Raw genomic sequence first — 71,059 nt, 5'->3', positions numbered from 1 at the left:
TTCATATACAAACGGTATCTGCCCACTTTCTGGAAGGGGTGTGCCCAGCACATTTCTGTCTCCCCAGGTCTTCTATCACACTCATTACCATAGCATCTGAAAGTGCTGAAAGATAAATGTACCTCCTTTCTACAAGGAGGAGGTGTCCTGCAAATCTCTTCACAGTGGAGGAGGACAATTCACTTGTTAGTGCCTGCTTATGTTTCCAGAAAGCTTTAGACAACACTCCTTATCGGAGACTCAAACCATTTCACTAATGTGAAATACTTTATTGAAACAACCTTTTTTGAATCAAGGCTTACTCTGACAGTCGTACATTGGGCATTCATGGAATTATAAAGGCCAAGCTGCCAACAGAAGGCAACTGCTTTTATCCAGTAATGCACATCCATCTGAGAGAATGCTGGAAATGCTGGAAGACGACATGTTTTTACTTCCCCCTCTCTGTTCCTCATCCTTCATCTGTACTTGGATCTCTCCTTGTCTTTTGATTTCTTAGGACTTCTGCTTCTGTCTGCTTTTTTATCCCAGTCTCTTATTCGGACGTCGTCTCTGTATTTGTCTCTTTGTTTACTGTAAGTGTAGTCTCTCTCTTGAGATCGGCTCCGACTCCGATGTCTGTCTTTCTTCTCACCCTTTATCTTCTCTCTACAGCGTTCTCCCTCATGTTTTCGATCAGAATCCTGTTAAAGGAATTGGATATATGAGCAGCTACAGACAAAAGGGGAAAATATACAAAGATATGAGAGAAATAGAAAACAGTCAGGCATGGCTGGTTCCTTAGCTAAGGCCGGTACTACCTGAAATAGATTCACATCCATGCTGATTTGAAAAAGGTAACACACAGAAAACCCCCACTGTAACTATATGAAGAAGATAACTCTACAGCTTTTGTCAGCATTTACGGAAAAAGTATGGCTGCCAGGCATGCTGCTGCTTGTGTTTCCTAAGAAGCTTTAGCAAAAACTGGTTATATCAGGGATTCTACTCAGATGGATATTACCAAACTCTTCATAAGCATCACACAAGCTCCTAAGCTACATCTAAATTTTGATTTCTTATCTAAAGCAATGGAATCATTTCGATCATGGGTTTTGGTTCAAGCCCCGCAGGATTCCAGTGCTAAGATGCAGAGCGCTTTTTAAGACCTGCCTGTAATAATCCTTAATGGCCTAAATTGTAGGCTTCGGAAAAATGAACACTACCACTATAAAGACCAAAACAATACAGGCTCACACACGCACACAAACTACTTCACCTGAAGCTAGAAGTTCACAAGGAAAGGCAACATAGAGAATCCGATCCTTTTAAATGTACAGTCAAACAATAACAAGGTAATGAAAAATAAGTCGTATTTTGCAGGCTGATGGGTATGACTCATACTGAAAACACATGAGGATGCACTCATACACAGACATAGTAAACTCTAAGGGGTACAAGTCTGTCTAATTTAAAATGTCCTAAATGGGAAAGATCAACAGTATGTACTACAAGTGGTAATGGTGTTTTAGCTTATACAGAGTAACTCTTTACAAAAAATTGCTGCAAGTTCATGTAGCCAAAACTGAGGACATTTTTAATATCCCTGGCTTTCTACATATCATCACCAAGAATGCTGAGTGGCTCAGCACACAGAACAGATTTGGTCTTGAGAGAAATGAGGTTTATGTAACAAAGGAGGAATTGCTATCAGTAAAACACCTGCTTCACTTGTTGCACTAGGCAGACAGTATGAAACCACTGAGACAATGTACTAGTAAATGAAGAAAAGATGGCTTAATTACTCAGACTGTGAAATGTCACGCTAACAAGGTTATGGCACAGCACGTGCTAGAACAACTATGTGGCGACACCAACACCACACAGGCCACAGCATCGTAGCAATTTTAAAAGTAAAAAGATAAAAGATCACTTAAGAAGTAAACATTTCATTTCAAGGAATTCTGAAGATTCTTTTAATACACACACAGTTTTAAAATGTGAACTAACATTTTCAAGCACTGCTAAAACCTATTCTGATCTTATTTTTCAAGTAAGAATCACAGTGAAACAAAATACAAGAGGAGCTTTGGAATCCTGCAGAAAGGTGTATATATATACAGCTTGCTATATGGTTGGTGTGAACTATGAAAAATGTCTGCAATTAAATTATACGGTATTTCTTAATTTCAAATACTATTTTCATTTTTCTAGATATGTTCTCATGACAGCAGCATTCACAATTGTATGGCTAAAACCTATACTGCATGTGCAAACAAGCAAACTTGATTTATTTAAAACAATAATAAAAAAAACTACTTTTATCCAGAAAGGCAGTGATCAGGATGGTTCCCAGGGCACACATCACCTTCAGAATTGTGTAGACAATGCTGAAACACTAGAGTTAAAGTAAGCAAAATAAAACCCTGGGACCAACACACACATGTCAGTAATCACAGATTTGATCTTTATCTACATAACAAAAAAAAATCTGCTACTGCTGGGTACAGTAATCTCACTGGTGGCCAAATGCTTATTCCGCACCTACACCAGCAAACTCTATTTCAGTACAGATTTAAAAATCTGAATCCATCAAAAAGGAGCAGTGATTCCAGCTATTTATAAGGAGTTTGTCCCTTCGTCTTCAGAATGATGCACAGCTGTATTACTCTTGTACCCAAAAGCCTGAGCCTCCATCTGTTTGAACAAGATGCCAGGTTTCAAGCCCTTTTGTGGCAGGGCCTGGGTAAACATCAGAAGATGGACAGACTGCTGGTGAAGTAGAGAGGAACAGGACAAAAATATGGGCCATAAAAACAGATGGTAAGCTTGGTGCGCTGCTGCCTTCTAGCTGGTTTGTTGCTGAAGTTTCCTCCCAGTCCAAGGAGAAACAAGAGAAAAGCAGAGCAGCACTCAGTTGAAGAATCTACCAAGCTGACACTGGAGACAGGCTACTGGCCAAATCAGGGCAGGGAACAGGTTAATGGAGACTTTAGAGCAAAGACAAATAACCTATGGTGAATGCCATAGAAAAGGGCAACTTGCTGAAAGGATGAAAAGAAGTCATGAGCATGGAGACAGCTGAGCACAAGGACCTTCACAGAAGCATTTAGGGTATAGGTGTACAGGGCAAGTCTGGAAGTGCCACAAAAAGGTCGTCAAAGTAGCTAATATGATCACAGTGTAAAGAAAAAATTTTAGTAATTTGAATTAAAAGAATTAATTAGAACTCAGTTCCCTCAAAAAAATCAGTTATGTTTCCCCTTAAATAAAATTTTACCTTTTTGAAGTCTCCGGCACAGAAAAAAGTCAATTTTTTAAACACTCTAAGTTACTAAAAATAACAGCATTTTGAAATCAAATCTTTTATGCCCTATCCAAGTCAGGAACATGCTGTTCTCCAATTGGAAGAGGAAGAAAAAGATTCCTCCTTTAAAACAGGCTCTCTCTTGCTAGTCAATAAGTGATGATCATCCCAATTCTTAATCCAGCACTGTGTTGGTAAACACACATGAGGAAGGAAATATGAAGAGGTAAAGACACTTCTCTGGAAGCTCATGGCTGGCTTTGCCAAAAGTGGGAACTTGCCAAAATGCACTTGCAGGTAAATCTGCTAGAAATACCATGACCACAGAAGTAGAACAAATATGCCACCTCAACATACATTAAGCACACTAGTTAAAGGTTAAAAGGAGCAAACAAATAGAGGCAGCCTTTTCAGGAGGGAGATTTTGATCAGACTTTACCTTGAATATAAAAAGAACAGTGTCCAATAGGCAGTAAGAGCAGGAAATTAAAACCAGAAAAATCATCACCTTTGCCAAAACCATGCACTACAGAACCCTGAAAGTCAAGAAGCCCTATGTCTCTCAAAAATCCACTGGATAGGCTACACTCCTCCACTGATCCACTTATCTTAAAAATAAATAAATAAATCGATCCAAGGAACCAGAAAACACAGAGAGAACTGGAAAGGGAACAAAGTCATAATATAGATCTCAAGCAGAAGCATGACCTGCATTCAAAAATCTCTACCAAATCCTATTCACAAACCACATGGTAGTGCAGCCTCCTGCTCCAGACCCACATCCTGTTACCTACTAAAAGCAAGCCACAACACCCTACCTCTTCTACCCTCTGGAATCAAGTCAAACAGCACAAGATTCAAAAATATATTCTTAAAACATCAACACAGAGGCTGAAGATTCAGGAAATGGGTGTCAGACTAAGAAAAGGATGACTCAAAATATACTGAAGAAAAAAAACCAGCAAGAGAACAGAAAACCAACTCAACATCATGGAAACTGTTCAGAAAATAAAACCCCGTCAGTCATAGCTGGAGCTGGTAGCACAAACTGCAGTTTCAGTTGCCAGAACTTCTCATTGTAAGACCCTGTCCTCTGTTAATTAAAATCTCTGCCACGCTAGGGGCTCAGGGTGGAAGCTTGTGTATGAAGCATAGCTATTGTGGGCTTTGGCCAATTAGTTGTGGAAGGTCTGCTGCTGTTGTGCTTTAAAATTTTTTACCTCTAATATTTCCAAAACAGGGTTAAGGGAAAATGCTTTGTTTGCCTATACTAAAAATGCTACCATTCATCAAAAAAGTTTCCATACTATTATGCTTTGTGCTGGTCTCTGTATTCATGCTGAACATACTCCGCCTCAAGAACGTGCCTCCTTTCCCCTGTATATGAGTTCCCCAGATTATGCCCAAATTATAAATCTAAAAAAAAAACAAACAAAAAAACAACCACAAAAAAACCCACTAGATTTTTTTATGTGCTAAACAGGATTTGCCAGCTAAGCTGCCTGCAGATTTCATCTGGAAAGGGCCATGCCTGAGATGCTTACTGAGTCTCTAAATAAGACTGAGTACATACTGTTCTGTACCTACATACTATACAGCACACACTAACAAGAACATTCAAGTACAGACACAGAGAAAGATTCTTCCCATAAATTCATTTTCACAGCTCCAAGATGGAAATATGTTTCTTGCCATCAGAGAATAGATGTTAAGCCTCCGCCTGTGATTTTGGGCATAAGAAGGCTAAGCTATTTACACTGAAACGGGTAAAGGTGAGCAACAGAGAGGAAGGCAGTGGGGAAGAAGAAGATACCAGAATACAGCAGCAGTAGACTACAGGAACAAACCACAACAGGAACAGGTGACTAAATCACAAAAAGATATACGGAGCCACAAAAGAGATCAGAGTCAAGCACTAGGAAATACTATTTTCCAGATCCTGGAAATAGCACCAGGAATCCCTCTGTCCTCACGTTTTTGTGCTATGAAATCTACTGCTAACATGTCTCGCAGTCCTCTTGTAACAGTTGTAACACACAGAGATTAACAGCCTATTGCTGCCAGTACGTGTACCACCTGCAGGGGTAGAGTCATCTGAATGATTTTAAAATGTTTTCTGTTAATGACGCATGACCAGCCAGTTCCACACATGTAACTTCTCAACCATCAAGAACAAAGACTACTTCCAGAAACATCTGTTTCAAGAATGTTAAAGCGACAACGTCAATCAGCCAAAAAGGTGGGAGGAAGTCTAAACCAACAGGTGTTCAGACCTCTTGTATGTATATGCTCCGCTCGAGACTTTAATTATTTGAACAGGTCCCTCCACTCCACTCAAGGGATCCCAACTGAATCAGTATACTAAAACAGTGACAAAAAGACTTGTACCATGAATGAGCCGTAGAGTTTACTGGTGGCACTGAAAACATGTAATTGCTAATGTTCATGAGAAAAGTTATTTTTAGCATCACTACAATAAGTAATGCAATGGAACAACTAAATCATGTATGATCTCTGTACACAAAACGTAAGGCAATACTCAAAACTCATGCCAGGACAATGGCTTTATTTACTGTGGCTGGAACCTTATCACTCTCTGCAAAATTGCTAGAAGACAGCTTTGTTCTTACTCATAAAGCTTACACTGTTAAAATATTGGGCTGTGGGTTTTTTTCTTCAGTTTAGCTCAATTCTCCCTAACACTTACACTTCAATGGTGGTTAACTTTATCATTGCAGGCACTGTTTCCATGAAACGTCAACCTCTTGACTCTCCCAAGACTTGACTATTTCAAAGAAACATGAGAATGCTGACCTGACAGGCTGCAGTGGAACTAACGAATGACAGAACTACTGTCTTCTGATGATCTCCTCCACAGTCTGAGTCGTACAGCACCGCATGCTTGCGAAATGCAGATGCAAGCAAACGTACATACAGATTTTACAAAAATGCTTCCAAAACACTTAAGGAAAAATAAAAAAAAAGATAATGCAAAGAGACTGTATTTCTGATTCCGTATGGGGAAGAGCCAACACATCCTGGCAAGAAAACGAAAAGCAGTTTGCATTCACGAAATATGATTAACTACTAGTTTATGACGGGGAATATGTGAACCGGTCCAAAGCACTGAAGATCTCCTACTTCATGAGAGGCTACATTGCCTCTTCAGGATTTTTTGGCAAAAAGCCATTCAGATGTGCGAAGCTTCAAAAGTTCAGGAAGATCTGGAAAGCCTCTTTCATAATCAGATACTAACATCAGCCTTCTGTACATTTACAACTGCTGTACTTTATGGGACTTTGCATGCCATGTCCTTAGTTCAATATCAGACTTTTTTTTCCCCCCTCACTTCTTTTATTAGGAGAAGAATAAATGAGTATAAAGTTAATGCATTAAGAGGTTAGTACCTTCGATTTTTTGGTCCTCTTGTCATCCTCTTCATCTTCAGAGTGGTGGTGCTTTTTCTTCTTTTGTTTTTTAGCCAAGTGTGAGTGACTTGTTTGAGACTCTTCTATATCCTCATCGAGCACAAGGTCATACTTGGCACTGATGGTGTTGGTTAAGGACAGATCTGTTACTTGATATAAGTAAATAGCAGACATAAAAGTTCACAAAGCAAACAAACCCCTCTTTCTCAGACCAGGGTTTACCAAGACTTACTATCTATTTCAATCAGAACAGGATCGTTAAAAAAAATCAGCTGTGCTAAAATGACTGAATTCTGTCCTGTCAAACAGCACAGCCAGGTCCCAGTTCCCCCTTCTTTTCTACCTGTGGATATCTGAACAAGCTATGGTCTTCTCTTCTCTCATCCCCACCAAAAGCAAAGCGGAATTGCAGAACACGATTTAGTTACTGCTGCAGTCTCATTTTGGACGCAGTAGATCCCTCATGAAACTACTTAAAACTCTGTTATGCCACATGTAATTCCAGGGCTCTGGACTGGGAACATTATTTACTTATGCATACAACATGGAAGTGAAACAGCACATTCTGATTTGTCTAAACTCATCGAAGTCATCAAATGAAAAACAAAAAATGCTTAATTCCATCTCAAACACCAAATGGTTATATGAAGCATCAGCAAAACACCCATTTAGCAAGTTTTAAGAATTAGAAGTCTTTTCCAGACTGTTTTCATAAACTGTACTTAGTGCAAAAAGTACTCTTGACCAGAAGAGGATACTCCTGCTTTGGTTTTACCTTCTCTTTCAGAGCAAGTTTTGAAGGTTTGTCACGTTCCTTTTCATACTCCTTGAAATCATCCTTGGTATACCGCTCACCTGTCCACAGAAAAATATATTCAATTCACTCCAACAAAAAAAAACAACCAAGATACAGACCTATCACTAAGTTCTGCTTCTGAATTTAAAGGCTCTTCATAACTATACAGATATTCATAGCAGGATACAGTTACAGAAACAACATTGACATCTGGGTAACAGAGTAGGATAGAGCAGGACAAGTTGTGATTTTCTGTCCTTCTCTTGCTTGCAGATCCCATTAAACAATGTATGGCTTTCTCCTCACCCATGTCTAGTGGAGACAATGCACGAACAGGATCACAAAGCAGTATTTAGCAACTAGTCCCACTTTAATTACAGGTCCTGTGTCACAGTACTTAAAATTCTGTTACCATGAAAGCCCACAAACTATTCTCATTATTAAATGACTTTTTGCTCTGGGCTGCACAAAGGGAAACCTCTGACACAGCTACAGCTTAGGAATTCAAATGGAAAACTATAAAAAAAAAAAAAGAGCCGTTATGTCTTGATTTGCAGAGGGGCATGACACATTTCCTTTTCCATCCATTCACTTGAAAGTACCAGCTCACAGATTAATAAACTATTCTACAGCAATGTGCTGCCATCTCACGGTCATACTCAAAACTGCAATATTAACTGGCTAGGTCAGAAATGGCTACTGAAAGTAGAAGGACAATACTTGCCCTGGGTCATTTTTTGGGTGCCATATAAGCACAACAAGATGACAATATAGTTCACTTTCCAAGATTTAGGACAATTTATACCCAAGTTACCCAGATAAAGAAAAGTCTTCCACATAGTCCATTAGTACATGATGCACTGCAGAGCATGGTATCGATTACAAAGTCAGCTCTGTGCAGCACAAGTTCTAGCACTTCAGTGTCCGTGACTAGTCCCCAGCCTGGAGAAGTCTTAGGCAAACAATTGAGGGCTGACTGCATTTTTAGGAGAAGACACACAAGAACATCACCACTGCAGTGCACAGTCACCTCTTCAAGTCCAGTGTTTTCCCCACATCCTCAACAACCAAACCACCACTGTATCTACCTCTCCCACCATCCTTTTCCTCCCAGATCAAACATCTGAAATCGGTTTTTGTAACATACAGCCTGCTATGCAATATGCTTGACCTACAGGAGGTCAAGAGGGGAAATTCCTGGCCTGGATACCGACTTCTTCCTTGTGAACACCCAACTGCCATACAGTGAATAAAGAAACTAGAAAGTAGCTATGTACTGCCGTATTGTTTTGCTAATAAGTAATATCAAACACCATCACTTTTAAAGCTTGAGAGGAACAAATGACTTACTGGCAAAAATACATCTGATAAAAAAGCAATCCAAGGCAATGTAACGTTAATACAACAATAGTAAACCCTTCTACTCTTTCATATGGAACAAGTGAAGAGAAGAGCTAGCAACCATGTTGCTCTATTTACTACAGTACCAGAAAAATTTATATCTCTGAAGATGAGATTATTTAAGCTCATAACAATTGCTTATTTTTATATAATACTTACAGTTTAGAAGTCACAGCTTAAGTTATGAGGGTCAAAGAATCACAGGTGTACTTACCTTTTCCCTTCCACTTAATCTTTGCAACAGACTGACTAAAATCCACATGTATCCGTCTGTCATCTATCAGCACATTGTCCATTTTGAAGTAGGCTTTCTCACAGTCTTCCTCCTGATATTAATGTTTCCAGAAAATTTTGAGTCATGATTATTTCACAGGGATATTCACTGAAGAACTCAAACACAAATTCAACTGCTTAGTGGCATACATTTTTTTTCTAAAATGGCAAAAAGCACAGCAGTTCTTGCATTGTGCCATTTCAAAAGAAATAGTTACGCTTTGTCTGAATGCAAATATTTCAAATTCCATTTCTCCAGTTCATTTCACTATTCTAAAAAATTGCCAGTGCTGCTATGTGTTTGGCACATGTAATACATTCAGAAAAAAATAAGAAAAAAAAGGACAACTAATAAAAGCCCCCATTTTAAGTACATAAGTAGGCTAAAGGAAAGTGAGAACACATCCAGTGTTTTCCAGTTTTCCTCACAGATTAGAGAGATTAGCTGATACAAACAAGAAACTATGCACCATCAAGAGAACTTTTACTATCAATCTCAGAGTAAGAGCAGCATGATGATAAAGCAAGCATCATTTACAAGCCCAATACAGGACACTACTGTACACACTGATCTACCTTCTCTCGTACACCCTCCTCTCTATGCAGCACACCTCCTTTTTCTGCTAGCATTCCCTTCTTTAACTCTTTGAAGTCCTAATGCACTCTGGGGGGGGAAAAAAAGGGGTCCGCTCTCCTCCCACTGGTTTCAAGACAGAACATATTTGTATTGCTTCGTTGAATAGAGAAAGAGTTAAACATCTGCCTCATTTAAGACCTACAACTTCCATAACTATGTCAGTAAGAAAAAATATTATCTACCCCACACTTTAAGATTTCACTGCTTTTTCTTAATGGAAGTATGCTGAAAATTAACTTTTATAAGCAGAATCTACATACAGTGTTCCTAAATAACATACCTTTTCAAACTCAATGAAAGCATAACAAAGAGATTCACCAGTCTTCCAGTCTCGAATCACTTCACAGCTGAAAAATTGATACGAAATTAAAATGTCAATGCTGTTGGAGCACTGTTTCAAAGGGAGAATAACAGTTAAAAAAAAAAAAAAAGAAAAAGGCAAAAACACCCCAAAAACACCTTGAAGGTATTATAATACTTGATTCTGAGACCCTACTGATGTGGGGTTTCTGCACAGAAAAAAACATGCATGTGGTATTACTTGAGTAATTACTACACTTAGCTTACAAGCTGTAACATGAAGTGCTGAACTAGGGATGAATTTCTGATTAATGAAACAAAATCTGTTTTCCAACACTACTGTTTTTTGGATTTCACTAGTGCAAGACAAGAAATTTCACATTCTGTTTTCTCAGGCATTTTAAGGAAAGTTTAAACAGACATCATGTGACAAACTTTCTCTTCTTAGCAAACCCCTCTTTAGTAACCATATTCTTACCAGACAATTCATTGGGCAAAAATCAGAAGCCTAAAATATTGAATCAGTAGATGCCAAACGGAAACAATACAGTACCACATCAGTATTACTAAACTCTTGTACATGACATGAGAATTCTGACTACAGGATGTTAAAGGAGGTCAGACAGGCAACAAGGGCAAATGTAGTATTAAGGTGAGATTTAATAAGGTGAGACCTTGCCCATGTGTACTGAGGAAGTGACAAGTCAGGATTAGGATACACAAACCAAAAGATGATCAAGACCACTAAAAAAAAAAAAAAAGGAAAAAAGAAAAAAGATGACAAGGCTATTCAGACAAGCTATATGAATTCTTCACAGCAGCCATCAGCAAGAAGGTAGGATAGCCTTGTGCAAGAACCCTCCTTTGTGGGTTATTCAGAGAATCTATCTGAAAGCAGGACTGCAGAGGAGGTACTGAACAAATTGATGGGGGGCGGGGTGTGTGTGTGTGTGTGTAAGTTTAAGAAGGACACTAGCACATCCAGAAATCATGCTGGAGTCGTAAGAGTGGCAAATACAATGCCAGTTTCACTCACACACACAGACGCACACACTCAGTATAGTGAATGGTCTGGGAGTCTGCAGGCCTGTATGCTGGTACTGCACAAACTGGCAGAAACTCAATGCAGAACAGAGTTAGCGTGCATGTGAATACAGAGGACCTGCTCAGGACCATCTGAATAAACCTAAGTGAAGCTCTCTGAAAGACTCAATATGCTTATGTGTGATGATGACCTATTTCATGCAGTCTTTTGAAGTCCTTCAAGACCCGTAGAGTGGAAATTCTAATAACTCCTGCACCAAAGGCTTCTGGGGAAACTAATGGAATAAAAAACATCTTTGCATTGATAAACATATCAAAGACCAGGCAAGAGTAAACAGTCATTTCTCACTGAGAAAGTAAAGAGGTCACCAGTGGAGTCTGCTGATGATACTAAATTGTTAAATGTGGCAAAAATAAAGACTGAAAAAATTGCAGAAAGTCCTTAGAAGACCACATGAAGATAGCAAAAGACACTCAATGTAGATAAATGCCACAACATAAGCGGGGTGGGGTGGGGGGGGAAATCCCAATTGTGCACTGTTTAAAATAAAAAAAAAGCTTTAGTGTAAACTAGAAAAGGAGTTGAGAGCAAACCAGAGAATACCACTGTGCCACTGTATCTGTAATTCATTTAATACCGGGTGCAGTTCTGGTCCTCTCATCTTGAGATGAAAACAAAAGAACAGAAAAAGGTTAAGAAAAGGGAAACAAGGTAAAGAAAATTCTTCTACAAAGCATGAATACGTAGGCTATTACTCTTAGCAAGAAAAGCACATGACTTTGTGGTATAGGATGGAGACGTGTAGGAAAGTAGGTTTCACTGCCCGTCATACCTTTCAATACCAGTACTAGGAGGAATCAATTGAAACTAGGAGCCAAGTTCAAAACTGAAAAAGGCAGCAGGCACAAGGAACACCTTAACAAGGAATATATTGGATGCCACAAATACTTGTTGCTTTATCTCAAAACCACATGTATTCCCATGGAAAAGAAAAACCCAGAGACTGTATCTAGCTTATGTAGCATCTGAGATAAAACTGCTGAAAGGAGGGACAGGGACTGTGCAGAGCATCAGTTTCAATGAAGAAGGTTCTCTTCTGTTTTACAGTAATTACCTTTTAATGGGGCCAAAACGTGAAAATATTATTTCTAGGTCTTCATCTGTGGTCACAGGATTCAGTTTACAAACAAACAGCACATTTTCTGGTGGCTTGACCTCTGCATCTGGTAAGTCTCCCACCTGTGGCATGCAGAAAAAGACTTTCATCCCTTCTGCCTACAGCTGTCTGCATTTTATTGCCACAAGCACACTGGCAACACATCTTTTGGATGATCTCAGACACATTCCCACCACAAAAAAAAATTAATCAAATATTTTTGCTACTCAATGTCACAAAAGTGTGTTTTCCATAGCACCTAAAAATGATTATCTATTTGCGATTCCACCACTGGGACTTCATGAAAGTCACAAATACTTTCTACCTTGCTTTCTCTGTTCGCAACAAATACATAGTTCCAAAACGTGAAAGTGTACTTTTAGAGCCACACTGTTATAAAAACAAAAAAAAAAACCAAAACCACAAACAAACAAAAAAACCCAAAAAACAAACAAAAAAGAACCTGATCCATTCCTTGGTCTCTGACTGTACCCTAGATAAACTTGCTTTTCCCTGAAAACTGGCAACAGCTAGGATAAGCTTAAATTTAAGACAGCTTGATAAGGATGAGAAGTTGTAATTTTACAACGTTATTCAGACAGAGGGGAGAAAGCATTCATGCTTACTGAGAAACAACACTTGCTTACAGCACACCCAACTTCGACGTTTGCAACCTTTGACCAAAATTCCCATCCTTAAACTAGCAAATTAAAGAGGAAAAATGTAAATACACCACCTCCTGTTGAATTGTAGCACTTTTTAAAACCTGAGCAAAAGACTAGTGACATTTAAACAATTTATCTCTGTCTTTTACTTAATACACTAATAGAAGCTAATGCATATTAGCCTGATAGCAGAAAGAAGCAAAATAACACAAGAAACAGATTTCACAAAAGTACTTTAAGCACATGACACTCTTGAAGTTTACTGTTTCAAAAAAAAGAACAATGGAACTAATAATTGTGGATTTTCAAGTCAATGAAACTAGCAGTACACTTAGTTTTTCATCTCTTCAGCTTTTATATAACATAGCTCCCTATGGCACACGACCCACCAATATTCACAAATAATTACTGCATTGGCACATAGCCTGCTTGCCTTTTTTAGCCATCCTTAACTTTACCTGGAAAACAGGCCATTAGCCATTAGCCCCACTGCCACTGCAAAACAAAAGCCCACATCTTCTGCAATGCTGTGGCCGTATCTAGACTGACCTTGCTATTAGCCTCTGTGGCAAACTAGTCACCATCAGTTTGAATTTGGTAGTTGTAAAGAAGTATGATGGATTCACCCATCCTTAAACAGTGTGTGCGCGCACTTTTTTCAGTCTTTTTCTTTAACAACAAAAAAAAAGGACTTCAAAGCCTGTTCACAATTTTTGTTATTATATGGAGTTTACAACTGCCAGCAGTTACCAAACACTGTATTTAAGAAGGAAGAACAAAGTCAACCAATGTTAAATTCAACTAATCCCACAGAAGAACTGTTACATACACAAATAATGCAATCTTAATACCACTACATGCACTAGGAAGAGATTATCTCAAAGTAGCTCATCTCTCTCCCACACATGCTAAACCTTTTCCAGGACTAAAGATATTCAGCAGCATATTATGTATGCTATGTTTTTTTCATTGGATGTATTTCTAGCAAGTTTTATAAAGCCGTCACTGCTCCACTTCTAATCCTGGCTTTGAAAATAAAGATCATCAGTTTTATCAGAAAACCACCTCCAGTGCTCACGCTCAATCCTTTTCATTGTACCACAGACATTTAACAGCACAGATTCTGAGCCATGACATCATCACCAGATGAGCACTTTCAAGACAAATAGTACACACCCTCATAGTCTTAATATAACATGCACACACAGAGGAATAACACCTAAAAGGTAAATAAAGAAATATGTTCACCATTTCCAGAAGAATAGCACGAGTTTTTGCTTCTTTTTCTGCCTGAACTTCTTCTATTTCATCCGCAGACCGTCCTTTCAAGTCATCAATTTCTTCATCTGCTCCTATTCTGCCACTCTGAAAAATGAAGGAAAAAGCTATTCATTACCAAGGCATGGCCAAAAAGTCTTTCTTGCTTTCCAAATATCACATGGATGACCTTCCTCCTTACCCCCCAAGACATGAAAATGCTTAAGCACTGTGCCTCCGCAGAACTGGGCTTTCATTCTGTTCTTTCCACTTAGATTAAAAGAAGGGAGAGAAGATGTTGTCCTCATCTGTTTCAGGCGCTATGAACTACGTATGAACTTTCAGGCCCAATTTGAACCATATTCAGTTAGATATTCTAAATTCATTGATACTCCCATTTCCTACTCAACATCTCACCACAAGTGTCAACTCATTTCTCATCTAGATAGCTCCTACCAGAAGTTAAGAAACATGGCAAATACATGGTGTCTAATAAGATTCAAACATTAAATACAGTCAATCACAACAATAATTTTATTTTTAACACATCTACACCTAGGCAGGATCTGAGGTTTAATTTTTTCTCCTCATCAGCATGCCTAGAATACTGCCCTTATTAGAGAAATTTCTACACCAAAAGGTGTATCTTCAGACAGGCTATGGGGGAAGAAAACTAAGTATAAGCTTTCAACTCTCTACACAGTTGGCAGTGAGCTAATGAACTCCTGATACGATCTAATATATCTGAAGGTACAACAGCAATTAACCACAGTGCAGATGTACTATGAAAGCCTAATTCCAACCTTATAATCATGTCTATTAGGCTTGGAACGCAAAGCATCCTATGATTCTATAAGTATTCTCTCTAGTCAATTTATTCATTGCTTGAAACAACGGTTTCCATACGAGGAGATAACCTCATGTAGCAACATCCATAACTGCATGCTATGAGTAAGTTATGAATAATTACTATTATATTTTTAGCAAATTCCTTCTGTTTGATCAGATACACCACAACAGTATGCATGCTTGCAGATATAACTAAAAGAATGACCAGAATTACTTCCACTGAAACACAGGCTACTTCACATTTAAAAGGAAAACAGCAGTAAGCACTTTAAATTAACAAACGTTAGTTATATTTTATTTGCTACTAGAGCATACAAAAACCCAGTAATGCCAAAGGTGAATATTCTGAATGTTCTGCTTAACTGCACTGTAATTAGAAATCTGAAACATGGCTTTCCAACCTAACTCCACCACAGCCGCGAGGGAGAGCACCCAGTTGTATTTGATCAAACACAGCAACAGCCCCAGACAACAGACAAGCATTTGACATATCAGAACTCAGGATAGCATAGTAGAAGAGCATCTCTCATCCTCTGACACTAAAGATTTGTAATTCTTTTAAGGATATAGATTTGACAGACAAAGTCTTAAAGACAGAATTCTTATTCTGACCAAGGCTGTGCTGGCCACTAATAGGGATAAGCTTATTTAATTATTTCTTCCAACTTTTCCCAAAGAAGCTGTCATGAACACTCACATCTAGCTGTTCCTTAGTAGGTTCTGGTGAGCGATCAGGAACAGACAAGCCAGGTGGATCTTCGAACGGATCATCTAAAATTACTGTGTGATTTATCCTTATAGAAAACAAAATCAAGACCAGCATCAGTCACATGCAAATAAAAGTCTCTTTACCCAAGTAACAGGAAAACAGCCCTGCTGATTCTCAGTTATACACCAAACATCCTGTATGCTTGTAAAAACTAGTACCAATGCTTTTGTAAAGGCAACATAGTTGCACATATTCTTTATAATTGTTTATTTTACTACCTGCTTATTTTATCAATGATATTGGAATAAAAGTATTTAAGATACCATGTACAGGTCACCTGACATTGGTATATTAAATCTAGTTTCCCAAAAAAGATTAATTTGCTTAATTATAATGTATTCCTCAAAAAGGGAAGTTAAAAGCAGTCACACCTGATATCTTGATATGGGATAAAATCCTTATCTACAAAGGTTTCATTAATTGTTTTCAATACATCCATGCCTTCTGTCACTTCTCCAAATACTGTATGCACACCATCAAGATAATCCAGGTTTTCCCCTGTAGTAATAAGAAACTAGAAAAGAGAGATACAAAACCAGTTACAGTACATAGGAAAATTCAGGGCCTGAGTTTTGCGTTAGGAGAGGTACAACTCCCACTGAAATCAGTGGCAGGGTATGGGGCGAACCAAACCCTCTTCCTGACTTCTGCAGAAGATTAGGCGTCTTCCATCAGCTCTGAGAACATGCTGAGCCAACCTACAGCTCACAGCCACTGCCTGAGGAAAAGAGGCGCTCTCATACGAGTCTCCCTCCACACCAGCTCACAGCTCCAGCTCTGTGAATTGATATGACTCAGTACCGGGCAGAAAACTGGACCGACAGAGGATGAGCAGACAGTTATCTGCCAGGTAGGTTTGTTGAGCAAGATCAGCAAAGGATCTGTGACAGCATCAGAGCTGATGAAAGGGAGAGGACAGAAAGAGCAAGGCTATCCCTCTGGGCAGCAGCGAGCTGTGAGCTGAGTTCAAATGACCTGTTCATCAAACTCCACCCAGCAGATACATTTTCACAATATTGGCAAAAGCTTCCATAGTTGACCTTCAACTGCTTCTACCCAGACTTTTTTCCATCCTTCCCTTGTATCACAAACCTTTCTCTCCCCCCCAAAAAAAGGATGCAGCAGTACTGAGAGAACTAAAACACAGTAGCATTGACTTAGATCAGCTTGAACCGGCACTGAAATGTATCCTAACACAAATTGGGTGTTTGCTTTAGGGCAAAATTGAAGCTATGAAAATTGAAACCAACCGAACACTTGGTAACGAACTAAAGACGGAGGACACTTGGTAACACACAAAGGAGGAAGAAGCAGATATGCACAAATAACAGAACACAACCATTACATGACTGGTTAACATCTCACTCTTCATTCTCTGCAACACAGTTAAGACTGGTTAGTCTTCCATACAGGTTACACTAAGCTACATTATATTTGTAAGCCAACTCCATGCAATTCCTTACTGGAATTTTTCTTTCCCAAGGAAGAGACTGCAGTAACGTTCCTGGGAACTGCATTCATTCCCATGTGCATATGCTAGCAGGCTGCATTCTTAAATGTAAGTATAAATGTTCTCTGCCTCCTAAACACCCCACCCAAACAAATTTATACGTACAATGCAGGGAAACAGCAAGATTAACTCTGTGTATTATAACCTCTGGCTGGAATAAAACCATAATTTTTATAAATTGCTCAATTATTTTAAAAACCCTCTTTTTAAAATTAAAACATGGATATTACAAGTAAGGCATTTTAATATATAAAAGTGGCAATGCATCTGAAATAATAATTTAGAAATAATACCATTCTATGAAAATAGATCTTTATAAATACCTATAGCAAAAACTTTGTGCACATGAAGAGAGAACAGCAAACGGAACAAAAACACTTTCAAAAACAGTTTTTTAACAGCACTGGGATAAAACTGTAAACTTGCATTGCATTATTAATGCACACTTTCACGTAACCATACAGAGGAAACAGTGGTATGATTTCAGTTTCCAAACTAATGTGAAGTTATAACTGAAAAGTTTTAATATAATTTTAAAACCCAATTTTCTTACTTTTCATTTCCATTTAACTACAGGATTTCTTTCCTGCCCATTCTATACACTTGCAAAATCACATCAAGGTATTAACAGAAATGAATGAACAAAGGAAAAAAGTAAGAGCACTGAACTCTTAACAAACAAAATTTATTAAATTAATCTAGGACAGGATTTGAACCTAAGCATTTTAATCTGTCTTGTCTGTAATCAAATACCCATTGCCACCTGTAACACTATGCAAAATACTTCTCTGCGGCCATTTTTTTTACATGCCTTTTGACCATACTACAAAATGATGCTACTGAGATGACACTGTCACTCTTATGCCTCTTTTGAAAATTCAAGGAATTTTCATTTGAGTTACTTAGGTACCAAAGCTTTCCAACACCGTATGCTGACCTGTGATCCATGCTGATCATTGCCATTGTTCACCATTGACACGGTTCCCTTTTTCTTGTGCTTAATTCTTGGCACTTTTTCTGCCTCAAAAAATCTAGCTTGATCACCATACAGTTGACTGAAAATACATATATAATAAATATGTTATAAGGCAAAGCAATTTTTAAAAGTGAGATAAATGCTATGAAACAGTAAACAAAACATCTTAAAATTTTTTCACATTGGCATTCAAATAAAACCAGAATTTACATTGCATCCATGCACATTTTTATGGACCTGTACACTTACATAATTCATTTTACAGGGAACAACAGATTTTTCTCTGAGACATTTCACAGTGGCTTTTTCTTGGGGCTGAGGGATGGTATTTGTACATTTCTAAATGCAATATGTAACATTTTTCTAAGGCATGAAGCAACTACATATTTTGATAAGTAGGTTCCATAAAAATAAGTCAATCCACACTATAAAAACGTAATAAATTATGTCACAAATTTCCCTTCCAAGATAAATGGAAAGCCACTAAATCTATGCATAAACTTAGCCCATCACATAGACAGGACTGCATCCACAGGATATGCAAACTGTCAAATTCTTTTTCATTTTTTTTAAGTCTAACCCTGATATCAGTCACTCATCTTGTCTCACTCCATAACTGACAGAGGCATGGTCAATACATTTGTCCAAATTTAAGGACAGTGTTCTGTTCAAACTCATTTTGCTAAGCAGCTGTAAGCCTCCATGAAGATAAGATTCAAACTAAACTTTGCCTGTATCAGTCTCCTGGGTAGCAAGAACAGAAACTCCAATTTTGTGGGCTTCAGCAGTAACGAACAGGCATAAAAGTCAAACTGCCATTCTCCATGCTAGCAGCAGGACAGAATCTCCTACTCTCTCACCACACCATACTTCCCTATCTGCCATACCAAAGAGCCACAAAAGACTAATCCTTAAAAAAGCACAAAATATCAAAATAAACTTGGTCTACCCTGATGCAGAGACAGCTCATGTCCGGCAAGTTTACCTAGCTAGACTAGTACCTGCTTAGCACAGTTATACTGCTTCCTGGACCACCAGAGTGGTGAACCACATATCCAGGTTTTCAACATTTTGCATTCTGAGGCTCTGACAGACCAGACTTCGAAAAGTCAATATTGGTCTAGCAACACTGTCTTTGTTCAAACTGAGCTCTTTACGGAGCCCCAAGAAGGACGAAGACCATGTAATTGGAACCCCTGTTCCCCTATATAACTTCTCTGTCAATTAAGTAGCACTGAAGTTTTACATACCAAAATATGGATTCCCCTCCACGGCCAGTTCCCATGGGGTCACCAGTTTGTATAATAAAATCCCTCTGTCACAAAACAGAATGCATGAGATATTGCTTTCATGTTTGTGAATTTAAGCCAACAAAAAAAGAAAAAAGGCGTTGAGAGTACTCACCTGTACATTATAAATAAGACAATAGTTGTAGTACTTTACTTTGCAGAGCTTCAGAAAATTCAGACAAGCTGTAAGAAATTATACCAACGTTTACTAGATAAAACCCCAGATAGCGTAAGGATAGATATAACAGATATCCAGTTCAATGTGCAGAAAAGTGGTTTTGGCGCAGACCATGTTAAGACTTGTACAACCTACAAACGCTGTGAGAACTGCTCTAAGGAGAGGTAACATTTCCCCCCCTCCTAAAGCCTACCTCTACTGATTCTGAGAACCCGAAATACAGAAATGCATGTTTCTGCTCCCCAGTTTCCTTCCAAAACACCTAAGAAAGGAGACCAGAGCTGCCTTTCGATTTAGATTACGTTTTCTCAATTTTTAAAATGAATATGCACTATATATAACATTACAAATATATAATAGAGATAATATAAAACAAATGCATGTTTTAAAAAAACCCCAGAGTTCCCAGCAGCACTTGATGCCTGTAAGCGTCCGAGGCACATACACACGGGAGCCCGCGGGGGCCGCTGAGGGCAGTCCCGGCCGCCCCCTTGGATGCAACCCCGGGAGCGGAGGGGCCCGGGGCACACGCCAAGCCCCGGGCGGGCGGAGGCGCGCCGCTGGCAGAACCACCCGCCCCAAGCCGCTCCCTCAGGAGGCCGCGCCGGGCCCCGCCGAGGCCCGGCTGCCTGCGGCCAGCGCTGAGGGGAGCCCGCCCCGCCTCCCCTCCTTCCCCGCACGGCGGCGAGCCCCAGGGACCCCCGCAGCCGCGTCGCCAGCCAGGGGGCCGCGGGGAACCGGGTAGAAACCGGCACTTCCCGACCCCGGCCTCTACGCTGGCGGCGGCGGCGACCGGCCCGCCCGCACTTTTACTGCGGGCTTCCACCCTCCCGCCCCTGCCCGCGGCCGCCTCAGCTCCCCCGGCCCCGGCGCGCTCCTACCGCGGGGCCTCTCCTCCGTGTACAGGTCGATCACCAGGTCGCCCACCGTGGTCTCCAGCAGCACAGCCATGTTGGCTGCCCGGCCCAGCTCGGCGTCGCGGCCCGCCCCGCCGCCCCTGGGCCGCCCTCTGCCGGCATGGAGGAGGAGCGGGCGCCCAGGCGGCGCGGCACCCCCGCCGCCATCGCCCCCCGGCGGGCGAGCAGGCTGGGAGCGGGGTCCTGCTGGCGGCCCTGGAGGCGCAGGGAGGGCTCCCCGCTGCAACCGGCTGCCCTCCTTGAGGCCCCCACAGGCGCGTCGGCCTCGCAGCGGGACGAGCCCCGGCGCCGGGCGGCCCCTCGCAGCTGCCCGCCTCCGTGCTGCGGTCTGCCCCGGCGTGAGCAAAGGTGTGTGTCCAACACAGCAGCAAGCGGGAACCTGTCCCCTGTTCTCGCAAGCTCAGGGGCTGCGGTGCCCCCACGGCCGCCGCCTCCGGCAGGCAAGGGGCGGGCGGCAGTGGGGGCAGGCAGCCGGGGAGCTCTTCCTCAAGGGGACGGGAGAAAATGGAGACCTCCGTCCCCTCTGGAAGGCACCTCCTCCGGCAAAGCAGGTGCTTTGAGGCTGATCGTCCAGCTTTTGAGCGTGCTGCTCGCGGAGAGGTGCGTGTGCTTATTCTACATAGTCAAAGAAAACCACTTTTACCTCACAGTTATTAATTAGAGGGTCATAAAGTGATTAGCAGTCCCAATATTTGCCTGGAGCACACTGCCACAACACAGCCCGTGGCACTGAGGGGGACAGTGAAGAAAAACAGGCAAACAGAATTTATTGCCTTCCAATGGATGCTACGGCATGATTGTTCTCGGGCTTACGTGTTAACAGCTGTACTAATTTAAAGCTCGTTATCCTCAAAGCAAGGGATCCTGCTCCCCTGTACAGACAGCTTCCACCTCAGGCTGCCCTGTCTTTGTCTCCTTCCCGATCACACTCTGGTACTTACCGAACAATGAGTCAATTCGAGTCACTTATCTGTTGAGAAATTATTTATTTTTTTTTTTGTGGCATTTGCTTTCTGCCAGATTAGTGACCTGACTTGACTTGCCATACGGTAAAAGGGAACAGGGGAAGGGGGGGAGCAGGAGGGCACAGCTGGCTGCAAAGAGAGGTGCATGTAGATTGGTAAGAGCAGGATCTCCTCTTTAAGAAGCAGCAAAAGTAACACCAGATCACCACATTATATAACAGCACCTTGATAAATAGCCAAGGTGGGAATTTACCCACTTTTCTGTTCATCGCTGTCCTGCTGTGTAATAGTCCTGGGGGCATAGTGGGCCAGTCCCAGGCCCAAGATGTGCACTGCAGGGAGTTGTGTTCTGCCTCCATGGTGTGCTAGTCCTCAAAGCTCTTTGTGCTATCATCCAAGCATTCTGCAGGGTTGTATTGTTTTTGTGAGCTTATTCCCAGTCTGTACATCAATCCTGAATTGATTCAAGGCTGGTTTTATAGAACCATAGAATCGGTAAGGTTGGAAACGACCCGTAAGATCAGTGAGTCCAGCTGCTAGCCTATCACTGCCAAGATAATCCATCCTGTATGGCAGTTACCGATAGAAGAAAGCACTATCGCACACATTACATTTATTACTTTGAAACTTTAGGAGGGATGTAAACAGTTTTATGCAAGCCTGTGCTGACTGAAGTTTGACTATTTACTTGCTACTTCAAGAACCTGTACTTTACACTTCAGTAAAAAAGCATCCCGCTTACTTAGGCCAGGCTTCTGCCACTGTTTCTAGTCATTAAAAAAAAAAAAAAAAATTTCCTTGTTCCTTTTACTGGCTTTTGCCTTCTAATTACCCGTGGCTATAATGAAGGTTCAAAGAAAAAATGGCTTTTTGTGATCACTTTAAAAAGTCAGAAACATCACTTCCAACTTAAATGTAAAACCACTGAAATACAGCATTTCTGGCACACTCAGCAGCTTGAGCAGTAGTCAGTCTCAGTACAAAACTCTTAAAAATGTTACACTTTTTAATAGTTATAAATGTCAGGACACATTCACCAGTAAACTAGAGGAGTTTAGGAGGCATGTGTCTGAGCCAAAAGGGGAAAGCCCTCTCATGCTCCCAGCCTGTCCCAGCACTGTGTAGTTATTGAATCACCTGAGGAGGGAACACTTGCAAAACTAGATCCCTAGCTATTTAGTTATTGCAAGGAATTTTACCATTTATCTTAAATAAAACTGTTATGACATCTGTTGTGCTGTGAGACTAATGAAAGGTTTGAGATTTGGGGAAAACAGAAGTATGTTGAAAGCATTTTTAGTGCATAATGTTTGCAGTTTCGATTTAATTCCAGGAGGATAAAAAGGAAGGAAGGAAGAGGATTGAAGAAAAGGGGGTGCAAAAGGTTGGGAGAAAAAGGAAAGGATGAAGGAAAGAAAAATGGAAGGAAAGCATTACTTGATAGGTAGTTTACCAGGAAACTTGCAAAAGGAGACAGCCAAAAAGGAACAGCCATTCATCTCCTAATCCTTTTCAGTGAGATATTAAATTCCTTGAGGTCAGCTGAGAACCCAGCCTGAACTTTGCTGAATCTATAAATTCTGCAGGTCAGTGATCCTTGCTTCCCTGTATTTTTATATACTCTGATACCATTATTATACCTCTGGTACATTTTGTAAACATTTTAATCCCTAATCTAATACACAAAAACACTGTAGCTTGCTTTTGTGCATCTAGGGTTCACCAGTCCTGTTGGGAGGTAACCCCCCACACTCTGATTTACACCCAGAGTGCAACTCAGAGTTAGGAATTTAGGTAATTTAAACTCCCTCCTACCAGCACAGCACATGCAGATGACTGCAAGTACCAACAAGAGCTGCATTCTTGTAGCTGCCATCATATCCTCAAAGAGATTCAGCAAAGCATCTCATTGGGGAGCTGACTTACCATGTAGCTTTCTGCCTTGTGAGACTGCACAGCGAACGGACTCTTTCCCAAACACAACTGATTTTAAAAAAAATCTTAAGGACAGGTCTAAGAGAGAACCGTGACATCAGAGTTTTTATTCCTTCTTCTGTTACTGACTTGGGTGACTACAGACAGGGCAGTTAATCAGCTTTATTTTTTCTAATCTCTGAAACAGTACTAACTGCTGATGAGAAATGTATTTAGTGATGAAGTACTTGAGGTTTTCATGTAATATGTATGAAATATACTTCACAACATATGACTCTCTTAGGCCTCATTTTCCAGTGCCTTGTATCTTGTGCCAGATGTTTATACCAGTGTCTCATGAATGCAGACTGCATATAAAATACTAAGTTTCTGTGGGTTTTATGATTTACATTTGCTATCAACCAAGTGGGAGTCAACAGAGCAATATAAAGTTAGGCTACAGACTGCTTCAGCAGGACAGCTGATTTATTGCCCTGCCCTGGTTATATTAAAACATCCCTAGGCAAGTTGTAAAGATGTTTGCCACCCTTACAGTTAGAGTGCTTTTTGCTAACAGGTAACAGCAACCTCTCTTGTTGCGAACAAAGCACTTTTTATCGTCATATCCACCAAGGACTCGGAGATTGAGGCTGTTTCCTTTCCAGAGGGGAGGAGAGACTTCGGTGGTTTCGACTGCCGCTATCAAGTTTTCCTCTTTCTCTTCTCTAGGCTGAGGACCTCTGGCTCTTTAAAACTTCATCTGTGCTTTCTTACTCTCTGATGACTCTTTCTGCCCTCCCCTGCAATACGCTGTCTGCTTTTGCTTTCAAGAAACCTTTCTTGACGTGCAGTGCTCAGAACTCGGCCTAGGATTACTCCGGCCAGGTAACCCTTGCCATTTACACGCAGAGCAGGTGGACAACTGCAGGTGCCTACGGGTGTGAAGGGAGTAGGTGAGCTTGACAAGCGCACATTGGCCATTTCATAAATAGTAGTAATTATTAGCTATTCGGGTAATTCTCTTATTATGCAAAGTCCTTTCAAAAGGTGTAATCATCTATTAATGGCAACGGGTGTTTGTAGGAGCAGGCACGTGTCCACGTGTTTTTCTGCATGGCCTCATTCGGGATCTTCCAGCGGCGGCGGTGCCAGGGCAGGGCAGTGCCGGTGCCAATGCCGGCGCCGGACGGTGCCAGGGCCGCCGCCCCTGGCAGCGGCCGCAGGAGAGCACAGATTCAGCTGTTTCTTCCGCTGAACTTTCACCCCCCTCCAAAAAAAGGTGACTGCCGAGCCGAGAGTCGCCCCCAGCAGGGAGCTGGCAGGGTGGCGCGGCCCTTTGCAGCCGAAAAGCTGGTGCGAGGGCCGGGCGGCTGCGCCCCGGCCCGCCGCCGGGGGTTAAGGAGGCAGGCTGCCTGCCACAGGCCGCCGGCGCTACCTCCCTCCCGCCCGGCGCGGCGTGGCGCGGCACGGCCCCCTCCCGCCGCCTCCCCCGCTTCCTCTCGGCCCCGCCCCGCCCCGCCCCTGCCGCCGCCGCCGCCGCTTGTTGATGTTTCACTTTGTTTTAATTCCCGGATCGCAAGATGGAGGCGGCGCTGGGACGGCGGGAGCTGTCGCTGCTGTCGCTGCTGTCGCTGGCTGCCGCGCTGCTGGGCCTGGCCGCGCCGCTGCAGCTGGGCCAGGTACCGCCGGGGCCGGGGCCGGGGCCGGGGCCGGTCCCAGCCGCTGTCCCTCCGCCCCCGAGGGGCCAGCAAGACCCCGCCAGGGCGGCGGCGCGGGCGTCCCCTCACCGCAGCGGCCGCGATGGCCTCGGCCGCGGACGGGCAGGGCCGGGCGGGCGGCGGCGGCGGCGGCGGCAGGGGGGAGGGCGGCACCGACGGGCGGTGTGCCGGGGGTCCGGCTGGGGCGCTGGGCAGCCGAAGGGCTGCTGTCCTACTCACAGGGCTTGATACGCTGCTCAAGTAGGTTTCGGTCTAAAATGGACAAAAATGGTATAAAGGGACAAAATTATGCGTCTGCCACAACCTGGGTTACCGTGCGTGTAATGTTTCCCTTCTGCCTGTAATGATTCATTTATATAGGATTTGATACGCTGACATAAATATCTGACAGGTTGAGGGGGGAGAGAGTGACATCTGTCCAATATAGATGTATTTAGGTTGTATTTTTCTGCTTGTCTGCCTGCGTTTTGATGGTTCAGTGCTATAGAAGTAGGCAGTGCATTAGGTCCACGTTTGCTCCTAGTGGTTTCTGTACTCTTGAACCAAGAAAAGGTTTTCGATGCATTGGTATATTACAGGGCATCGGGCTGTCTGCTTTTCCATTCCAGTACCTATGCTGTACCTTGCTAAGATTAGTTTAAAATTAAATTTGGTGGCTTTTTAAAGAGTGGAAGTGTTTTTTTGGGTACTACTTAGGAGAACTTCTCAGTGAGAATAAAAAGATGTGCCATGGCACCGGTGAGCTTTGACCTCTAGAATTACAGAAGACAACTGGGTACTTCTGTCTGTACTTGAATGATGACTAAATACATCCTCTAATTGTTGTAATCATGATCTCCAAAGTATGAGATCGCAAAGAGGGAAGAGCTATGTTCGATTTGTAGTCACTTTTCTAGCCAATGCGAACTTGCTGTCACAGGATTAAATTTATTACAGTTTTTTCCCTCCACAGTTTGGGATTGTTTTGGGGTTTGCTTTGTTGGGGTTTTTTTGGTTTGGTTGTTGTTTTTTTTTTTGTTTAAGTAAAACCTTTCCAAGAAAGCCTGACAGAGGCCCTGCACTGGCACATCCTGTGCAGCAAAGCAAGATTCCTGGGCTTACTTCCTGGTTTCTGCTTCTCTGGGTGAACATTTGAAGAGAGATCTGCTTAGCTCTGATTTCAAAATGAGGATCTAGATGTTCAGACACCTCTAAAAGTGCATGTGTGCTTGAAGTCAGGTGCTCTAAAGAGAGCAGAGAGACCTTGGTCCTCAGGTTCTAATGCTTATCCCTCTGACAAAGGGAGCGCTAGCTTGAATTTGCCACAAGACACATGAAGTGACAATGGAATATATACCTTCTCCCTAGAAACTATCCCACTTTCACAACAAAACTTTGACTTAATAGCATTAAAATTGTTTGTCACAGCTGGCAATTGTACAAGACGTGGAGGCACATCTGCACATGCTATCTTTGGATCTGAAAGCATGAGTGAGGGCAGCACGGGGGTTCTGGAGCAGGTCCCATGGAAACCAGCTTGGGGTCAGAAACAGAATAGCTGTGTTTTAGCCTGCTAATAGGGCTTCACTTCGTAACTGGGGTGTAATGCCTTATGGGCATAGCTGTGCTGTTTGTGGGTTGAGTTTTCCATTTGTGCCGTACTGCCTAGGTGGTCTGTCAGCTTGGTTTTTGCTAGTTGGAAGTGTCTGCTCTTTTTTAGTTTCATACTGGTGCGGTGGTGTAAGTATATGCAGAAAAGCTCTTTTAAGAGTCAAAAAAAGGGAACATATACATTTTTACTTCAGTATTTTTTCTTTTTAAATCTCAAAAAAATAAAAACTTGCATTTCCTCCTGCACTATTTATTTTTGTACATACAGGATCATTTTTAATGTAAAAGGAACAACGCATCTCAAGAAGTTTTTGAGTAGAACAATTGCTGGCTTTTCAGCATGAGCTGGTTTATGATGGCCTGATAGGAACAGAAGCACCTAGGCAGTGGGAATAGGCAGAGCGGGAATGCTACACTGTTGGGTTGGCTTCAGAAGCCATAAGCTTAAACAGTGGGCGATGGGTCAGAGTAATTGTGGTCTTCCCTCAGAATGGCTTGGGACTGCAGACTGATTAGGAACAGGCAGCATACAATACGTTCAGCTTTTCTTTGACTGGGTACCATGGCTATGCCCTCTGTGATTCTGTGAGCCCACTGGCAGCATGCTACTGATAGCTTCACTTTTTGTAATTCTTGTACGTGGTATTAAAGTTTACCTCCAAGTTGATGGCCATGATGTTACAGAAACCATAATGGAGGGACTGAGGAAAAACCTTGAAACATTGGAATAACAGTTTGTAAGGCTGAAACGCTTTTGTTCAGCTCCGGAATGCAAATGCCTCCATTGTTGTGTAATACTTGTCATTTCTTAAATAAGCTGTTTTGCAATCTGGACTTTTTTTTTTAAACATTAGCATGTGTGTTCTAATTTTTCTTTCTCCTCCTGAAATTTGGATGAGCAAAACCGGATTACAGATTGATTGATATTAGACAAAGTTGTTTTTTTTAAAAAGGCAAGGAATGATGCAACAAGACAACCAACCTTCGCATTAAAGTAACGTTTTTTCTGGTGTAAGGTCAAGAGTTAGGTTTTGTGTTCTAGAGTATTTTTCTAATGTGCTGATGGGAACTGGCTAAAAGCACAGTGGGCTAAATGCTCGTGCCATGTTGTTTGCTTATTCTGTTTGCCTCTTGCTAATTTAGGTTTAGCAGTATCCTTTCTAAATGGCTTACTTTGCCTGTCAGACTTCTTTATTTTAGTTTAGTTGCCTGAAAAACATTGTTTTCAGATTATTTGTTGGCTGCAGGAAACCTCTGTGTGGATTAATTATTTCACAACAGAAGAAAGTAATCTTCACTACATCAACCGTTTGAGTATGTACGCAGTGGGTGTAATGTATTTTAATAAAAGAAGAAACTTGCCAATAGTGACAGCCCAAAATGTTTCTTTCATTACTTTATGCCAGTTTCTCTATTAACAGCCTGGTGCCTGTTCTGAACTTTATGCTTAAAAGATCTGACATCATCTTTCCATGTATATTTGATTAAATTAAAGCAGTATGATGCAACCATGTCCTGGTGATGTGAGACTAAGTATTCACCTTTAAAACTCCTGATAAAATATTCATAGTATGAGTTGATTTAATAGGGAGAAAGCAAAGGCAATTAATTCTAGCAACATATGTAGGGCAAAGGAAAGGATAAGCAATATTATACTAAGAATCATCACAAAGCAAGGAAGGAATGTAAGTGTGCTTGTTCAGAAAAGTAAAGGAAAAACATTGTGTTAGATTTTTATATTAACAAAAATAGCTCAGTTTTAGTTACTTAAGCAAATACTGGATTTCATTATCTTACCCTAAACATTGTCATGTAGTTTAGTAAAGCCAAACGTTATTGGAGAAGATTTTATACTAAAGTTTTGTAAAATATGAGGGACTAATTATCCTGCAAACTTGTCAAGTCAAACTTGTACCATGATTATTTCATAACTCAGTTATGCCTGGTTGCAGTTAAGTCTTATCCTACAACATAGCTCTGTTTCGAGTCTGATGAAAGAGTTATGAAAAGCACAGATCACAGAGCCCTGCAAATATGCAGTTACACTATTTGGAGCCAGTTGTCCATATGAGTGCCAGGACTCAAATGGTATGAATTTGGTTGGTAGTTTTGTTTGTCTGTTTGAACACTTTTTTCCCCATAATCTCTTCTAAAATTTAGAAACAAGTTATCAACTTTGTCAATTTCTTATCTGTTTGGCAACCTTCATGGGACTTCATGCTTTCCTATTGCAGACAGGATATACCAATAGTGCCTGTGTAATCGCTGCGAGGGGATTGTCTGCCTTCCAAGTCTCTGTACAGCTGGCCATCTTGCAAGGCACTATGCCATCTGTTCCTAGTGCTGCCCTCTCTGCTTCCCACAGGCCGCCTAAGTGCAGAAGGAGCCTTGTTCGGAGAGCCTCAGTAGAGAACAGCTGTGCTTTAAGTGGGTTGGCTGCTAACAGCTGGATTGACATTGGGTTTATGTGACTAATGCAGCTGTGTAGAACTTAACAACCCTGTACTGGGAGAAACTGTATGGTGCACCCTGTATCAGGTACCCACTGCCCACAGAAGAAGGTCTTCAGTGATTCTGTAATCAGATCTGTTTGAGCTTCTTGCAGTATTAGACACAACAGCTTTGTTTTGTGTAGCATTTTTCATAAAAGGCTAAGATTAGGTGAAATGTTCTCTGTAGATTTGTGTGGCATTGGTATGGGGAGTCTTTAAGGATTAATGAGTATTCCCTTTTAATTTATGCCAGACGCTTTATATTCTTTGCTGCCATCTTTTCCCCATCTTGCTCTTCTGCTCCTACTGTCATTATGCTGCCCCAGTTACAATTCCTGCGTTCTGTTGCAGCACATGGATCTGTTGATCCAAGTTCACAGAAATTCACTAGTTTAGTGGTAATGTATGTCACCACACTGTTACTGCTGTTGCCTAGCTGTCCTAGAGCAGAACAGCATGCATTTGTGGTATAAGTGCTGTCCTTTTTACAGATACTGTGGCCTTTACCACTGTAAATATCACTGCTGGAGGCCTAAAACTGTGATGAGCAATCGTAGGAAAACTCATGAGAGACATCTACATCCTATAACAGCATTAAGAATGATGGGACCATTTTCAGTGTAAATTGGGGAGTTTTGTGTGAAGGCGTTCACCAGCACAGGAAGGGATAAGCTGTGAATGATGAAATGGCCGTCAATGGTAAGCCGAAAGCACAACCTGATTCCTAGGAGTTGCTTCTTGGGGCTGTCCTTTGATTCTGACTCTGTCAAAGTGCAGCTTTCTCAAATACCACAATGAATTCAGGACCTTTCAAATTACAAGACCGTCTGAAATTTATGTGAACTTCCACGGTATTGTTAATACTGAAAAGTGTATTATACAAACAAGTTTTATGCTCACAGTTCAGGCTTCTCCAGAACTTGCCAGTGTGATGTTATGGATTACTGCAGAGAACCCATGTCTTGCTCTCAGTGTCTTCATTACTACAGGATTGGCTTACTATGCTTTTGATGCGCAAAATAAGTGATGTGGGGTTATTTACTTCCCTTAGTACTGACGTATATAGCCATAACACATATCTATAAAACACTTCTTTTTTTCCCTAAGTAGTAAGTTTTGTTATGGTAACATTAAAAAAATATTTTATCTGTTGAAATGAAAGGAAGTTTCATAATCTGTGAGTCTTCACCCCTAGGATTGGAAAGATGGGTATTTGAGTTATCACTGGAGCACTTGCTAGCAGGTATGGCTTGTCAGGCCAGGCGTTCCATCGTGAAAGCGTGGTACAAGTGCTATTGACCTGCCCGGTCTGTTTCCCTCCCAGTTTGCAAGCGTTAACAACGTATGGCTCTTGAGCACTTATTCATAAGCAGATATGGACGGGGTACCAGCTGGGGTTGTGTTAACAGCGGGAGTGCTGTGCATCACCCGTTCCCTGCTGTGGGGGAAGGTGGGCCAGTTGGGATAGCGCTCTGCTCTCCTGGGAACTGCTCGCAATAATCTTTTCCCCAGCCTTCCTGCCCGGCTTTTCATTGTGTTTGGCAGGCATCTTGTGGTTCTTTCCCATGTGTAGATTTTGGTATGAGGTGTGTAGTGTCAGGAAGATTGGCAACAGCAGGACCCATTGAGTTTTGTGTGCAGCACTGCAGGACCAGTGGGAAGCCATGGGAGGACAGCAGTGAGGAACTCGCCTCCAAGCAAGGATTATGTGAGCTGATTTTATTAGCATAAAATGAGGAAGACTTAGCTGGAGGACTGTTATTTTCCATGGGAAGATATTGTAAAGAGTAACGAATGACCTGTTCTTAAATTGCAGCAAGAGAGCTTCAGGTTAGCCATGAGGAAAACTTCTAATGTTAAAGCTAGCTGAGCACTAAATAGTAGTTGAGGAAAGTATGATATTTTTTTATGTCCCTGGAGAGCTTTAAGAATAAGATAAATTAACATCTGTCAGGAATGACATCAATGTAGTTGATTCTTACTCTGGAAAAGTTAGTCTTCCTCTGGTCCTCGAGATGTTTCTGTATCAGTTTGGGAATGTTTGGAGCAAGAACAATTGAAAACTGATTATTTGTTAGCACCAAAACTTTGAGATCTATGTAAAATATTTCTTAGCAAGACTGGCACCAAATCTTTGAGCCTACTTAGTGAAGAGGCAAAACAAGAACATATGATGACTGAGGAGAATGGATGTACAGAACATGCGAAGTCATGAGTAGAAGAATTTGTTGGATCTGGATGTGAGCAGGCTGGTCACAGGAATGGCAAGAATATGAGTTCTCCATTGCTTGTGAATACAAAATTGCAGGGGTCATGGTGTAGCTGCTGTACTGGAGTATTAATCATTGCTCAAGTTACCGAGCAGCTTTATGAACCTGTGCTGTTCAGAGGATGGCCCATCACCTTGCCTCTGATTAGAGGGAGATGCTGTGAGGAGAGGCAGACTGCACAGCGGGCCCAATCCAACAGCCTGGGGCTGTCAGAGCAAGTAGCCGAGCTCCTTCCTCCCAGCTGCATGCTGGCATCTCTCGTGCTTGTCTGGCTCTTCTTTGCTTGTTGAACTGACAGAAAAAGAGTCTGTCAAAAAAGAGGAAAGTTTTCCTCATGATTTAATGAGCTAAATTGGCTCACTGGCTTGGCATAAATGAAAGGGAAGGATGATGTGCAGGAGATCTACACTGCCTGTTTTAGTGGCAGAGGCAGCAAGCTCTTAAGCTGTCTTATTTGTCTGCATGCTGTGGTCTATGTTTTGTAACTTTGACAACATGGAATTGACCCACTGAAATATTGTAATTTCTTAAATATGTAGTATGTTCTTCAAGTGCAAGTTTTAAGTAAGTACCAGAACTCATGACTGTGCTTGTGGATATTACGTCAACAGAATTGACAGCTGTTATGAAGAAAATGAATCATTGCATATCTAGCTTGCTTCGTACATTTAATGCTCAATTCTTGAGCACACCTATCTTGCCCCATGCCTTTCATTTTCAAATAAAGCATCTGATTTAAAAAATTTCTAGGGGGAATTTTACTTTTTTCAGCAGTTAGAGGCTATCAGTCATTTCCTTTTTCTTATAATCTCAGTGAGTCACTTTGTAGATGTTGAAAAAAGATTGCAAAATGCTTTCTGTGTAAAGGAACTAAAATTTCATGTGAGGCTTAGAAACTGAAAGACTATTAAGACTTGGAAAATCCATCTTTTGGGCCCTTTGAATTCCCAGAAAACAGAAAAACCTGGGAAGTCATGACACAAGGTTTTGGTAATCTGTTAAGCAGTTTAAGGGTGTAGAAGAAGTAGAGCTCTGAATGCTACATAAAGAGCTAAAAGTTCAGTGGGTTTCTTGTAATATACAGAATTCTTAAATCTGAGAAGAAAATAAGTGGTTTGAGGAATTTACAGGATGTCAGAATCATAATCCTATGATTATAATATTGATCTGGTTTATATTTTCAGGAATAGACTTCCAGTTCTCTAAGTAAATTCGTAGTTTTCATTTCCTTTGAATAGCTAGGATTTAACTTCTGAAGAAAAGTCAGTATAAACACCTGTTTCCTAGAAAGGGCATTGAGAAAGAGATTTCTGTTTGGTCTCAGGGGCCAGAGAGTTTCCCTACTGATTTGAGAAATGCATCTGAAACATCAATAACAAGCCATTTCCAACCAAAGGGTTATCTGTGTTAGATTTTAAACCATGCTTCTCATGATGCCAGATTTCTGCTGAATCAGAGTTAGATGTTGTTTTTCAGTTTTTGGTAATCCTGGATACCTGTGTATACTGATTAACACCTGTTCTAAGGAATTTTTTACATTACAGTCACACTTTAGAAGCTCTCTGTCCGTGAATTGTGACAATGTTGTTCTCGGTATTGTATATTTCAAGTGTTTCCTGCCTGAAAATGTAGTGTCTTACAAAAATCCCAAACAAAAAGCCTTTTTATGTATTTAATTTTTTTTAAAGTTATTTTAAATTCTGCGCCAGTTCAACTTTCTATTGAGACTAGTCCTATGACTCACTTTTTAGTTGTTAGTTGTGAAACCATGACTTAAACACAGAGCTAAAGAAGACGCTGAAGGTATGGAGAAGCTTTCCAGAGAAACATGAAATGTGATTAGAATAATTTAAGGCTCCCAAAAGGCAAATAAGGAGCTTAACATTATTTTTGAAGAGGTGACTCAGGAAAGCAGTGTCACAGTCATTACTGTTGGCTATGTCCAAGAGAGGTTTGGCTTTTGTATGTAGGTTTTTTCAGGGGCTGGCCTGGGATATTTAAGGTCCCATCTGCAAAAGGGCCCCTGAAATTACAAGGGTGAAATGAGAGGACAGAATGAGTGAGTTGATAAATCACAGCAATTAGGGTTTAAAAGAAGGAAGCAAATCCCCATTAACTGTGAGTTTGGAGGTGTCCCATGTGGCATAATTTGGGAATGATAACCAAAGAAAAGAAATGGCATTACTGCTGACACTGAAAAAACCTAAGTATTCTTTAGTATAGGCTAATGTGTATTAAATTATACTTCACCTTGAAGGCTAAGTGGAGCGCTTAAAAAACATTTACAGGGAATCTGATTTTTACCTTGTATTGTCTATTATTTTTCAGCTAATGAGACTTCTTTTCTGTTATATCCATGTGACGCATGTTATCCTGAGAATTTATCTTGATTATTATTACTTTATCTTAAAAAAAACCTTTATACGTAAGGGCATGCAGCTGTCATTCTTTCTCATCAATCCTCTTTATTAAAAATAGAGGAAAAAAAACCCAACCCCACCCTTCCATGAAAAAAGTAAGCATACTCCTTTTTCTTCTGTCTGCTGGATAGAAAGCCTGGGAACATGCTCTAGGGACTGTACGTTGTCATTCTGTCAGGACAATGTGTGAAAGCTGCCTGTGGCCTGCAGTGGCTTGTGTGTTTCCTCAGCAACTTATGTCTCTTCTCACTGTTGTTTTCCAGGAAACGGTCAGAGTCAATGTTATGATGTTGAAAACCAATGGAGAATTTCACAAAGGACAGGTTTGTCCAGTTTTTCTATTTATTCAGTGAATTAATATGCAGTGAAACAAAGTCTGCGTGTGGATACAAATATCTTGTTTTGTCTCACGTCAGTCAGTATGAAGCGTGTTCCTCGGAGAACAGAATTGTAGCACAGGGCCAGGAACCTCACGCTCGTTCTGTCTGTCTGTCTTCCAGGTTGTTTTTAATATCACCTATGTTAACGGACAGGTATACCTAAATGATTTTCCTATGAAAAGCGGGGTTGCCCACATAACATGTCAAACAGTAATATGTGAGTATTCTCTCTTTCTTTTTTTTTTTTTGCCCCCTCCCCCTGGGAGTATTTGCCTTCCCTGTTACTTAATAACCAGAGCTTACAATGACCACATGGTCTCGTACCCTGCAAACCTGAGTGTTGTAGAAGCAAATAATTTCCCTAGGTAGGATAATTTTGCTACTAAAATGGGGTGGGGGGGGAATCTTACTGCCTTGTTTTCAAGTCACATGTAAATGGTCTAATCTGAAACCCAGACTCTGCCTATCTTTTCAAAAGAATGTTTTGCACTACAGGCTAGTCAATGTAAACAGAAGGATGCAACTCCACCCTGCTAATGGCTGTGTCCCTACATTGGTTGGCATATATCCAAAAAGATATTCAGTAACAAAAACATGAATTATTGTTAGGAAGATCTTTTAATTATCTCATTTCTGTGTCTGTCGGATGAACAAAATTCTGCTGGATAGGGTATTACAGCACAAATACTGCTGTTCTGCTAGCGTCCTGCAGTGGTTAATGACTTTGAATTATCTTGAAACTGCTGGCTTTTCCAGTGATTTAATGCTACACCTTTTGTGAAAGACCAGAAAGTACTGTGACTTTTTTTTGAGATACACAGAGTATGCTGTATAATTAATTAAACAAGGGCCATTATGCTCATTTGATTTAAGGTTGATCAGGTGCAGTCAGTCTCTAGCTTGGTTTCTGAGGTCATCCTCTCCTTACAATCAGATATTTACTCAGAAAGCACTAATGCTTTTTCTAAATGGCTTCTCTGAGCCATGACCTTGTTTGTTGAACCCTTCCTTTCCAAGCATGATCAATAATTAATTTGACACTATTTCTCTTCTGGAGAGAGAGAGCAGTAATTAATTTCTTTCTGGGACAGTTAGGTTCTTTTTTTTTTTTTCTATTTTAGGGTAGTAAAACCATGGCAAAATATAATTTACCGGCAAGATCATTGACTCCAGAAAAACAGATGTGATTTTATTGACTAATTCTGAGGGATACTGAGCACTCTACAATAGTTCCTATTCATTTCCCAAATAGTATAGCTTGAAGCGACTACAGTTATGAACATGAATCTTAAACAGTGAGAAAAATACTGATTTGACCTGGGAGCTAAGAACCTGGAACTCTCAATATCCATGTTTGGGTCTCAGTCCTCAGCACAGAACCTCTCTCTGTTGTCTGTAAAGTAATGTCTGTACTACTTACTTACTAAATCCTCAATGACAGATTCAGATAATGTTTGTAAAATGCTAAAGGAATATCAAGATACTTATTATCTGTTAACAGAGGGGAAAATACTCCTGAACATATGTAAAAACCAAACTTAAGCCAAATATTCATGCTTCTGAATATGAGACTAGAGACCAAGTCTCCTGAATGGTATTGTCTTGACACTGTTGTCAGATCATGCCTATATCCCACTTGAACTTCCCACAAATGTCAATTTTGGAAGCATGAGTCTCTTTCAATCCTGTTGAATGCAGTGGGGATTGAGCAGCCTGACACATGAAAGCTTGGGACCAGAGGGAGCTACAGCTACTTGGTGTCTTTCAGGTTTAGGTCCTTTAATGTAAGTCAGAAGTCATTCAGCAACCAGGTTAGTGCTCTGGCTCACACTTAGAGGGAACCTTTCTTTTTCTCTCTAACCTCTTTCTCTCCTTTTGCTACTTATTTTCGCCATGGAAGATATTGCTAAACAATGCCTAAAAAGTATTTTTCGACCTTTAAAATAATCAAAGTAGCTTTATGAGGAAATGGGTCATTGCATAAAAGTAATGAACATGCTGCGTTGTTACTGTGTAACTGGAAAGACGCTAGTCCGACATTCTGCCAGGTCGCATCTTAGGGTCGGCACTGCATGTGACACACAGCACTAGTGGCTGGAAACCATCTCAGTTCATGTGCCTTTGCTGTCTGCATGCTGGACAGATTGGTCACCTCTGCTCTCACGCTTCTGCAGCGCTTCAGTTCTCGTGTGCCCTCACCTGTATTAGAGGTGTGGTAGCTGGAAAAAGGATACTAACTCTGCAAAAATACTGAGGGTAGAAAGGCAGTTCTCTGTGTACTTGTGGAATATTAGGTTGTTGAAATAGCTGAAAGCTTTTGGGTATGAAGAGAGTTTGAGGTGTCATGGTCACAACTGAAAACAGGACGGGGGGGAAGAGAAAACATGCATGAGGAGACTGACACTCGTCTTGAGCAGTGTATGCACCATGTGTGGAAAAGCTATTTGTTTCTGTATTGAGAGGAAGGGGAATCTTGTGCAAATCAAAACGTTTACACAGGTGGCTGGCTAGGCTGTGGCATTACTCTCATGAACTTTGGACAACTAAAAGATGACTGCTGCTTTAAGTGCTTAAATGCAAACCACAAAGGCAGGGATGCAACACAGTTTGCAAGCTCCCTCAGTCTGGGGATTGTACAGCACTGCAGTTGTCTGCTGTGTTATATCATGAGACCTGCCACGAGTTTGCGTTGGTGATGTACTGGTAAAAAATCATGGCATCTGTTTTACCTGTTGCCCAGATTACTACTGCTTATAACAGCAGTTACTGGAAGTGTTAAGGACATCAGCATAGTACAGACTTCCATGCAACTGTTCAGACATCTCTGGTTTGATGCTAGTGGTCCTCTGTAGTTGTAATGACTTTCCCATTCAGATGCTACGTGTGCAAAGGCATCTATGTCAGAGTTGCAACTGTTTGCCCCGTGGTTGTATATGGCTTTCTGGTTGGGGTGGTTTCTCTTTGAAAACTGTGATATTGTGTGTTAACAGTGGAGAACAGAAACTCAGACAATTTAGCAGATCAGCAGCGCCTGGGAACCGTCAGTGTTCGCATCATGGTTCACGAGTGGCCTTTGGCATCCAGTTCTGATTTGCAGCTGATTGTCATTCAGGAAGAAGTGACAGAAATTGATGGAAAACAGGTAAAAAAATAAAACAACAACAACAAAAACATCCCCCAAAAAACCCCAAAACTCCAGCATTCTGCCTGTTTTCAATTTAGGAGGTGCAAGTAGTTACCAAAGACTAAAAGGACTACACGTGTCTGGCTGGTAGCTAGAGCACGAAGTACATAATCTAATGCTAGTTAGCACGGTACCAAGGGAGGTAACACCAGCCTAAGTTGTCTGAATAGTAACAGGGGTGTTTCATGAGGACACTTCAAGTTTTAATTATTAAAATACGAATAGAAGCATTAAGTGCTAGATGACTTTCCCTAGTAGTTTATTAGAACGTCATTAACTGTCACATGCTTTTTCAACACATGCATTTATGCAAGCAAAGTCAGGCTCACAGCAATACTTCATTTACAAAATAATGTACAGAATAAATACAAGGGGCATGGGCTTGTCTGAGCCGTGAGGTTTTCACCGTTGTTTATTCAAAGCTAACAAAGCATTTCAAGCATGTAGAACAGGAAACAGCTTGCAGCAGCAAACTCTTATGGCAGGTGGGCTTGTTGTGAAAGCCCACAACACCTGAGTCTTAGACAAAGACAAAGCTTAGCCTTAGAATATTTCACATGTAAGATAATGAATTAATTTGCATAAAAATCTTGATAATAAACATGGATTTTGAGATTAACAGAAGAAAAAAAATCCCCAAATTCTAACTGTATTTGCAGAATACCAATGAATGTGAGTGACTACGATTCTAGCTGAGACTGAAATGTGCAGAACTGAGGTCTCAATCACCTATAAGCTGTAGTTATTCTTCCAACCAGAGAAGTTCTGGAGAGAAGACACAGCTGCTGAAGCCAGCAACTGCATCTTACATGTGGCCAGGTGCTTCTGAAGCTGGCTAATGTTCTGCTGCCTGCCTTTTTTTTTTTTTTTTTTTTTAAAGGAGAATGGTGACAATAGCACTGATCCTTAATTAATTGTATGCTCAGCAATGGATCTGCATCATGGCAAAATTTTGCTCTGTTAATGAAAAATCCCACCGAGAGGTTGAAGCTTTTCTAATGATGCGTTTATCCCACTGTTAGGAAGCTAATGTACCCTGGTTTGGTTCAGTTGTTAGGCAACAGTGGTGTTGCATTTCAGATTTCAAACTAGATATCACAATGCATTTCAGTTTTTCATAAGGACCTGGTAAGAACAAGCAGAAAGGTAATGCTGTTTCCTTAATTGTTCCTTTAAGTCAAAAGCTTTCAAACCTTCGCAATAGTTACCAGCTGACAGTAACTCTCATCTGTTTCATTGCATTGTTCTGTGCCTGTTTGAAGCAAAAGGAGACCCTTGGATGGCCCGCAGCTCTGAAAGCATGAGTAAAACTGTATCACATGCTGCATTCCTCTTTTATTAGTTATATTTCTATATAGCAGTTACAGTTATTACCACAGACACTCTGGATTTCTGTCAGTTCCTGGCCTCACAATGCAGTTATTGATGTTAGTAGGAGTTATGCTGAATGAGTTCTATGTAAGCAATGCTTGCAGTGATTATTAAGTGAAATGGGTCCAGTGCATCACAGGAAGAGGGGGAAGTAAACTATTCTTTCGGTATTGAAAAAAAAGCAACATTACTGCAAAAGCAGAAGTGTCAGGCTTGCCTCAGCAACACTTGCACTGTTTGCAAGTGCTCTTTTCACTAAGTACTTGAGTTTTCCAGGCCCTAAAATGCCTCCCTGAAAGAGGATCATGAGCTATGTAAGACTTGGTTAAAAGCCCATGGAGTGACTACGGCATGCTTTTGCAGGGAGAGAGAAACCTGGTCTGTTCAGCATATTTTCTAATGTGGTATAGCCTATAGAAGTGTGGTAAGCAAAACCAAAGACCACTAATTCATGTTATAACATCCCTGCCTAAATCTTAATGGCCTGGAGTTTCCTGTGATGTATTGGTTTTTTCTGCCAGCCTACTTCTCTCTTACTTTAAACTCGTTAATATCCACATGTTTGCATCTCTTGTAGGTTCAGCAGGAAGAAGTAACAGAAATAGATATTTTGGTAAAGGACCTGAGAGTACTTAGACATTCAAACTACACTGTCCCTTTGAAAGAGAGCATGCTGTATTCCATCCCAAGGGACAACGACATGTTATTTACACTTCCCAACCTCTCAGGAAAAGGTATCCCTCTTAGCTTTTATATAATATTTTTTTATCCATAGTTGACGTTTTGCTTTACAAGGGTGAAAGAACATCATTATTCCTGCGTTTTACATAGTGAAACAGTTTCTTCATTAACAGGGAAGTGTTTTGTTTTGTGTGGTTTGGTTGGGGTTTTTTTTTTTTTAAAACTCTTCTACATTCTAGGTATTTTGTTTGTTTCTTTTCAAATCTGTTCTCCTTTGCAGCACTTGGTACTTGACAATCTGCAACCCAGACATCTCACAGGAGTAAATTTTTCTCTCAGTGCTATGATGGAAGTTTCTCTAAAGCTCCCCCTTTTTCCTGAGAATGAAAGAGAAAACTGGAGAGGAAATACCTGTCTGGGTCACTTCCAAACCAGAGAATAGTTTTATGTTATTAAACTTGAATAACTTAAAAGCACGAGAAGTTATTTGATGCCTTAATCTTATTTCAGTTTTGTTTAATCAAAAACTCTCAAGGGTTTCATATAGAGGATGAATATTTTGATCTAGTTCATCATCTTTTAATCTGGCAACAGCTGAAATTTACAGCTAAGGGCACAGCTAAAGGCTGCACTGTAACACTGCTTCTGCTTCTTATCAAGTTCACTACTCAAGTAAAAAAAAAAAATCAGCCTTCTGTGTTCTTGCTGTAAATGTGTGAGAACCATACCGTATGTAGAGAAATACAGTACATCTGTTTTTCTGCATAGTGAGTCAAATAAAAAGCAAGCCCCCCTCTAAATCTAGCTTTTCTTCTTCAGATGTTCAAGATCCATTGCAAACTACCAGTCAGTACCTCATCCGGCAAGTAGAAACTACAGTAGATGAAGAGACATTACCTGGCAAGTTACCAGAGACCCCTCTTAGGATAGAGCCGCCATCTTCTTACAAGGTAGCTTTGTTGTTTGTTTGACTTGTTAGTGTATACCTTTAAAGACTGGCCTAAAAAGGAGAAGCAGTTTTTTTCCCCTCCCTTTGTTTTTTTTCCCCTGTTTCTCCAGAGATGAAATGCATACAGCTTGGTGCCATTTCTAGGAGGAAAAGTTGTAGTAACATGCTGCAGTTAGAGCTGAATGTTACTCCATGTTATAGTTTGAGGGAATAAACTTACTTCCTTCCCCATTTTTAGTACTGTCTACAGAAACACATGTGGATGTTTACAGGACAAAACCAAACAAACATAGCATTGTTAGGATTCAGATAGTGGGTTTTCCTCATGTAAAGACCAACCACAACATCCATTTGTAGATGATAAAAAAGTATATAACATTCTTAGGCCTTTGTCTTTGGTCCTTTATTTTTAATTTGGGGGAAAAAAAGGCAACATAGCCTGTAATAACTAATTTCTGCAAGGGAGAATTGTCATTCCTACTTAACCTAGTACTGACTTCTCAGAGTACTGTTATGCTGCTTTATATTTGTTAAAGACTGGGATTTTCTATTGGGTGATGTATCTGAGAGTAACTGACTTCCACAGAAGTCCAAGAAATCCCCACAGCCAACCAATATGAACAACAGACTTTAACAGGCACGCTCTAGGAAACTTTAAAAACTTCCTAAATTACCCCTTAGCAGTGAGAAATTGTTGGAGTTAAAAAACTCCAGTAGGAATCAAACAGGTTTCTAAATCCTGCAACATTCTAACCTCAGAGATACTTCATGACAGGGAGTTGTGATATTTACATCATACCAAGCAAAACATTTATAACAATATTAAATGTTGTTTAGCTTTAAATTATGTCAGTTTTTTCTGACCGTGCTTCAGCACTTACCCCTCCAGGAGATGGGCTGTTGGTCTCACCTGCTGGTAAGAAACACAGTCACAGCTTGAGAAATTTCAGTTCCAGATTAGGTAAGGCTAGGCTTGATGGCTTCCTCTGAGGCTGAAAGAAACACTTCATAACCTACTCCTGAGAGAGGAGGGCTAAAATAGTAAGCTGAAAGTCACAGATAGGCTAGAGAAGGTGCTACCCCTCTCCTGGGCTGCCAGTAACCCCTTCCCTGCTGTACACTGCCATGGTATCATAGCTTCTCTACGACTAGGCCAAATAGCTCACCCTTCACCTGCTCTGTTTGAGTGTCCTTTGTTCTCCAAAGTGGCCTTTCCTTTCAGGGAACTCTGCCAGGATGAGCGGAGAACTAAATTTTTCAAACTTTGAGAAAGAAAGAGGTCTGAGTCCCCAGCCAATTCCATCCTGCTTTTACGTATGCTTAAGCATACCTATATTTAAGTAAAGCTATCACCGTGTAATGGGATTCACCAGTAGCTACAAAAACTGTACTTGCTATGTTTTGCAACCTATCTTTTTATCTTTACCTGTTTGGTTGTAGGTGATGTGCCAGTGGATAGAAGACCTGAGAAAAGGGTTGTGCAGATTCTGGTTTCGATCTTTACCCATCTTCTTTAGTCTGATGGAGGTCATTGCAGTTGGAGTTGTTGGAGCAGCTCTTATTCTCAAGGTCTTAAAGGTGATTTTCCCTTCCTGTGAAAACAAGTAAGTAACTTTTGCTTTTTTTTTTTTTCTCTGATGGAAGCAAAACATTAACTGAAAAGTCTTTCAAGAAGCAGCCCCGTCCTGTAGGAAGATGATGGCAACAATTCAGTGAGAAGGCTGCCAGTAACTTTCCATTCTGAGTGACCTTTTGACACACAGGCATTTCAGAGGAACATGGGAAAATCTTTCACGTCTTTAGCTTGCCTGGCTTACTGCCAAATTTTTATCAAGTCTTCTAAGGACTACATTGTGAGACACCATTAACATAGCTCTGCGAGAGGAGGGCAGAGACTAGAGCAGATCAGTTCCAACAACTCTAAATTGTTTCATGCTCCTACTGTGTTGGAGTTACAGTGGTTACGAAAGGCCTTAAATTCGGCTTTGCAAATTTGTGCAGGAATCCTTCTACGTAGGCAGCTTGCAAGCCATAGCGATGGGTGCTAGCATTGGTGGCAAAAAGTCATAAATAAAGTTGATTGGCTGCAGGTGGCTTTATTCACTCGGTGCATTACCAGCAACACTAATATTTTTCAGAGAAGCAGGCTTTCAAAGCAAGGGGTGGAAAGATGAATTAGTAACTGCAGCTAAGAAATCAGGATAGATTTAGCGCTGGAATGGGCAACCATGTGCAATTTAAAGCAACCCAAGTCAGTTCTGGAAGACCTAACCCTTGGAACCACGTGTTCTTTCAGGAGAAGTGACCGACAGTGTAGCATGCTTCCCCACCTGCAGCAAGCACAGCTGATGTCTTCGAATGCAACTGACCAGCTGTGCTTCTGAATGGCCCCGAGTGTGGTTAATTTATGTATCCACCCAAGGATACAAGTGGCCTCCTCCTTCTGACAGAGCTAGAAAAATAGGGGGGTTGGAAGATCAAGAAGGTTGGAAACTGCAGTAACAAAAGAAACTGTGCTTTCCCCTGACATTTCACAAAGCACACTGTCAGTTTGGAGTACTTCTTATAACTAACCTCTTTAGAGCAGAAAAAATGAAGAAATGCTTTGTAACCCCCCCCAGAAGTAAGTAGCTTAACACTGCCACGTGTGAAACTTTGAGCTAAGAAGAACTAGGAAAGAAATTCTAATCCCCATAAACAGTTCAGCAAAGTGCCTGATGGCCTGTCCAGAGCAGAGGTCAGTACAGAGCAGAGGAACCAGCCTGCCGTCATTTCTCTTCCAGTTTGAGAACGTGGGGCTCGTGCATGGCTTGTGAGAGCATTTCAAGAAATTGTAGCACTGGAAGGGGGCATCCTCCCTGCCTTTAAAAAAAATAACCAACCAACTAACCAACAAACCACAACACAAAAAAACAAAACCCAAAAGCTACAGTCATTTTCTTGCTACCTGTATAAAGTGGTCCCGTAAAAAGACTAAACCAGCAAGAATGAGTAGAAGGTCTCATTTGGTGAAGGACACTCTTGCAGATGTGAGGACCTCGTCCCAAGTCTGTAACGCCATTCTTCAGCATGCTGATATAACCAGAGGCTTCAGCTAGTCTCAGACAATTAGGCGCAGGAGCCTGACAAAGTAGCTCCTGACAGCAGACAGTTTTAGGCTACTATGAAATTGAGCCTATAAAGCTTACGCTGCTGGTATTTCAGGAGTAGAAAGTGGGTGAAGCGACCCCTCTGCAACCCAGCTAGTACATTTTGGAACCAGTTTTCCATCAAGTTTTCAATCTAGCTTCATAAAAGAGGCATTATAAGGGTAATACTTACTTGATGCATTGATCTAAACTAGGTTTGGAGAGTTTAAGAATAAATCTAACCTTTAGAACACAAAATTGTTTTGTACATAATTTTCTAATGCCAGGTAATCTTACCTTTCAGAGGCATCCTCCTTCTGGATCAAGTCAGCTTTGTACCTGTGATTACCATCAGCTTGCCTTCAGATCTTCCAGACAGGAAAAATAATTTAGATGAGAAAGCAAGTACTTAATACTGTGTTTACTTTGGAGTTGCTGTTTTTTAAAAACAAATTTTTAGTTGACCTGAAATTTGGCACTTGATCTGAATACCTTGTTTGTTTCCTACTAAGAAAACTGAGTCAGTTGATTAATTGGTAAAGGGACACTCAGGCCGATGCCCAAAGCTGACTTCCCCGTGCCTCTCTGTAAACACGCAGCTTCCTCAGAAGCTTCAGAACAGAACAGCTTTCCACCCTGAGGGCTACCATTGGTTTTAACTTCTGTGAAGTCACTTCTCCACACCTCAGACAGGATGCTGGCTGCCTTCATGCCCACAGATAAACCAGGCCGGCTATCCTGACTAGCGAGATGGTGAAATTCAGGGTGTCCCGAAGTCTCCAGATAGCATTCTTCAGAAAAGGACTATCACAAACATCAGCCGTGCCTGCAAGCCTAGACAAAGCTGCCCAACCTGGCTTCAGGTCTCTTAGGGTTGAGGTGCCTTGTGAGGAAAATATCGCTACCAAACATTTGTGTTACTCAAGCAGTTTGACATCTTACATCTGCAAAACAAAAATTAAGAAGGCAGATTTCTATTTCAAGCACTTTACACTTCTGCAGCCCCTTCCACTCATAAGAATTGTTAGCACTTGTAAACAATGTGCTTTTACTAGCTGTGACAGCAGTAGTGTGTGAAGTCTCAAAAGAAAAAGGAAAATTCTACAGAAGTACTGGCTTACTGTTGCTAAGTAGGCCCAGGCTGCCCGTGCTGATTTGTACTGTTAACATTTTTCAAATAAACATTGAAATTGTTTATTAGACTGTGTTCATGTGTGCCTTTATAGTTAGATAAGCCAGCAGTTCGCCAGGTGTGGGAGATGCAGGGTGCTATATGGTGGTTTTTAGCTTTTTGCTTTTCTTATTTACAGAACTTGTTTGCCAGAAGAATGACATGGGGAAAAAAAACAGAATCTTAGCTACCTGGCATTAGACTGAGCACAGTTATGGTGAGTGATCAGAACGATCCGCGTTCAACTTGTTATAGTGAGGGAGCAAAGCTAGGGTTTCCAACACACACACCCTCCCTCCTTAAGCAAAAGATTATGACAGGTTTAACGAGATCTCCGAGTTACTCAGATCTGTGTCCTTACAGCTGGTCTGTGACAGGAACACCTCAAGAGTTGTCTCAATAAACTGACAGCACTGCAGTGGAAAAAGAAACACTTCTAACCCTGCACTGCCTTGAAACACCCAAAACAAAAAATACCACCTAGCAGTGCAGCGTGGTGTACGTCAGCAGAAGGTAACAGGGACACAGGTCAAACTTCCCTTTTTTTTTTTAACATTTTATTTTTTGTTCTAGCACCTTGGGGGCTTGTACTTTGCATTTACGTCCTCAAGCTCAGTGACACCAGAGCGGAGGATCCCAAGTGTTTGCCAGCTCCCCAGGCCAGGAAGGATGGTAGAAGTGGGGGACGTGTCCCGACAGGCTGGGTGCGTCAGGCAGGTGCGGAGCCATGAAGCACTCGGGGCAGGCAGCTGCTCTGCTGAGCTGGAACGAGTGGCAGTGGCTGACATCCCCAGAGCCCCAGGCTGTGCTTTCCAGGACCGTACCACAGGAGAGCCGCTGTAATGATAACGTAACCGCATAAGGCAGAGGTGGTGGCGGGGCTACAGCGGCATCTGAATTAAGAAAGAAAACACACGGCAGAGGGGCCGTTGTCCTCCACGGCTAAACGGGAAGCCGAGACACTAGCGCAGGCGTGGTGGCTGCACAGGCAAGGGGAACTGTCGAAGCAAGTCTTCAGAGAGTCGTAGGCAAACTCCTCTTCCACGTATGTGGAAATTAATGTTCTTTCCACTTTATGAACATTGCCCTGGCCCCTTCATTAACATAGTTCAACCAGAAGTGATGTACTAGGCTAAGGTTTAGCTTCTTAGGAAAAAAAAAAGACCAAAAAAGGAGTAGGCTAGACACAACACACAACAGTTTTTCCTGGCTGTATGAACATAGCATGCATTGCAATGCAGTTGGAAATTTGGCAGCTGTTAGCATGTGATCTTTGCATCCCTACTTATGAAACCGTAAGCCAAGCACCTGCACAGCAACAAGGAGACTTAACTCAATTCTAAACAGCTGCAACATAAATAAATCAGCGGTTAAGCCTGAAAAAGTCTTGGTACTGCTTCACAACTTGGCCGATTTCCACGAGCTAAGGAACCCTCTAGTTCTGTGTTGTGTTCTACAAAGTACAATGGAAGATCAGGTTAATGAAATTAAATTTTAAAAATAGTGCAAATCTTGAATAAAGGAGTTGCTGTTGCTAAAACAGTGCTGTTGCAGTTGCATGGCGTCAGTGCTATGGAGCTGGAGCCATTAAGTTTTAAAAAGTTGTCGCACCAGTGTTCTGCTTTACCACATACGTGGTTTTGTGAGCCATAAAAGCCTCATGCCTTCCAGAGGAGTGCTTCCTTTGAGCTGGGACCACTCTGAACCGGATGTAAAACAGTTTGAAAACTCCTTACCACAGCTAACACAGGTAGGAAAGGGGAACTGTTCTACATGGCAGTCATGGTAGGCCTCATTTTCCCAGTGCATAAGCTGACAAGGATACAGGTTCCCAGCTGGGGAAAACAAACCAACACCCATCCTCCCCCCCCAAAAAAACCCTCCCCAAACCCATCCCCTTTTTCCCAAACCCCCACCACGTAGGATGGCATTAGGTTTTTTGAAAAGCAACGCCTCTTAGCTCCTATTCCCACAAACTGTGGCTCTCACTGCAGCCCTTCCATCATGTCTCACCCTCAGAATGTCTCTCTGCCTTCTAAACACAGAGAGTCAAGCAAGCGCTGGCCCTTCCCTCCATAGAGGAGCTCCACCGGAGGGGGCAGGTATCAGCCTGTTCTGTGTCCAAAACCAAAATAAACCTCTGAGCTACAGATTCAGCATCTACCACATTTCCCCCCCCGCCATGTATTACCCAGGTGTTCTTATTGTTCATTGAGAGCAAACAGGGCTGGCTGAGCGGTAGGACAGAGCTACTGCTTTTAAAATGAGGTTTACTGTAGAGGTTCTCAAAATACATCATGCTTTCAGTTGACTGGCCCCTGCTGGACTGCTTCCAAGGACCAAACCTCCTGTACTTTCCCATCTTACTCAGGTGACAGATTGACTATTTTGGTTTGCTTGCAATGAATGGATTTATAAGAAGAAATCTCCTGCAACGCAACTGACAGCTATATACTAACCCTAACATACAAACAGAAAAATAAGTGTTAAGAGAACCCACTTCAAAATGCTGCATCTTTTTCTTAACTCAGACACACATGGCTCTCCTTTTAAAAGGAAAAAGGTAGATTAGTTTTCTGGTTTGGAGACAAAGGTCTACAAATACACACACTCGTGTACTCACCTGAACATCCTCCCTTCATTTATGGGTTCATCATGCCGAGTCCGCCCAGGGATTCGGGAGCTCTTCAACCATATCTGCATCTCAGCATCTTACTAGAGCGTCTCGTCATCGGCACTGCTGAAAGGCAGTGCACCCAGCTGTCACTCATGACATAGTGGTGAATTTTAAGTGCATTAAACAAGATGCTGGTGATAACAGCAATTATACAACTCATTTGCCTTCCACTCCAGCTGCTGGTTTCCATTACCATTTGTCCTTTCCCTTTGCCTCATGGCATCTCAAGAGACACACAAGCAGGAGTTCCACAGCCTGTTTCATGCAGCATGTATCTACCAGCTGAAACAAGTCTGGACATATTTCATTCATGAAAAATCATGAAGTTTAGCCGTAAGCCGAACTACAGCTGGCTACTCCGAGAGGAGCTAGCAGGAAGAAGTGTTTCCAAAACAACAGGAGATGGACAGAGATGACAGATGTGTTAGTTATAGCGGCCACTGTTGAGCAAAATCAAAAATGACAACCTAGGCAGTCACTGTAGAACCATTCTCAGAGAACTGCTTCTCCATTCCGCTTGTCAAGTAACACAGAAATAGAATTTACATTTTACATCAATTGTGAAGTCATGGTTATGAACAGAGGTCAGCTGAACACAAACAAAACACGCATGCTGCTTTCTCAGAACAGCCTTACCAGGATAAATCTCTAGTGTAAACCAGGACCCAACCTACCAGTCCAGAGTTTTGAAGCTTACAGCACTATACAGTCAAGGAAAAAAAACATATTTCAGAATCATAGAATCGTTAAGGTTGGAAAAGACCTCTAGGATCATCAGGTTCAACTATCAAACCAACACTACCATGTCTCCTAAACCATGCCCTGAAGTGCCACGTCTACACATCTTTTAAACACCTCCGGGGTGGTGACTCCACCACCTACCTCTCTGGGCAGCCTGTTCCAATGCCTGACGTCTCTTTCCGTGAAGAAATTTTTCCTAATATCCAATCTAAACCTCCCCTGATGCAGCTTGAGGCCATCTCCCCTTGTCCTGTCGCTAGTAACTTGGAAAAAGAGAGCAACACCCACCTCACTACAACCTCCTTTCAGGTAGTTGCAGAGAGCCATAAAGTCTCCCCTCAGCCTCTTCTCCAGACTAAACAACCCCAGCTCCCTCAGCTGCTCCTCATAAGACTTGTTCTCCAGACCCTTCACCAGCTTCGTTGCCCTTCTCCGGACACGTTCCAGCAACTCCATGTCCTTCTTGTACTGAGGGGCCCAAAACTGAACACAGTATTCAAGGTGTGGCCTCACCAGTGCCAAGTACAGGGGGACAATCACTTCTCCACTCCTACTGGCCACACTATTCCTGATACAAGCCAGGACGCTGTTGGCCGCCTTGGTCGCCTGAGTACACTGCCAGCTCATGTTCAGCTGGCTGTCAACCAACACCCCCAGGTCCTTTGCCACTGGGCAGCTCTCCAGCCACTCCTCCCCAAGCCTGTAGCGGTGCATGGGGTTGTTGTGACCCAAGTGCAGGACCCGGGCCTTGGCCTTGTTAAACCTCATACAGTTGGCCTCAGCCCATTGATCCAACCTGTCCAGGTCCCTCTGTAGGGCCTTCCTGCCCTCCAGCAGATCAACACTCCCACCCAACTTGGTGTCATCTGCAAACTTACTGGGGTGCACTCGATCCCCTCATCCAGATCATTGACAAAGATATTAAACATAACTGGCCCCAACACTGAGCCCTGGGGAACGCTGCTTGTGACCAGCCGCCAACTGGATTTAGCTCTGTTTACCACAACTCTCTGGGCTTGGCCATCCAGACAGTTTTTTACCCAGGAAAGAGTACACCCGTCCAAGCCACAAGCCGCCAACTTCTCTAGGAAGATGCTGTGGGAACAGTGTCAAAGGCTTTACTGAAGTCCAGGTAGACAACATCCACAGCCTTTCCCTCATCCACTAGGCTGGTCACCTGGTCATAGAAGGAGATCAATGACAGAAAGCTTTTTTCTTCTCCCAGACTGACAAGGAGACCCCACATGGGACTCTGCATCACTGCTGGCTGCACAGAATTAGTTTACACTGGCCAGATGTATTTTAATATTACTTAATAAGGTACTGTAAACTGGTGATGACCCCACCCCTCACTTAAACTCCCATTGAATCTATAAACTGTTAGCAGCGCACGGGCAGCTGTTGCTAAATCTCAACCTTTGTACAGGTAATACCTCAGAAAGAGCTCAGGGGTAGAATTCTTCAAGATTAGCTAGAAAAACCATCTATATAACTGTCCTGTTCATCCCATCTTCTAGTTCTCAGCATCCCTTACTCATTTAGCAGGACTAGTCTGGGATTTTTTTGGTGTAATAGCTATTCTTCAAGAGTAAACCCTCTGATGCAGGAGTCTGAGTAATTTTAAAATCTTGAAGATCAAAGCAGATCCCATCAGTATCTTTCACATTTGAGAAAAATGGGTGACTTCTGAGCTAGTTCAAAGAGAGCTGGACATAATTTGCATTTTAAAAAAGAATTTATTTAAACATCTGTTGCTCTTAAATTACAAAAGTTAAAAAGAGCACGCAGTGCACTGACCCACTACTCATTACTTCTACAGCTGTTTTTAGATGTAAGGTGGCTTCTCCAAGATAAGACAACTCAGCATGATCCAAATTCAACTATCCATTTCTCATATTTCTCAATGTCCGCAGCAGATACAGATTTAGAAACTTTCTTCAAAGCTATTTCAAAGTCTTCCATAGTTGTTGGCATGTGCATTTCATCTCGGGAAAGATTTCTTATTTCTTCTGGTGTCAAGCCTTCGATACGTCTTCTCATAGCCATCAACGATGCGTCTCTATTAAGGATGCAAAAAAAGGTTACTCCATACAGGATGGGGAGTTCAGCTGTCTGAAAGGCTCAACACAGCATTTCAGTTAAGCTGCTGCATTCAAAAATATACAATAAAAGAACTGTAAACTTTTATGGGAAGATCTCCAAGTGCTTGTACAACCTAAAATACCATGCCAGCCATATTTTTCAAACGTGGATTTACCCTCACCAGCCCTCTGAACAGCTACTATTCACAGGCCAGGCAAAACAGGCAGAGACTACCTGGTTTATCTCATGCCACTGCATGCCTATCACGTAGCTGCCGCTTAAGAGTATTTTTAAACAGGAACAAGGTAAAGCAATGATTTCACGCCTCCTATGTACAGGAGAAGTGGCTGGAGTGTTCTGAATGTTTCCCAGTCCAAACAGGAACCCCGCTTCAGAGACAGAGGTCTACAGTATCTACCTCCAACCTATACATTCACAGCTAAATGTTAAACCACAAAATCTGTCCAGCCTGTGGCTCCCCAAACCTCTGGCCTCAATAAGCATCAATAAGCATGACTTTATAAGTGTGTCATTTTCTTGCTGCATTAAGTTTGACTCCATTTGGATTTCCAACAGTAATATCAGTAGCAGCAGGTGATGAGGTGAGGTGATAAATGGATAACACTGAAAGACCAAAGTTCCTGCTAATTCATTGGTGTATATAGCTTATAATAATAAGCAAATGCTGCTTATTTTGTCCAGCAGTAAAGAAGAGGGAAGGGTAATCCTGGGGATATCACAACAGTATTGCACCACATTAGTAGGTGAGAAACCAAAGAGAAGAACTTACACATTGTCTACTAGGAGGATTCAGAAAGATGGTTTCAGCACATTGTGTTTCAGTTCCACTCCCTCCCCCCTAAGGAAGCCATAACCGACAGACTTCACAGATTTACTACATAATTGTTAGCAATTAGAACGCATGATACAATACATAGAATTTCCCAACAACCCAAAAAAGTTGCCTTGTTGAACTCCGTCTTAGTCAAGTATCACCATGCTTTGCTGTTATATCAGCATTTGTGAACTGAAAGCCAGTGCTACACAATATGGGGGTGGGGGTGTAGGAGAGCAGGGATGGCGGAGGCACCTCATTTGCCTTCAGACAGCAGTTTACAAAAAACCCAACAAAAACAACCCAACCCACCAAAACACACCCCTCATACACCAACATACCCACAAAATTAAAGTGCAGCTGCCACCACTTTCTTCTGTACAGTCGTTTTGCTGACAGTCATTCCAACATCAGCTCTCAGTGCTTTCTCAAACGCACCCGTAGTGCCTGGAGAAGCACCAAAGCTATATTCAAAAAACAAGCAGCCACCCACTGAAACATGCAGTAGGGGTCAGTTCTGTTCCAAAGGCCTTTCAACCTTCACAGTCCGCTCAAAACAACAATGCAAAGTCAGTTCATACTCACATCTAATATGCAATTTTCATGCATTTTACATTTCCTGAATGTCTTTTAAAAATGAAGTTTCACCTTCACTTTTCCTGGTTATATGCTGACTCCTAGGAACTGTACTGTTATCTCTGACTGGTTTTCACTCTGGCTGAGCAAACTTTAGGTTTCACCTCAAATTCTTTAAGGTAGGAGAATAATTTGAGCAAATCAGAGTTCTTGGCTCACTTTTTCTTAAGTTTTGCTAGTGTCACCAGCAAGGACCGTTACAGCCTACAAGTTTGGACTTCATTGGGCTTATGTACTATATGTCCAGACCATACAAAAGCACTTTTAAATCAGCCATATGTCTTTTTGTCTCATTGTAAATGAAACAATCATGTTTAAGATCTATTTTTCCTGAAACCATCAGCAAAGTGTAGAATACATTCTTACTGATTTCAGATCATGCACATCCAAGCCCCAGTTTGTCTGGATTTATGGTTGCTGCCACCTCAGTCATCTCTAGGGAGACTGTCACAAATGAAAGACTCCGGTATTTGTTCATGGGGTTTTTCTGTTTGTTTCTTTTTGCTTTGGGGTTTTTTAATACTATTTGTACAAGTGGACTTTGATTAAAAATAAAATGCAGCAGCATGTGTGTGTATGTGTATATATATGTGAAATTCACTCAAAAACATAAGTATTCTGACCCTTAAACAAGTGTATTGGTATCCAGTATAAAATTAATTACAATTAAATAAGGAAGGCCAAACAGACTGGAGGAGACAAATGGCAGCTAAAATGCACAAAGTAGCAAGCCAAATAAACTCTTTCATATAACATCAACCTATTGACACAAACGCTTTTCAAAGCACAACCAACACCAAGACTGAGCAAAAAACCACCACAAATTCATCTCACAAACCTACAGATGAAACAAATCTGCACAACGCTGACTCAGAGCAACTAACATACCATTCTTTTCCCAGACACTGTGTAAGGTTTGTTCAGGGAACAGTACTGAGCCTCCAAGCTCTTAGTTTGGCCTTAAGGGGCCCTGCTGATAGAGCCTTTGCTGGCAGTTTTGCATACAGGTCACTCGCATTCATCCCTGCAGCACAGCGTATTGTCCTCTCAGTTGTGCTGACATGTGTTTGCAGAGCTGTGTTAGAAATCAAGGCAAGAAATGGGTCTGCGTTTGAGGAAAGCGATGAGATGTTTTTAATCCAGTACAGTTCTCTTACCCTGTTCAAAGCACAGCCCCACAACAGTTGCGTTGGCACAACTTGGAGGTCAAGCCTTGCACTGCCACATTATTGCTACCTCCAAAGCCTGAAAGCATAGTTACACAGGTGCTTATTAGATGACAACAGCATCTCAAGAAGTTTTGGTTCTTTGTCCCTTACTGCTGATTCCACAGTTTGCCACCACTGCAACTGTGCCAGTGCAAATCTTCAGATGTAAACCAGATGCCTGATATTAGTCTCTTAAAAGATCAGTCCTTTCCTTCCCTTTTCAATTTTTGAAAGAAAAGAGAAGATTGAGGGAACAGTTAGAAGGTATTTTTAGTCTGTTCCAGGAACGCAGGTTATAGAATTAGGCCCACAAATTATCATATGCAAACAGTACTGAGGAGAAGGTAGAAGAAAACTTAAGTCAACCTCATCACTAAAGCCAACACGCTGTGCACACAGCTCTTGTGCTGTCACACAATATGGTATGCCTTTTCTCTGTCAAGGAGGAATAACACTCGTGTTTTTGCTTTAGTTATTCTGGCCTCTGCCACTATCGCCTCTTACGCACAGATGTTCTGCTGAAGTAGCATAACCTCAGTGGAATGACTGCAACTCTACAAGTTCAAGTCTACCATCCTGTGGTTATTCATCACACAAGGAATTTGGTGTACATGAAAGAACATGAAATTTTACCTAAATCACAACTTGTTTCAATTACTATGTTGCAAATGCTTTTCATGATTACTGTATGAAAATATCAAATGGCAATCTAGGTAAATATTACGGCAGTATTTCACCTTTCAGCCATACATAAAAGACAAGTTTCAGTCTGTTTTTATCCAACAACTTCAATCATGTAAATTAGCTACTTCACAAACAGTTTTCTCAGAGTTTGTAGCAGTCAGTAGTAACACAAATGATGCAATGTTAACATACCTGCATACGTTGGTAATGTCTGCACCTGAATAACCCTCCATTTTCTCAGCTATATTTGCAAGGTCAACATCATCAGCCAGCTCCAGCTCTCGCAGATTTATTCTTAGGAGCTCCTCTCTACCTTTTGCTAATCAAAGAACAGAAGATTGAGTCTATACAACTCACTTTCTGAAGATAAATAATGAATTGAAAAAGGATAAGAGAGAAGAATGAGAAAAAGGACACAGTACTTGCTACAAAGATAAACGTTTGACCTGGTCCTGAGTTCATACATGAATTTGCATACGCGTATCAATTAAATTTTTAAACCAGGTGATCAGAACTAAAGGAATAAAGTTTAGATTTTAGTCTTTTCAACCACTCCTCTCCCCAAGTCTTCATACCTGATGGTAAAGGAATGTAAATTCTCTTTTCTAGTCTCCGTCTTAGGGCTTCATCAATATCCCAAGGAAAATTAGTAGCAGCAAGTACCATGACCATCTTGGAAGGATCATCATTTTCAGTAGCCCCTCCAACACCTGCATTGGAGAAAAGAGGACGTAAAATGTACTTAAGTTTTGTGAAATTTCATGTATAGAGAGAACAATATCCACAATTCTATAGTATTAAAGCAGTTGCTCTACCGCATTTTAGTGAGCCCAAATGCAACGCAAAGTGCAAGAGCTGTCAGTTTTCCATCTATACGACAGCCTGCAAGCAAAAATGAGACTTGGTTTAATTAGGAGCAGTGGCCTACGCCACTGCTCAGATCAGGAGGTTCCTCTCTACCATGGCTGGAATGCTTTTACAGCAGAGTTATTTGTATTTCTGCCATTATGATGTTTGAATTTTCACATCAACATCCTGTAACAGCATATGAGGAAAACCAAAACCACCCTCCAAAAACCAAACCATCACACCAAAAACCAGATACTCCCCCACCCCCCTCACTAACAGCCACGCAAAAGCAGCATTACTCCCCTAGAACGTTTCTTTACTTCTCAATTCAGGCCAAATGTTTCACATACACAGGTGGATTATTACAAACTGCTGAAGTGAATGTTTAAATTTGGTGAACTGAATCACAACTTCTCAGAGGCAGAGAGAACACCTCAGTCTCTAAAGTACTGTGAAACTGCTGCTATCTGAAGAAGTTCATTTCATTAAACTTGCTACCCTCTGCATTTACTGTTTTTGCTTATGATCATAGGATTGGGCTGTGGAATAACCATTGTACCCAGTCTGCCTGAAAATTTGCATATAAAACACCATTTATGAACACTCAAGTAAAGGACTTCAAATAGTTGTTACTAATAAAATTAGCTTATGTACATACTTTAGTTATAAGAACGGTATTACAGCTCTGCTGCTAAAGTCAAACATAAAAGGGTATCAACATCAGAGAACCAGAAATAAGTATACAAATCTCCTGACTCACGGAATTCTATCACAAATTACTCCATAGATTAGCACTTTTCAGTTGCTCCTCTCCTTCTCCCTGCTCACCAGGGTATAAAAAGGATGACTCTATAGCAACTTTGCACAGTGTTATCTACTTTTAGAACTTTGTTGATTTGGGAAATATTAACCAAATAGCTGTAATGATCTCAGTGTTTTAAAAAGAAAACTCTCCCAACCACTTCTATAAAAAAATTGCCTTCACTTTTATTTATATCTTTGAGGGGAAAAAAAAGAGTTGAGTCAAAGAAGTTGGGTGTTGTAATTGCCTTTGAAATTTAAATTGGAACAGGTGACAGTTCTTTTGAACCACTTTTTACTTGGTTGTGGAGAAGTAAGTGATATGCTAGGTAAAGACTGAGAGGAGCAGTTAATACTTTTTTTCTTCTGCAGTTTTGAAATCTTGTATTTTCCACTGAATATTCCTTATTCTGGGTCAGTAATATAAGGTCGCTGCTCAGATGCTAAAAGATCTTTAAATAATTGGTATCTTTTCTCCTTCCACACTGGCTGTTGGAATAGAGCATTTGTATCCTTTTATCCTAATTTTACATAAGGCTTTCAAACAAATTGCTTCTGAAGAATGAAGTTTTGTGTTTGGTTTTTTTTTTTTCCTTCCCCAAGTTTTCTGCAGTCCAGCACTTCCCAGTGATCAGATTATTTACCATCCATTTGAACTAGCAGTTCTGCCTTCACACGTCGGCTGGCTTCATGCTCCTCTGAAGTTCCCCTGCGGCTACAGATAGAGTCTATCTCATCAATAAATATCGTAGTTGGGGCATAAAATCGAGCCTAAAGAAATCAGAAGATAAAGCAGAAACTGAAATGGTGGTCTACTCACATTTAAGAAATAGCAGCATATTCAGAGCTGAGTAATGACGCATTTATCCCAATGAATCAGCTATCGAACAATACCTAACCTTCCCTCTCATTGACCGCTGCACTCAACTACAGAGCAGCTGCGCATTCATTTAAGCGGAACAGTTTCTGCAAATTCCTGCAGTTTTTAAGGTTATAAACAAATGTTTAACAAGCTAAAGGCAGTTTTACATACTAGGAATAACATTTATAGCTGTGAAAGTTATCACAGATCGCTTGAATAAGAACTCAGTTAAAGCTAGGACAAACGTTAGGCTAGAATACCACGATATGGAACCTGACCAAGTGACAGGTCAACTGCAAAATAACTCTAACCTTTCTGAAAACAAGAGAGGTCCAAGTCAAGACTCTGTGATAATAAAAGCTATTGCCCTACAGCAGTTGACATGCTGCCCATTGTGTATATGCACTTTTGATTGCTAGGCATGATATAAACTCATTTAATATGACCAAACTATTTTGTAAAAAAAAAAAAAAAAAAAGAAAAATATCTTTTATTTCCTGACTTTTCTGACTACAGCAATTGCAACTCTGCTGCCCTCTTCAGTACTGGGCACCCTAGCAAGCACTGAAAGCAAACCTGATAAGACATGAAAAGAAGACTTCATGTTCTGAGCCAATTTCAAGTGTAACATGTGCTGAAGCCGACTACAGTTTGGAAGTCCACTTACTTTAAGTGAAAAAAAACCAACCCACCCACAACAACAACAAAACACACACAGCCTAAGCAGCGTTCTCACCCAGAAAGCAATTAAACTCTACCTCCAGTTTTACATTCAGGTATGTTCTACAGCACTTACCAGCTTACAGCAAGCTACCTCCAGTGTAACAAGCTAACCCTGAAAATAAAGATGGCCTCATTTTTCAGTTTCTATAAAGCTATTTAGCAATAACCAGATCCTGAATGTACACGGCCAAATCAGAAAATCCTAAAGTGTTTGAAGCTTAGAGAGCTGTGTATGTATGCTCTGAGTTCTACATCTTGGCAAGATTTTCATTATTCCAGATGTAATTCTACTTCATTATCTCACTATTTATGTTCAGAAACTTCAATCACCATTTCAAACAGCAGACGAACAAGTTTCTCAGATTCTCCTCTGTATTTTGAGGTAAGTGTGGAAGAAGAAACATTGAAAAAAGTAGTCTTGCATTCAGTGGCTACAGCTTTTGCCAGGAGGGTCTTTCCAGTACCAGGAGGACCAACCATGAGGACACCCTGTTAAAATTAAAAAGAATCACTTTTAGGACAAGAATCAAAACAGAGACAATTTCACAGTTTGTTTAATAGTGTAATATTAAAATACTAGACATAAACTTTGCCTTGAAAAGTTACTCAAAGGTAAGTAATTAATTACTATTGCTTACTTGCAACAATATAGCTGCAGACAGTGTATTTATCTGCCTGACATGTTCATTCTGTTAGTACTATTTACCAACAAATTTTGTTACTAAGACATGGAAAGAATTTATATAAACTGTAGAACACCTGCAACTTCTTGTTCTGCCAAGATCCAATCTCAGAATCTTACTTATGATCACAGGATCAGATTCTTTCATACCTTCCATGGTCTTCTAATTCCCTTAAAAAACTCTGGCATCCACATCGGTAAAACTACAGCTTCCTTAAGGAGCTTTTTGGCTTCTACTAAATCAGCAATGTCATCCCTGATTTAAAAAAAAAAAAGTTGTCAACAGATTCAGACAGGCTGCAAAAGAATCAGTCCACAGCCTAAACAATATGCAATTAAACTTATTCTTATGTAACAGCTCTTCCATAATTCAGGAAAATTAGTTGGATTTATTTACGTCCTAGTGGTAAAAGCCTGCAACAACTACAGTTGACACCTGGCTAGTAGAGTATAGCTGGATGCAAAAGCAAAGGAAGACACATTAACTATTCCCCTAGAGCACTGTTGTTCTTATTCACTTAAAGAATAAACAGAATAAGGCAAGTTGGTTAAACTAATGCTAGTTACAGATGATGCTTTCTTCCACTTCGGCCGAGTGGTTGGCTTTTCCTGAAACTTGAACACCATCTTTCATCGTTACAAGAACAATTTACTGAAGACTAGTGAAAGGAGCTGAGTTTAAAAAAGAATTTTTAGAATTCCTTTTCAGAGTTACAAATGTACTAATTCTTACAGTCTTATTTTCTTGAGGGTAACTCTCGGGGCATTCCACTTAACAGCATGAGCCCAAGTAATATTTTGGTTTCAAAACATTATCTATATGGAAAATTAGTTTCAAATCTGAAGTTGTAATTTAAGATTGAATATAAAAACTGAAACATGTATCTACATATTAAACTGAAACACATGACAGCTGCATGCATACAAAGTTGTCTGTGGGACTGTTCAGGTTTTTTAAAGCCTACTTTATTTGCCAGAAGGTTTTTGCTCATTTAATCCTCACAAAATCACCTAAGCCTGGAAACATTTGGGACACAAAACCACCTTTGTATAAGGTTTAATATTTAACACATTTATGTAAAGGTACTGACACGTGGTTATATTTTATACCGGCGGTCACATCACGTCCAGCAAGATTTCAAAGGGTTCCTATATTGACATAACTTCTTTGTTAATTGTTTTTCTATCTTGGTACGCCCCTGGGTAGCAAAACAGACTTTTAAATGAAAAGACACTGGCAGACACTAGAATCTCAGACCCTGCAAAAGAGTACCTCAAAAATTGATTTCAGGACTCTCAGAAAAGTTTGAGAAGCTTTATATGGCCAGGATGGACAGGGCTTTGAGAAACCTGATCCAGGGAAAGATGTCCCTTCCCATGGCAGGGGGTTGGACTAGCTGATGTTTAAAGGTCCCCTCCAACCCAAACTACTCCATGAATCTATGGGTGGGGGAAAAAAAGAAGTTCTAAAAACATTCAACTCCACAGGAAGTTTAGTTGCCTATTTAATGAGTAAAAAAACCCTGTAGGCACTTTTTATACGTAAGCATACACTAAAATACTTTATCTTTGTCATATTTTCTAAGAGGAAAAAGAAACAACTCATAAAGACTGGCAGCAGTATTCAGACTTACCATCGAATGTTGGGATTCTGAGAAATTATATCTCTTTCCAAAGCTTCTACTAAATCTTTATCATATCCAGTACTATCAAATTTCTTTGGTTCAGACTCTGAAATCTCAGATGCGGATTTGTTCTACATATAAAGGATATAACAACGTGAATACATAACAATGGTTATGCTACTAATGGATTTTTATAAAAGTCCACAATAGCATCGTACTTCTAGAAGGCAGCAACATAAACCAGCACGAAGATTATGAAGCATCCGTATTACTGCTGCACTGCAGGATCTATAGGGTTCACTGCGACTTCTGTACTGCCCTGGTTGCGTTTCCTTCTCACCAAAGCCAGCATATTGTGCTGATGCAGTTTCTTCGCTTTAGCAGGTAATCAAAACCGCACGCACCTATCCCAGTATAACAGAGTCCGCCTCTTCTCCCAGAGAAATCAAAAACTATCTGAGACAGTAGCTCCCTAGGGGGAATTACATGTAAGACTGGATCAGAAAGTGTCATACTGAGCTAGAGTATCCCAAATCCTGCAAGTACCATAAATATGCCATATATATGGGATGCACAAAAAATTAAGCAGGACTTCCATGTGTAGGATGAGCAAAGGTGATCTACAGGAAGACCACATAAGTAAAAAAGAGCTAATTAACTGATACAGAAGCATGGACAAGAACAGCAGAGAAGCAGCTCTGCAGTAGAGCAGAAGCAAAGAAGCTACACAGTTGAAAGGGCTCAAACAGCAGAGACCATGCAAGGTCACGAAAGGCAATAAAATGCACTAGACATACCCCATTTTTTTATACACTTAACAGCAAGCGCTGGTGATGACAGAACAACTGTAAAAAAGAAGAGAGACCTATCCTGTCTCTGTGTGTGTATATCCTTAGTAGGAGAGGATTATCACTCAAAGACAGCATAATTTAGCTGCTAATAGAAGTACTAGCTTACATAGCTTAACAATTCCACCTTTGTCGTTTATGCTATTTCCACTGGCCGTGACACCTTGCCACAACATAAGGTTGCTGAAGATAAACTCTGTTACATAGATTTTTGATTTATTTAGAGTCTGGAAAATGATGAATTTAGTGTCTTCAGTATGACCTCTTACTCTGGTCATCAGCTAAACTTATGGACACCAGAGCACAAGGAAAAATTAAAGCACTCTGATTGCAAAGAGTAGATCATAGATCATTCTCTCTCATGAAGTATATTGGGTTTTTGTCTGCGTTAAACTGAAAAGAGTCTGGAGTTAATATCAGATCTAAAAAAAAAAGTAAAGGTCTCCCTTTAAGACTAAATAAATCTTGAAATGCTTTGGAACAGGCAAGCTAATATCATTCTAAAAATATATTAAAGCAATTAAACAACCCACAAGGGCCCCTCATTTAAATGAGCTCCATCAAGTTCAGTTTCAGTAATTTAGTGGTATAAATTTAAACTATCTCCAAATTGCAGTAAACAACCCCATATTTACCAGATCACTTCCTCCAGATGAGGGCTTGGGTTTTTGTTTTTTTTTTAATTAACCTGTAATCAAGACCGTCCATAAAGCAAAGATAACCTTGCAAGGTAAAATTCAAATCAGCATGCTGACTTGAACAGGAAAAAAAACATTTTATAGGTATCTAAATTTATAATACACTCAATATTAAGAAAGCAAGACTGAGTTTCCCAACTTCATGAAGTTATTTGCAAGCTTACCTTTTCCTCTTTTCCTTTATTTTGCTGATCCTTTTTTTCCCGGCTACGGACTGCCTTCCCTTTATCATTGGGATTTCGAGAGGATGGACGGTGAGGGCCTCGGACAGCTGCACTTATACGATTATTGTGACCTCTGCAATCACTGCATGGAACAGGCTGACGTTTTCTGGGTCCTGGCGAAGGTCTAATTAGTTGTAACATATGTAAAAAGCCTCAGTGTAAAGTCACTGGTGAGCACTACTAATCAAACCAAGTGCTTACAAACTGAAAAGCCATTTTGCTCACAACAAAAATCTGTATGTCAGGAACAAGACAGACATTTTTAGATCATCACTAAAAATCCATTTTCCCTTTGCCACAAGCTCTGTGCTCATTTGCTTAAAATAAGCTCCTTGCTTTGTATATTTCATAAACAAAAGTAAGAGTAGTATTATGGAGCTTGGGGAAAAAAAAACCAACCAACCCACCCCCAATACATTTTCTCCTTATCACAACGGTCCTCACTCCTACTCAAAGAAACGTAAAGGTTTCTTGGTAACGACAGTTTTATTTTCACTTCGTTTTATTTTCACTTCTTGTGAAAGAAAATATGTATGTGAGGCCTCCAGTTGTTTGAAACTGGCCTACTTTTAGAAGGACATACAAATATTCCAATATTGTGATTGGTATTATGGATTTCTTTTTTAAAGTTCACTTTCTTCCACACACAAATCTATTGCTCTCTCAGATATACTCTTTCTATGGGTCTTCCTAAAATTCCAGCATTAAGAAACTATCAGTCAAGTTTAAGTTCAGGGATATTTCTAGAGAACTCTGATTTGGAGAGCATTTACTTGACCTAGAAAATATGTTCTGATGTATCATTCAAGATATATCAGTATCCAGTATCTTAATAAAAGTTGTCTTTAACTGATTTGCAGCAGTAAGTTTGTCAGAACTGTACATCTCTCTCCACAGTAGAATGCATATTAGACAACATGAATATGCTAATGATAGTATCATAAGTGTTAAAAGGCTTTTCACTCTCCAAATGGAGTAGCTACCAACCTATACTTTTATTTATGAACATCTGGCCACCTCTGAATTCCACCCCAAAGCTCAAAATAAAGTAACAGTGTGATTACACATGGAATTTCCACCTAAATTTGTTAGTTCTGTTTTCTCAGTGTAGGAATTTACTGTGGCTATTCCAATGCAATGTGGCCCAAGTTTTCACTGTGGCTTTTTTGTACTATCGCTACCCAATACGTCACCAGCTGGCAAGATAAACGGAACAGAGAGTTCTCACAAGCCTCTCCTTTTTAGAAATGTGAGTTTGTGTATCTCTTCTCTAGAAAGCTGCAAAACTTTAGGAAAGTTCTACCTTCCAGACTCTGTTCTTCCAGAAGGTTTGAATGAAATTGGCTATCAGTGTTCCAAAGTTATTAAATTATATAAACAGGAACAGTGTGCTCACACAAGACCCATTTCTTTCAGAAAGCAAGCTTAAAATAAATCAATAAAAATTAAAAAGTAAAAATATACCCGTAAACCCTGAAGTTATCTATCTGCGAGAAACAGCTTACAAGTTACCATGTAAGTACCATGTCTGCTTCGCACGTACTCCTGTTCCCTCCTTCATGCTACCACTGGCACATGTTGGAACGCCCAGTTAAACAGTTCAGACAGCTAAACTCGGGGGAAAAAAACCAACAAAAACCAAACTAAAAGCTAAACAAAAAACCACTAGCCCCACAACAGTGCCAGTTTAGCATTCTGAATCAGCTAATCAGCACCAACTAAGACTGAAGGGAAAAAACCCAGGCAACTGCAGAGGGTAGGACTATCCTTTCAGCAGCAGCTATAAGGCCACAAGGCCTTGGTTTCACAGACACTAACGCAGGATAATTCAAAACTACTTCTGAAAAAAGTAGGCTTGCCTGCAGCTGCTTGTTCCCACCCCTTCCCTTGAGCTTATGCTAGCCTGACCCATTCACGAATGAGATCAGGGAACTGCCTTGCTGCATGAAAGGAAATGAGCTTGGACACTTCTAGATTTTACTGTTACTCTGATAATACTTCTTCATCCTTTTCATATCAGCTACATGGAGAATAATTTTAATGTTGATGAGAAGATCAGTTCAGGAATAGAGCTGAGCTTCCATGGAATGACAAGTTTATCTTAACTCGCAGCGAGGTGGGGAGGGCGGCAGTGGGTGCATGGAGAGAAGCTTGACATTAGTCAAGCCTATGTAAGATAAAAGCCCCAGAAGGTTCTGAAGCAGGCTGCCTCAAAATGGCGTCTCCACCATAAATGGTGGCAAGCTGCTGGTGTAAGTGCTACACATCTAAGTTCTAGAACAAAAATTACACAGGAATAGGCTGGAGTCAAAGCACACTTTGCCCTGATAAACATTAGTTTAGGTCTTCAGGTTTCCTCTTACCTACGCTCAGCAGGTACTGGCAAAGACCAGACTTCTGCATCATGAGCTGGTAATTCTTGTTGTGAAGCTTTCAATGGAGTACTGTCTAGTTTAAAACTCTCTAGTGTTTTCATTATATCTTTCACATGCTTAGCTTCCACACTTATCTCCTGCCAAACCTGATAAAAAAAAAAAAGGCAGATTAAGCACATTGCAAATAAGTTTGTAACAGTTCTCTGTTCAAGTTCATGTGATGCCTGGATGGATTCCACAAGGTTTCACAAGCTACCTGATTCTACTTCAATAGACAAGAATAGCACACAACAGATATTAAGAAGGTTTTTCTTCCTTCCCTAGCACATTTAAAGAATAAACAAATAGACTGTGGATTTAACACCAAAGAGGCTTTCAACAAATTTTGCATATTAAATAAATACAACAGAAAAGAACACAATGTAATAGATTGACTGTCAATTAAAAAAATTATGGTTCGTGTTAAGGATAAAATAACATGACAGCCACTACTCAGTTTCTATTAAAGATCTATAGATCACACTACTCAAACAATGACAGGGAAATAAGACTATTCAAAATGACACTAGCCTAAAAAAACTTCAGCTTAACAGGGGAACTGATCAGCAAAAAGCTGACAAGCCAGACAGTGCTCTGGCTCCCCAGCCAGGGCTGTGTTCCAGAGCCTGTTTTGTCACTGTCAGAGCAAGAAGTCATAGACTTAAGTAAGTCTATGTAATAACAAAAAAGCCTATATATAAATAGCATTACAGTTTATCAGAGAATAGTGTAAGGTATTTTTATACTTTTGTTTACTATAAGGTAAGCAGTTTTTGCTACTTTAATGCTTTTCCCTCAAAATGTCCCAAGAAAGTACTATTTACCTGTTGCCATTTCTGCTGCAGATATGTATCTCTGACAGAGTAGAGGTACTTATTCATTTGGTCAAGAACTCCCTGGTAGTAGACCATTGCAGAGTCATAATTTCCCAGTAAGGCATATTCACGGGCCAGCTTTACATTCTCACTGATCATAACAAGGCTCATGTTCAACGTGCATCTGAAAAAAATAGGAAATATTAAGGAAAAAAATCCCAGGACCAAAACAAATTTTTGCAAGTATTTTCATACACTCATTACCTCATTTGGCATATCAAAATATAGAAGCTGGAAATAAACTGGTTAGAAAAAGGTCCTAGAACAAATGTCACCCACATAAAGAGATAATTGTTTCTCTATTATTAGAAATGAAACTCTTCATAGAATTGTATCATGCAAAGAAGATCCTGTTGAAAAGCATATACAAGATATGCAGATTTAAATGAACCGTTGCAAGCCACAACTGCATACTCTCCTTCCTTCTTTATTCTATTGTAAGATAAACAGGTGTTTTACTGTTAGCACTACAAGATCATCCATACTATAATGGCCTGTGGTTTAAAAAAACCCAAAAAAACAATAAACCAAAGCCCTTCTTCCAGATGCATTAAGTTTTGTTCATTTTTTTCGCCTTAACATTCCATGCATGTAACTTTAACAGTCTGATTTTGCCTTGTGGAGAACACTATTTTTCTATTTGGTTGCTTTTATAATACTTCAGTTTTATTCAATGTTTCTACAAAACAAATATCTACTTTCCATGCCCAGCTTGCACCTTCCTATCACCTTCATTTTTACACTTAAGAAGAGACCCTTGAAAAACCTCGAGGCTGCTAGGTTATCACTGAAAGGTAAAGAAAGGCCACAATTAAACATTTAGCGTGTAAGCTACCCACTTTATTTAACATATTGTTCAAACCATGTTACAATTCCCCAACGATGGGTTTTAGAGGGTTTTTTTGAGCAAACATCACAGACTGAGACCACTTCTACTCTGTAGCATTACCAGAATCTACACTATTAGATTAGAATAGCACAGAATTACTATTTATATAAATACGGTAATAAGTAGAAGCAGTAAACTTATTCTTTATGGTACAGCCACTGTCCATATAGCAGTCATCCTGTGCTCTTATCCATTACTTATACGTCCCACTCCCTTCTTCTCTAAGATATCTGCACTGCCTCTACTTTTCCTGCCTCCTGCACACTAAGAATTTCCCCACTCTTCTAATTTCCTAGAACCAAGCACAGAAAACATTAAAATCGGCAAATAAATATGCCTTGCTCTCATTTCAGTAGCTGTACCCAGTACCAGTAAGAAGCAACTGCAGACAAGCAATTACAGCTAAGCCCTGAGATGAAGCATACTTGATACAGATCAACTATTTAAAGAATGTAAGAGGTACTAAACTCACATGCGCAATAAACCGACTTAAGACTGAACACATTTCAAGACCAGGTCGTGGTCAAATTTGGATGCATTATCAGAGGTTTCCAAAGCCCCACTTAGTACACACCAGACAACCTATTCCCATAATATCCGCTCCCCACTGTAAAGAGGGGATGCTAAGTACAAATCAAATGTTTTAAGACTTCCACTCCTTTTCCCATCCCCTTCCCACGCAGCTTTATGCACAGACACACAGCTGATCCATTCCTGAGCCAACATGCTCTTCCTTCCCCAGTTTCCCCTAAGCAGATAGCTGCTGTGAGAAGTTTCAGCCCAAAGAGCAACACCCTGGCAGCAGCAGAGCTGAAGACAGGCTTCTGACAGCCCACACCCATCTGCACAGAAGGGACCTGGGGGGTTGAGTCTGGAAACTGCTATCATAAGAACCTACACTATGTAATCTCACTCCAGCCAGAGACTCGCTGAGCTGGCCAAAACGACATCTGCAAGCTGATATAGTTAATGTGACCAGCAACTACAAAGACTACCATATCCTAGTCTAATTAGGCTTTGGAAACACAGTTTGACTTCGGACATTTGCTGTTTTTTACCTCAGGAGAAAGAGCCTGAAGATGTTTGTCAACTGTTGTACGGATCATCACACAGATATTACCAAAGTTCTCTCTGCTATATTTAGGAGCAAGCTTTTCCACTCCTGCTCATCCTACCAGATACACCTGTTTGCCTGTCCTGAGAATTCAAACTGATGACTAACACTACCGAAATCACAAGTTGAGCAAGATGCTAATAAACATTTTAAAAATCAAGTAATAGCAAGTTACTAAAGCCAAACTAGACCTTCAAACACAGAGAGAAGTCATAGTTGAGTTTTGGGTTGATTGTGTGGTGGTTTTTTGTTTTTTGGATTTTTTTTGTGTGTGTGATTTTATTTTTTTTTTTTGAATACACTGAGTGCTGTAGAACAATCCAAGCAAAACAGCAAGTCTGTTTAAATATCCAGAAAGGAAAAAAAACCCCAAACCTTGTAGGAGTAGTTTTCATCTGGAAATGTAAAGACAGCAAGAATAAAAAAAAAAAACTAAAAAGAGGCTGAGTCAGAAAGGTATGAAAGCTTGGGACCAAAACAATAGTGTTGCACGTAACAAAAGAGTCAATGTGATTTTCAGGTGAGAAAAGACAGAGAGAGGAAGAACCGAAAGAAGAAACAGATACAGAGGAAGAACACGCTAACATCTCATGGGGGGGTGGGTGGGGAGGAGGTGCTCACTTAAATTTATAGTGCTTCCAACATAACCAAAAGTAGTAATTCCAACAAAAACCCAGGAATCCATCCGTTCCATCAGTAGTACTGAGAATGCAAGTAGTTTAAAATAGAAAACCAACTTAATTTGTTGCTTCATATTGAGTCATAAGAGCAGAAGAGCTTGAAGTGGCTTCTGAATACAAGGCTCTTGTGTACAAGTGGGGCAGAAAAAGCTGCTGACTCTGCCTACATCTGTACATGGCAGCAGCAGCGGCACTTGAATACAGGCAGTGTCAGAGCTGATACACTAATGCACCTGTAACTGAAGATGCTGAAGCAGTTCTAAGCTGGGGGAAAAAAAGTGGAGTTGGAATACTAATCTAAAACCAGATTAAAGTTTGCAGCAGAAAGTCATAGTAGACTGTGGCAGCTCAGAGTGTGGTGTAAGGCACATGCGGGAGAGGTGTGAGGACACACAAATGCAGAGTTAAACCAGAACTGAAGGAATTAAAGCAAAAAAATCCAAAACCAAACCAAACCGCAAAACTAATCCTGCATCACTAAATAATTTTTAAAGCACTTACAAATACCTAGTACTATCACGTAACAGGATGTCAAAGCAGCAAGGCTGCACTTACCACCTATGACCTTTCCATGAATCATGCCCAGTGAAGTTATCTATGTTCCAACAGCAACTGAAATAGTAACGAGCTTGTAAAGTTCACAGCAAACAGGATATGAGGAAAATAACCTAAGCACTTTTCTTGCAAGTTTAGTTCTACATTACGTACACACACACCCCTCAAAAATACTCTCTCTGCACTACCTGCGAGTAAATACAGTCCCTCGAAACTAACACAGGAGAAACCCACCAAATTAACCCATCTCTAGTAACAGAATACATTTTATCATTTGCTCTGAGCACCTAAAATATATCTAGACTTTGGAAGAGCCAAGAGCAGTGGGGGCTGAAACCTAACAAAGGTTCAAAACTTTTGAGAATGAGGTTTGGGAACTCTTTTTTTTTATTTCAAAGATAACAGCCTGACCATCGTCAAGAAAACACTGGGGATAAATCATGTTTTCCACAACGATTTTAAGGTGCTATCGTAAGGAATGACTGTAAGCAATTTCTGCTCGCATCCAAACATTAGCATGTGGGAATTTGTAACCGAACACAGTGATCCTGTTTCATAAATGAATCCCCCACAACTTTAAAAAAAAATGAGAGAGATTGATATACAGATGTTGGGAGGGAAGATTAAAGTTGGGGTCTACCAGTTAGTGCAGGGGACCCAGAAGCCACTCTGCTGACTCACAGAACAGCAAAAGCCATACAAGGAAAACACTTCCAAAGAGTCCTTCAGTCCAACCTTAACGTCTGCACTATGCCAGAGCCTGAATTTTGGCAGACTATACATGTTTCCATTATTTCAACCTGCTATACAGGCTCTGACATCAAAGTAACCATGTGAAATTCGGAAAGCTCTCTCAGCAAACTAGAAGAGGAAAAAAAACCCAAAGAAATAGCTTTCAGGAATTAATTTTTACTGATCGTGGTGGCCTGCAATGGGACCGCATCACCTCCTGACCCCTTTCCAGCTTTAATATTCTTCTTCACAACATCCACTCCTAGCAACATTTAGGATCAACAAGTGATTGTGTTAATTACTTGGGAAATAGAAGAGTCACCAGACTTATTGGATACTAAACAAACTGGTTCTCATCCACTTATTGTATTTAACAGTAACGGTAGCGAAAGAAAAACCACCAGCAACCATGACCATAAGCATATTTAGCTGTTTATGGGGGGGGAAAAAAAAAAAAGATAGAGACACTGTTGGCAGATGATTTTAATGTTTCAAGGCTAAACCTTTCAAAAGACTTAAAAAATAAATTATATTACTTACTCCCCATTTCACAGGGCCTGGCATTCTTTTAGACAGTCAATGTTAAACTAGACAAATTTCTCAGAAAATTTAGGATGGCCTGCAGCAGAATGGGTGTCTAGAACTGATGCTTACTGCTTCTCTCTGTTTGGAGAGGAAACTAGCATAACTGCAAACAGCTCACTTCGTTAAGGAAAAAAAAAATTATACGTAGGCGGAGGGGGAAGGGACAGGTACGAACCGGAGTTCGGCGCTTGAACCAACGCCAGCGGTGCCACAACAGAGCAGCCCACCGGCTCCGGCTCCCGTGGGCAGGGTGCCGAGCCTCTCGGGACGCCACGGCGATTCCCCTAGCACCTGAGAGCTACCGCAGTGACATAAACCCGACGAGAACGGTGTCACGGGTGTCACGACAGCAACGACGGCGGCGGCCGCTCAACAGCGCCCGGTCCCCAGGACGGAGGAGCCGAAACTGCCCTCCCGCCTGGGCGGAGAAGGGCGTCCGGCTTCCCCGTGGGCGGCCCATGCCACTCGGGGCGCGGCCCCTCGCCTCAGGGCGTGGGGGGAACCCCAAAACGGCCACATCGGGGAAGGGGGGCGGCCAGTCCCACCGCTATAAGAGGACGAAACACCGCGGGTCTCTCTCACTTACTGCTCTCCAGAGCTCAGCCCCGCCGCGGCAGCAGCTCCAAACAGCCACGACCCCGCCGCTTCTTCCTCCCCCTTTCCTCCCCCTTTCCTCCTCCTCCTCCTCCTCCTCCTCCAGAGGCGCTAGCCCCGCCCCCGGCCTCGCCCGCCTCCCGCCGCAGCCGGCAGTTTGAAGGCAAATCCGGCTGCGTCACTTCCAGCCGCCCAGGCGGCGGACTGCCCGACGGGAGTGAAGGTTCGCCCAACCGGGACCATAATGTGTCGGCGTCTGTTTTAGCTGATAGCCAGAAGCATTTAAAAAAAAAAAAAAAATCCCAGGAAAAAAAACACCAACCAAAAAAAAAAAACCCAAGGTGGCCCGAACAACGTTCTGTTGTTGAAAAAGAAGTCCGTTGCATTGGCCGGGAATCGAACCCGGGCCTCCCGCGTGGCAGGCGAGAATTCTACCACTGAACCACCAATGCTGATATAGGGATACTTTCCCGCCTCCCTCAGTCAAAGGTGACATGGCGGACTGCGCCTGCGCCGCAAGCTTCCAAACGGTCGCGGCGGGGCGGGTCTGCCCTGCCGCGACCGTTTGAAAGCCCGCGGCGGCGGTTGAGGTGACCAGCCCCACGTCTTAGGAATTTCAACTGTATTAGAAATTTCAACTGTATTAGAAATGTTGCTGTGAGACCGCATTTGATTTTTTAAAAATTGTCTTTAACGCAGAAGCGTTGGTGAGGGTTGGTACGTGCTGCCACAGGTGTAACCTGACAGCACGAAGGAGCCAAATAAAAAGCAAGCTTGTATCTCCAACGAGGAAAAATGGAGCTCTTCAAACTGTTATAAAGGGTGTTGTTCTGGGAAAGAAAACACATCATGTACCAAAGGGCTTAGGAAACATAGATGCTGAGCTCAGTAAGCTGCAGGAAGCTGTCCTTGAGTACCCATGGAACAGTAACTTATCACCTGTCTAAATAGACTCAGCTGCTTAGCAACAAATAGGATCTAAAGGTTGGGCGCAACACAGCAGGTTTATGATAGTCCATCAGGGTGAACTTGGATGACCTACAGCATTATGTAGCCTTTTAATGAAGTTTATCACATCCGTTCTTAAGCTTTTGCTCTTATATTTTTTACTCATTTAATATTGTTAAATTGACAACTTTAGTCTATCCTTTTAAAGAGTGTCTGAATTTAAACCAATCATTTCTACATTATCTTATAGCTATAAGATAAAGAACGCTGTTGATGAGTTTTTAAAATTCTAAGTGTTACTGTATCAGGCCACTTAGCTGATTAGAGCTGGAGGGATTACTCTTCTTCCATTTATGGGTTGTTAGTGAATGAAAAATGGTGCTGTACTTCCACACTGCCACCCCCAACTGAAGGTAGAAGAATTAACATAATATAGTCTCTGCAGTAAGACACTGGTTTCTGCATCAGCAATTTGAGATGTGTACTGAAAGAAGCCGACTGTCTTAAGGGCAATTTTCCCTCCTAATAAATAC

The 71,059-nt window shown here is 41.1% G+C and overlaps 3 protein-coding genes and 1 non-coding gene across 13 annotated transcripts in view; 1 reads left to right on the top strand and 3 right to left on the bottom strand.

Annotated features, from left to right (window-relative positions):
• PPIL4 (peptidylprolyl isomerase like 4) overlaps positions 1–21,076 on the bottom strand; it is a 21,684-nt gene extending 608 nt beyond the window's left edge. The window contains exons 1-13 of one of the 2 annotated variants that reach the window (XM_075087969.1): positions 20,697–21,076; positions 19,753–19,820; positions 19,599–19,663; positions 18,310–18,427; positions 16,234–16,376; positions 15,791–15,887; positions 14,236–14,352; positions 12,281–12,405; positions 10,102–10,168; positions 9,126–9,237; positions 7,473–7,569; positions 6,694–6,832; positions 1–683 (exon numbers count right to left, since the gene is read on the bottom strand). The exon at positions 1–683 is cut by the window's left edge and continues 608 nt beyond it. In XM_075087969.1, the coding sequence (XP_074944070.1) occupies positions 459–683; positions 6,694–6,832; positions 7,473–7,569; positions 9,126–9,237; positions 10,102–10,168; positions 12,281–12,405; positions 14,236–14,352; positions 15,791–15,887; positions 16,234–16,376; positions 18,310–18,427; positions 19,599–19,663; positions 19,753–19,820; positions 20,697–20,766 (1,443 nt within the window). In that variant the 5' untranslated portion in view covers positions 20,767–21,076 and the 3' untranslated portion in view covers positions 1–458. The remainder of the gene's footprint in view (positions 684–6,693; positions 6,833–7,472; positions 7,570–9,125; positions 9,238–10,101; positions 10,169–12,280; positions 12,406–14,235; positions 14,353–15,790; positions 15,888–16,233; positions 16,377–18,309; positions 18,428–19,598; positions 19,664–19,752; positions 19,821–20,696) is intronic. The other variant, XM_075087968.1, reaches the window with a different exon arrangement.
• Positions 21,077–25,126: 4,050 nt separating this feature from the next.
• Positions 25,127–44,994, top strand: GINM1 (glycosylated integral membrane protein 1). The gene is made up of 8 exons (XM_075087967.1): positions 25,127–25,290; positions 34,365–34,424; positions 34,602–34,698; positions 37,472–37,623; positions 39,614–39,770; positions 40,537–40,667; positions 42,107–42,270; positions 44,099–44,994. The coding sequence occupies exons 1-8, from the start codon at positions 25,192–25,194 to the stop codon at positions 44,205–44,207; spliced, it is 969 nt and encodes a 322-aa protein (XP_074944068.1). The 5' UTR covers positions 25,127–25,191; the 3' UTR covers positions 44,208–44,994.
• Positions 44,995–50,099: 5,105 nt separating this feature from the next.
• On the bottom strand, positions 50,100–69,813 carry KATNA1 (katanin catalytic subunit A1). Of its 9 annotated transcripts, XR_012659677.1 has the most exons (13): positions 69,571–69,703; positions 64,379–64,553; positions 63,504–63,661; positions 61,081–61,264; positions 59,380–59,501; positions 57,896–58,001; positions 57,394–57,552; positions 56,123–56,249; positions 54,404–54,538; positions 54,021–54,147; positions 52,825–53,181; positions 51,642–51,747; positions 50,100–50,442 (listed from the first exon to the last, which is right to left on the bottom strand). XR_012659677.1 is itself a non-coding variant. In XM_075087962.1 (11 exons), exons 2-11 carry the CDS (start codon positions 64,538–64,540, stop codon positions 50,244–50,246), a joined length of 1,479 nt encoding a protein of 492 aa, XP_074944063.1. In that variant the 5' UTR covers positions 64,541–64,553; positions 69,571–69,813; the 3' UTR covers positions 50,100–50,243. The 9 variants fall into 9 exon arrangements, 4 of the variants coding, with proteins under 4 accessions (XP_074944063.1, XP_074944067.1, XP_074944064.1 ...); XR_012659676.1 differs by having other exon boundaries at positions 51,642–53,181; XR_012659674.1 differs by lacking the exon at positions 52,825–53,181.
• Positions 69,814–69,959: 146 nt separating this feature from the next.
• On the bottom strand, positions 69,960–70,030 carry TRNAG-GCC (transfer RNA glycine (anticodon GCC)). Its single transcript has one exon. It is a non-coding gene; the product is annotated as a tRNA-Gly (tRNA).
• Between the last annotated feature and the right edge of the window lie 1,029 nt (positions 70,031–71,059).

Source organism: Phalacrocorax aristotelis, chromosome 3 (assembly GCF_949628215.1).
Source record: "Phalacrocorax aristotelis chromosome 3, bGulAri2.1, whole genome shotgun sequence".
In the NCBI taxonomy this organism is placed as follows: Eukaryota; Metazoa; Chordata; class Aves; order Suliformes; family Phalacrocoracidae; genus Phalacrocorax; species Phalacrocorax aristotelis.
This window is presented reverse-complemented; position numbering and strand designations above follow the sequence as displayed.

Bases quoted from the DNA above. Each gene is read 5' to 3' on its own strand.
- GINM1 (XM_075087967.1), top strand. From the start codon at position 25,192: ATGGAGGCGGCGCTGGGACGGCGGGAGCTGTCGCTGCTGTCGCTGCTG. The intron at 39,771-40,536 runs GTATCCCTCTTA...TTTCTTCTTCAG, and splicing joins TCCCAACCTCTCAGGAAAAG to ATGTTCAAGATCCATTGCAA. The intron at 42,271-44,098 runs GTAAGTAACTTT...CTTACCTTTCAG, and splicing joins TTCCCTTCCTGTGAAAACAA to AGGCATCCTCCTTCTGGATC.
- KATNA1 (XM_075087962.1), bottom strand. From the start codon at position 64,540: ATGAGCCTTGTTATGATCAGTGAGAATGTAAAGCTGGCCCGTGAATAT. The intron at 56,250-57,393 runs GTGATTGAAGTT...TGATTTCTTTAG, and splicing joins TTCGTCTGCTGTTTGAAATG to GCTCGATTTTATGCCCCAAC. The intron at 54,539-56,122 runs GTAAATAATCTG...TCTCCAATGCAG, and splicing joins ACTGCTAGTTCAAATGGATG to GTGTTGGAGGGGCTACTGAA.